Here is a 72,089-nt window from a genome sequence, read left to right as displayed (position 1 = left end):
TTGAACAGGCGGCCTGTTCCCGATAATGGTCACAAGCAGGTAAGAGACAGACAGAGCGGCTCTGACCCCGCGAGATGGGCAAAAGGCTTCAGTTCAGGACAAATGCATCAATGAATTGTTTGCCCAGCACTGAGAGAGAAAACATCTAGAGAAAAACACAGGAGGAAATCGATTTCAAGTGGATGCCTACCCGCACTTGGTGCCGTGCTTTCAGGAACACGTCTTTTGTGTTCTCATCTACAAAGTGTCATTTGTGCGAACATTTTGCCTGGCGCGAAAGGATCTGAATTGCAAAGGAGCAGGCAGGAAACACTGCATTGCTGTGCTTGCTGGCAGGCAACCTGCTGCAGCTTCCATGGTGGTCTAGTGGTTAGGATTTGATACTTTCACTGCTGTGGCCCGGGTTTGATTCCCACTCAGGAAACAGTGCATTTGGGGCTGTTTGAATTGCTACCATACAACGCACTCTTACAGAGCAATGCTCGCCCCTGATTCAACTTTCTCAAAGTCAGCAGGAATTGGTTTCTGTCAACTTTTAGACTGGCTGACTTTAAATGTTGCCAACATTTAACTGCAGCTCACAGTTTCAGGGCAGTCAAGGTTTTTATCAGTCTTCCGTGTATCTTCTTATGTACTGCATCTCCCTAACAAACTTACCTTATCACAGGCACGGCTATCAATCAATTCATTGCCAGTATGAAAAATGCACTATTTGAAACTTAGCAACGTGTGCAAGACTGGAATCAGAGAGTCCGTGGCCCGTGATAACTTGAGCATTAAGATGTTCATTAGCCCTTCCTGTATTGCTCAGTAGCCCACTGTGTGAGGAACTAAGAACCACGGGCATTTTCAGTTCTGTGTGGGGCTCAGCACCCTACCTGCTGCTAAAGATTGAACTTGATTTGGCTCGTGATCAGTGCGGCTCAGCGGGACTTCGGCCCGTCTCTCCCTTCACAACCCATCAGTGTGGAGAAAAGAACAGGGAATATTACACATGTGTTGTGCTCTGTAGCTTTATTTGAACATGTCATTGCATTCCACGCTTTGTCCAACACGGTGAGGTCCCCCGTGCTGTATCAGCTTTGTATCTTTATCAACACTCCAGCTTTACATTAACACAACCTGAGCTCCGAGATCTGGTCTGGTCACATTGCCCGAAGTGAGGAATGAGCGAGAGGGGCAATGCCGCCCCGGGTTAGAGAATGCTCCAAAAGAACGACAGAATACTGCATTTGATGTGATCCGGAAATAGCTCAGTTGGGCGAGCGTTAGACTGAAGATCTAAAGATCCCAGGTTTCGGCAAGTTGTAGTTACTTTTTGTGTCCTTCACTACAAGACGAGCAAATCAGGAGAGATTTTATGCGCCTGATGCCACGCTTCCCAAAGGAATGGGAGTGAAACCACATCGGACATGCTGGATGCGGCTCCGACCATCCGCTGCAGGTTCGAATCCAATCGGGGTCCTGCCGTCTGCTTTTATACCGGGTCAGAGTTTGAGGGAGGGGCTGTGGTGCGATAATACATTTTAGGATGAGGTTTGTTAGACCATAGAGCTCTCTTTCTATTACTTTCGATTTTCACACTGCCCAGTTGTATATACGAACAGCTAACAATGTTTAAGCGATGTGGTGTGTTCAATGTTTGTGCCGTAACTCGGTCACCCAGTGTAAGCCTAAAAGACAATCTTCCAGCCTGGCTTCAAGCCTGACCAACCAGAGCATTGCGGTCGGTTAGCTCAGCTGGTGAGAGCGTGGTGATACTAAAGGCAAAGTCGCAGGTTCCATCCCCGTGCGGACTATCTGAAATTTTTTATAATTTTACGCTTTTCCCGCACCTTTAAAATACAAACATTATAAGGAAGCCAATGCACACAAATTCTCACGGGGGATTTATTTGGATTAACATCCATTGCACCTTTGCCACCGGGGCTGGAGACTTGCTGCAGCTTCCCTGGTGGTCTAGTGGTTAGGATTCGGCGCTCTCACTGCTGCAGCCCGGGTTCAATTCCTGGTCAGAGAACAGTGTGTTTTGGGGCTGTTTGAATTGCCACCATACAAAGCACACTTACAGAATTAATGCTCTCCCCTGATTCAGCTTTCCACACCACTCTTCATACAGCGATACAAAATGAATTTCCTTGACTTCTGTAAAATGCGTGCTTTTTCAAAGTCAGCAGGAATTGATTTCTGTCATCATTAAGACTGACTGATTGAAACTTTAAACAGTGTCAGGACAGTCACGGTTTTTGTCAGTCTTCCGTGAATCTTCTTGCCCACTGCATCTCCCTAACACACTTACCTTATCACAGGCACGACTATCAATCAATTCGTTGCCAGTTTGAAAAATGCATCATTTGAAACTTAGCAACGTGTGCAAGACTGGAATCAGAGAGTCTGTGGGCCATGAAAACTTAACCTGAGCATTAAGATGTTCATTAGCCCTTCCTGTATTGCTCAGAACCCCACTGAGTGAGGAACGAAGAGACCACAGGCCGGGCATGGAGCTTAGTCATTTTCAGGTCTGTGTGGGGCTCAGCACCATACCTGCAGCTGAAGATTGAACTTGATTTCAGTTTGGCACTTGATCAGTGCGGTGAGAGCGCCGAATCCTAACCAGTAGACCAGCAGGGAAGCTGCAGCAAGCCTCCTGCCAGCAAGCACAGCAACACAGTCTTTCCTGCTTGCTCCTTTGAATTTCGTGCCAGGCAAACTGTTGGAATGAGGTTTGTTAGCTTAAAGAGCTCTTTTACCTGCCCAGCTTCATTCCCTAAAACTAAGTCCAGAACCGCCCCCTCCCTTGTTGGGCACGGATGTTGCTTTCCACTTATCAGCCCGACTGAATGTTGTCCAGGATTTCCATCATGCGGGCACAGACTGCTTCATTATCTGAGGAGTTGTGAATTGAACTGAGCATCCCAACTTCTGACCTTACAACGGAGGGAAGGTCTTTGATGAAGCAGCTGAATATGTTGGGCCTAGAACACTGCCCTGAGGTACTCCTGCAGCGATGTCCTGGAGCTGAGATGATTGGCCTCCACCAACCACAACCATCGTAATTTGATCTAGGTGTAAATCCTGCTAGTTGAGAGAGCCCCTGTGATTCCCATTGACTTCAATTTTCCGAAGGCTCCTTGATGCCACAGTCGGTCAAATGATGCAATGATATCAAGGGCAGTCACCTTCAACTCACCATTGGAATTGAGCTCTTTAGTCGATGGTGCAACAGAGGCTGTAATGAGGTCTGAAGCTGAGCGGTCCTGGGGGAATCCAATTTGAGAATATGGGAGCAGGTAATTGGTGTGTAAGCCACACCATCCATCACTTGTGGTGATGATTGAGAGTGGAGTGATTCGGCAGTAATTGTCCGCTTTACATTTGTCCCACTTCTTGTGGACAGGATATACCTGGGCAATTTTCCACTTTGTCGGGTAGATACCAGTGTTTTAGCTGTACTAGAACAGCTTCCCCGAGGCGTGGCTATTTCTGGAGCACAAGCTTATAGTGCTGCAGACGGAGTGTTGTCGGAGCACATTGCATTTGCTGTAACTAATGAGCTCAACTGTTTCTTAATATCGCTTGGAATTAATCGAATTGAATGATGACTGGCTTCTCTCAGGATGGTTACAGACACTTCAGCTTTGTCTTTTGCATTCATTCATCTTTTCTGTTTATTTACTCCATCTAATCATTTTCTTGATTTTAAAACCCTCTGTCAAATTTCCTCTTAGTCGTCTATGCTCTAAGGAGAACAGCTCCAGCTTCTCTGGTCTATCCGCGTAACGGCAATCGTTCATCACTGGAACCAATGAAGTAAATCTCTTCTGTGCTCTCTTCAAATCCTTCATGCCCTTCTGAAAGTGCGGCGCCCAGAATAGGACTCAATACTCCACCTGCTGCCAAACTAGTATTTTATATTGGTTATCCACAACTTCATGCCATTTGGACATTATGCTTCTATTTATATAGACAAGGATCATACATGGTTTATTAACAGCGTTCAAAAGCTGTTCTGCCATCTTCAACGAATTGTTCACAAACACCCCCAGTTATGTCTGTCCGTTAACCCTTTTAAAATTATTCAATTTAGCTTGTAATCTCGTCTTATTCTTCCTACCAAATCATATCAACTCACAATTTTCAGTGTTGAATTTCATCTAAATGTGTCCGCCCATTACAACAGCCTGTCTATGTCCTCCTTTTTTAAAATTCGTTCATGGGATGTGGGCGTCGCTGGAAAGGCCAGCATTTGTTTTCCATTCCTAATTGCCTTTGGGAAGGTGGTGGCGAGCCGTCTTCTTCAACCGCTGCAGTCCGTGTTGTGAAGGTAGTCCCATTGTGCTGTTAGGGATGGAGTTCCAGGATTTTAACCCAGCGACTATGAAGGATGGTGTGTGACTTGGAGGGGAACTTGGAGGTGGTGCTGTTCCCATGCACCTGCTGCCCTTGTCCTTCTAGGTGGAAGAATTCACGGGTTTGGGAGGTGCTGCCGAAAAAGTCTTGGCGAGTTGCTGCAGTGCATCTTGTAGATGGTACTCACTGCAGCCATGGTGCACCGGTGGTGGAGGGAGTGAATGTTTAAGGTGGTGAATGGGGTGCCAATGAAGCAAGCTGCTTTGTCCTGGATGGTGTCTAGATTCTTGCGTATTGTTGGAGCTGCACTCATCCAGGCAAGTGGAGATTATTCCATCACACATCTTGTCTGTCCCTTGTAGATGGTGGAAAGTGTTTGGGGAGTAGGGAGGTGAGACACTCGCCGCAGAATACCAACCCTCTGACCTTCTCTTCTTGATACACTATTTATGTGGCTGGTACAGTTAAGTTTATGTTCAATGGTGACCCCCAGGATACATATGCTGGGGAATTCGCCGATGGTAATACCGTTAATTGTCATGGAACGGTGGTTAGACTCTCGGTTGTTGGAGATAGTAATTGCCTCGCACTTCTGCGGCGCAAATGTTACCTGTCACATATCAGCCCAATCCTGAATGCCGCCCTGGTCATGTTGCATGCGGGCTTGGACTGCTTCTTTATCTGAGAAGTTGTGAATTGCGCTGAACACTGTGCAGTTATCATCGAACATCCCCATTTCTGACCTTATCTTGAAGGGAGGGTCATTGATGAAGCAGCTGAATATGTATGGGCCTAGGACACTACCATGAGGAAATCCTGCAGCGATGTCCTGGGCTGTGATGATTGAACTTCAACCACCACGAATTGAAGTCTCTTACTCTCTTCCTCACTGTTACATGTTTCGTATCCTCTGCAAATTTCAAAATTTTGTCTATACCCCCAAATCCATGTCGTTAATGTATGCCAAGCACAGCAGTGGTCCGAGTTGTGAACCCTAGGGAACACCAATTTACACCTCTATACATTCTGCAATAACAGCCATTCACCACAAATCGCTGTTTTCTATCCCTTTGCCCCCCTTTATATCCATGCTGCTACTCCCCCTTTTATTGCATGGGTTTCAAATTTGCTCAGATGCCTAATATATGGAGCATTATCAAACGACATTTTAAAGTCAATATTCACAATAACACAATCACTGCCCTCACCCACCCTCTCTGTTATCTCAGCAAAAAACTCAATCATGTATCCCACATAACTCTCTTGCGCAAAAATCATTTGACGCTGGGTCAATTGTTAATTTTAAATCTGATATTGATAGATTTATGTTACCCAAAGTAATCAAGGGACATGGGGCAAAGCCCGGTAAATGGAGTTAGGTAATAGATCAGCCGTGATCCCCTTGAATGGCACGAGGGGCTGAATGGCTACTACTACTGTTCCTATGTTGCTATGCTCCTGTGTTCCTAACAGGTTTATTGGGGATCGCCAGCTTATATTTCTGAGGTTATGACGGATTACTGGGTCGACAGCCAATATATCTGTGATTAGGAGGGTTTATTGTGACCAACTGCCTATATATATATGGGTTTATCGTAATTTACTGCAAGCTACAGCCGTTATATCTGGGGTTATCAGGGTTCACTTGGATTACCAGCTATATTATTGAGTTTTTCGGGATTTACTGGGATCAACAGCCTATATATTTTGCTGTCCATAGTTTATTAGAATTGCCAGCTTACATGTTCAGTATTTATTGGGAAAGTGTTCCTGTGTAACAGCCTCTGTCTGTAGCATAACACATTCTGCCGAGTCTCCGAGATAACCAGGGCCTCACAATAAGATATATTTAGGTGCAACCTCCAGAATGATAAATGCTTATTGAGATCAGTGACTTCTAGATAAGGTGGCTCTTACAGAGCACGGTTCAGTGAAGTGCACATCGTTCAATGAACATCGTTATATTTTTAAGCAATGCGAGGAGCTCACGGGTTTCTAAGTCATTGAGCTAAAGACAATCCATTCAACTGCCAGTTCTGCATCCCTTTTCTCATTATCAGTGATTACCCACCAATGCAAGACTGCCGCATCTACACTCTACCCCTGAACATCGGCCTCTCTTAAATTTCTCTCATCTGCCTACCGCTCTTTGACCCCATTCCAACTCGGTGTCGTACCACCAGCTTAATCAGAAAACAATTCCATATCTACCACTGGCACATCTCCCGCCTTAATTTTGACCACATCCCAACCACCACTGAAAAACTCATCCGTGTCTTTTCATCTCCGATCTCAAGACTTCCAATAATCTTCCAGGCGGCCCCCCATCATCTACCATCCATGAAATTAAGAGCATTCTTATATCTGCAACCCATATCATAGCACAGACCAAGGCACACTGCCTAGCACCTCCGTCATTGCTAAACTGTATTCTGGTATGCAAACGTCTCAAATTTATAATTCATATTATTGTATTTATCTCCATCATTGCCCTATAGACTATTCAGGTGCTGCAACTTTACCCATAAATTTCCCATTCTATACTACCCGTCTGCTGTCCACTCCCTTTCCTTTCAGCTATCTGGGATTCACGTATGAAATTCTCTCATTAACAACAACAGCAGCAACAACTTGTATTTACATAGCGCCATAAACGTGGAACAATGTCACAAGGCGCTTCACAGGAACGGAATCACACAGAATTTGACACCCAGTAACATAAAGAGATAGTAGGACACAAGACTAAAAGCTTGGTCAAAAGTTAGAATTTAAGGGGCGTTTTATGAGGAGAGAGTGGTAGAGATTCGAAGGTTTACGGAGCGATTTGTAGAGCCTAGGGCTTAAACGTACTCTTGGCACCTCCCTCTGACCGTTTAATACATTGCTTAACAAACCACCCACTTTGACTGAGAATATGGTCAGTTCTCTTATTTCCTCCTTCTTTGCTATGAGGTGTCCCTCTTGTCTGGTGGAAGCATCGAGAGAGCGTTTTCTCCATTAAATGTGATATATAAAAAATAAGGTATTTTTGCTGATGAAATATGAATTCCTAGAATGAATATCGTATCATGGCCGTTTGCACAGATTAGTCAGTCCCACAATGCAATGGTTAATATTATATGGTAGTGGTGATTCAGTGCTGGTCAGTGAGATGGCGTGGCAAGTGCATGGGCTGAATTAGAATCAACAGGTGCGCTTCAATGTGATAGATGGCCAGTTAAAAGGGTAGTGCTGAGCTCAACAGGCAACTCAGTGCTGGTCAGTGGGAAGGAGGGGATAGAGGGCTGAATGGTACAAGGTTAAACAATTGACTCATTACAGGTCAGTGAGATGGGGTTAGTGGTACCGATATTACAGGCTCAATTGGCGAGTCAGTGTAGGTTACTGAGATAGATCGGGTAGTGGAACTGCAGGTATGAGGCTCAGTGGATGAGTCAATGCTGGTCAGTGAGTTAGAGCGAGGGTGGGCTAAATAGGTGAATTAATGCTGGTCATTAAGATGGAGGGGTAGTGTAAAGGGCAGTACTGGCCACAACAGGCAAAAAAATGTTGGTCAGTGAAATCGAGGGAGTAGTGCGAAGTGCAGTCCGAGGGTCTATAGGTGAATCAATGTTGGTTAGTGAGATGGAGATGTACTGGAACAGTAGGTGCTTTTAGGTTCAGTGGGTGAATAGCTGCAGATGATTGAGATGAACACCGAGTAAAGGAACTAGCCTTAGGCGCGTCAGAATGCTGAAGGTATATTGAATTGACCTGTACTGTACTATAAAACCCACTGCTCAGTGAAGGGGTCAAGTTGTGGTTATATATTTGGTGAACTAATTGATACCCCACAGGCCAAAGAGACAATTGCACGAGCAGAACTGAAAGGCGACTGTTGGTCTTTCATGGTAAGAAATGGGTAAAACACAGGGCATCAGTGAGTAGACGGAGTGAGTGGCAGAGTGCCGCTTTTGCAGCTAAACCATATCACCAGGTCGGAAGTTGCTGAAGGTGTGGGTGGCACGCTTGTTCAGATAATCTCCGTCCAATATCAAAAAAGCACTAAAATGTGGCGGTAATATGGTGGAGAACAAACGCTTGATCAGCTGGTCTCAAATCCCTCTCCCTGTTAATTAATCAAAAATATTACATCTTATATCAATCAATAATAAACGGTCTCTAGCATTTCTGTATTTAAATCTGGTCAGTGCTTGTTCCAAAGTTGCCTACATTACAACAGTGAGTACAGTTTCTGTCTTTCTTTCTTGCTTTCTTACATTTATTTTTCTTTCTTTATAACTATTTTTCTTTCTTTCTGCACAACATACATATTGGCCCAGTAATTCCTCTCTCAACGCGTGAGTACGGACGGGGTCCTCACGTGTGTGCCCGGAGGAATTGCCAGTTTTCAGCATGCACAGTGCATGCAGGGAAAACCGGCATTTCCTCTCCTCTGACCCAAGGGGTTAAGAGGCTGAACGCGTGCAACTACACAGGCAGCGCGTGCGACTTGGATTTCCTTTATTTTTAGAGAGTTGCGCAAGTGTAAAACCTCCGGTTTTTACACATTGAAAAACCACACGTAAGTACTTAGTTTTACAGGTAAGTGGTCTATTAATACAATTTATTAAAAATTTTTCCACAGGTTTAACATTTTTAAAGAATTTACAGTAAGGTAAATTTAGTTTTAGCCCCGATTTTTTATATAATAATTTTTTTCAAATTTTAAAATTATTGTTTAAAATAGTTTTTTTACAGTTATTTATGGTTCATTTAAGTAGTGCAATGCTTTTTTTAAATTTTCTTTCAAGTTTAAGTAGTGTTTTGGGGCCAGGAGTTTTCATGAGTTTGACAGCTCTTACTTTCAAACTCATGAATGAACTTTTGCAACCTCCATTGGTTGTCCTGTGCTCACGTGATCCCAGCTGTCTCATTGCACTAAGTACGCCGCTGGGTCACACACGCACAGCGGGTCAGTGAGAAGAAATGCAATGCGGGCCAGGATTGAAATGTCAGCGCGCCGGGTAAGTGCACATCGGGGGCTTGCACGCGAGGCAAGCTCCCGATCCTAATTTCAGGGCCATTGTGATGGATGTCATCAACTGGAATAGATATGTTCTGCGGTGAATGGATTTTATGTTAGATGGGGCCCAGAATAAATGCTCAGGCTATGTTTTATAAATTCTTAGAACAGAAGGAGAATGCTGCAGTGCTGGAAATCTGAAATAAGGGCAGAACATGCAGTAAACAGTCAACAGGTCAGGCAGCATCTGTGGAAACTGCAGCGCAGGGACTGGAGGGTGTGCTGCACACTAGGATTAACATTATTATTTAAGTTCATAAGTTTCCTTTGTTTTGCTTTGTGCTAATGTTCTTTGTTAGTTTTTACCTCTAAAAAGGCGCAATTGTGTTTTTTTGTTTGACACTGGGACATCCCGGTCTTTCCTTGTAGCTTTACTAAGGAAAGGCATCTATGGAAGTTCTTGTTAGAATTCTAAGACTTGTATGAATATATGAATGTGCAGCCTGTCTCCTGACCTTATGGGTTTGAATGGATTGGGAATTCCGCTCTTCTTGTTAACATTCTTGTTCTGAAATTTGCTGGCGTCATCTGTTTGTTCAATGACTGCAATTAAACCCAATCAGCAGGGGAGCCGACTTTCTGACTGGATGGAATTTCTCTTCAATAAATAAGGGGCTTTTTTTCAACGTGTCAATTGGAGAATCGCTCCCAGCATCACAACCAACCATCGAATCATCGAATCTAACAGAAAGGGATAAAATGTCTCTTGGTTTTCTAATCAAGCTCAAGATTCTGTGGGTGATTAATGAGATACAAATGATTTATTACCCCTTCCTGGCTGCAGTCGGTGTCCCAGGTAAGTTACTACCTGGGTCAGGTACTTCAGGAACTGGAGAATAAAAGTATGTGACATCTTATTCTGTGTGGGCAGCTCTTTGTTTTATTACTTTCCTTATATGACAGCAGTAACTACACTTCAAATTACTGCTCAGGCAGTATAGCACTATTGGACGTCCGGAGGTTGTGAAAGATCCGATAGAAATGAGAACTCTTCTTTCTTTCCAACTTTCATTCATTCTTTCTTTCTTTCTTTCTTTCCTTCTTTCTGTCTTTCTTTCCAACTTTCTTTCTTTCTTTCTTTCTTTCTTTCACTCTTCCTTTCTTTTACTTTTTCCATTCTTTCCTTTTATAGATTTCCAACTTTCTTTATGTTGTGTGTTTAATGTTGACTCACGTTTCTTTTATTGTTGTCAAAGAAAATCTTGCAATTTTCACCAAATTTTTCCTTCATTCTTTATTTCTTCCTTTTCTTTTTGTTTTCTCTCTTTATTTTTTCTTTCATACTTAATTCCTCCCTTCCTTCATTGCTTCCTTCCTTATTTCTTTCTTTCTTTCTAACTCTCTTTCCTTTTTGCTTTCTTCCTTATTTTCTTGTGTTCTTTCTTTCTTATTTCATTCACTCTTTCTTCCTTTCTTTCCTTTCCTTCACTTTTTCCCATCTTTCCTTCTGTTGTAGATTTCCAGCTGTGTTGATGCTGTGTGTTTAATGCTGACCCAGGTTCCTTTTATTGTGGTGAAGAAACTTTAGCAATGCTCGCAAACTATTTCCTTCCTTCTTTCTTTCTTTCTTTCTTTCTTTCTTTCTTTCTTTCTTTCTGTCCTTATTCTGTTCTTTATTTCATTCATTTGCTCTTTACCTTTTATCTCACTTAATTTCATTTTTTTGTTTGGTTCTTTCATTTTTTCATTCTTTCTGTCTTTCACTCTTACCTTATTCCGTTCTTTATTTAATTCTTTCACTCTTTCTCTCCTCCTTACTTAATTTATTTGTTTCTTTCTTTTAACCTTTCTTTCTTTTTTCTTTCTGTCTTTCTTTCTTTCTTCCATTCTTTATTTCATTCTTTTGTTCTTTCTCTTTCTTCTTATTTAATTTATTTTTATTTCTTCTATCCTTTCTTATGCCTTGCTTTCTTTTCATTCTTTATTCCTTCCTTTATTACATTCTATCACTCTTTCTCTCTCTTCTTTCTTAATTTCTTTCATTCTTTCTCCTTTCCTTCCTGCATTTCTTTCTTCATTTCGTTCTTTCTTTCTTTCTTTCTTTCTTTCTTTCTCTCTTTCTTAATTTATTTCTTCTTTCCTTCCTTTCTTTCTTCCTTTTTATTTTTTTCTTCATTTCTCTCTTTCTCTTTCACTCTTTCTTCCTTTCTCTTATTTTCTTTCTTTTCCTTCTTCCTTTCTTCATTTTTTGGTACTTTTCCTCTATTTTTCCCTTTCTTTATACATTATTACTCTCTTTCTCTCTTTCTTCTTTATTGCTTTATTTTCATCTTTCTATTTTTCTCTGGTGTTTGTGTTTTATAATGGCACAGGCTCCACTGATGTGAACTCGCAATCACTGGTTCAATGCAATGACTGGTGCGTCCTAACTTGTCACAATAGTTACATTTCAGCCAATCGCTTTAAGACCCCATTGTTCTTTCAGTCTACAGCAGGAGACATGTCCTGCGATTATTTTCTTTCCTTGCTGTAAATACTGAGTCAGAATGTCAGATGATAAATTGCTTTATGACCTCACACAGTCTTCGGATTCTGCAGGATACTTTCATTTATTTTGTTGTACAAATCAATCCTAACAGATAAATCAGGAATGCATCGATGATCCAATATGATTCAGCTGTCTCACTTTCCAACGTTACCTGCTCTATGTCAGTGTCACAGTTTCTGAAATGTTACGATAGAATAGTAAGATTGATTTACTGTTTATTATTACTCAACTCATTTAATGATTTAATTTGAGTAATTAATTAGCATTATTAATTAATCCCATGCATCCGTGGTAAAGTTCTTCATATCTCTGTGTAGGACACTTGCCATTTTGGTACTGTTCATCGTATCTCTCATTTGTATCCACAATGTTTGAAAGGGGAATGTTTTGCGATTGAACCCACTCGATCAATGATTGTGTCATGCTCTGTTCATTAATTGCAAATCGACTGATTTCACAGCATCTGAGGGAGAGAACAAGATTAACATTATTTGTCTAGAATTAAGCTCTTTGCTGAAATCTCAAGATGGTGTGTTATATTATCATTCATATTATGCCTCAATTTACAAGAAATGAGCATTGTTACAAATGTTACATGTAATTCAATTCCAAAACCTACCATGAGCTACACTAAATGTTAATTTTTTGCCTTTGTAGATTTAGTGACTCTGTATATACAATTACCGAGCATGGAGCGTAGTGTGACTGTAACTCGTCTGAACCAATGATTGACCATTGGTAATCCAGGAGCAGAGGATCTGACTGTGCCTCACGTCTCACATCCAAAACAAGCAGGGATACTGTATTTAATATGTCAGGCCAGTAGCAGAAAAGTGGAAGAAATACATTACAAGCATTGAATGGGAAGGTTTGATTTCTGAAATTATACTCAAGCGCTCAATGGTTTGAACAAAATTGACCACAGTAAGTGCATGAGCAAAGAGTGGGTGTCGCTAGCTACCTGTTCCATTCAGAGTGCTCCTACTAATCACCCACTCCTCTTACTCCCATGCCCTTTTTCGCATCACCCCACCTCAGGACATTTAGTTCAAATATAACACCACTACAACAAACTCACACACACGCTGCAATGCAACTTTCAAAATGTCCCAACTGTTGCAAGTGAGGCTCCCAATTCCCAATTGGATGCATTTGTATATATACTAAACTCTAGTTTCTGTTTTTAACCTTGGTTTGTTTAACAAATGCGATGCAGACTTTTCATCCTCTCGAGCCATTCAAATAGATACTGGATGAGTTTTAGCTTCGCTCCATCGACCAGCCTTGGTTCCATATGCCTAAACACCCTTGTCTATCAATAATCTATCACTTTCAATTTTATATTTTACTTGAGCCACAACCTGAAAAGCATTTTTGGGGAGAGAGGTCCCGATTTATACTTCCCTTCTTGTAAGAACATAAGAAAATAAGAAGTAAGAGCAGGAGATGGCCATACGGCCCCTCGAGCCTGCTCGGCCATTCTATATGATCATGGCTGATCATCGACCTCGACTCAACTTTCCCTCCAGATCTCCATATTCCTTGATTCTCCTTGGATCCAAAAATCTATCTCAGCCTGGAGTAAAGAAGTGCTTCCTTGAACCCTTGAACGGCCTAGCTTTAATTTTAGTGACTCCGCCAAAAGAGATATTAGGTTACCCCTATATACTCTATCAAATCCTATAATCATCTTAAATGGATCACCCGTAATATTATATACTCCAGGGAATACATTACTAGCCTGTGTAATTTGATCACGTTGTGTCACTTAAATGACGATTCATCGCTGGCACGCTGAGTACAACCCCTGTCTCCAGGATGCCCTATCACAGGTAGAATAATCACGATCCATCACTGGATGCAAAGCCAAGCTGCACATTTTCGAAGCGTTTCAGGTAATTGTGAAGAACGTTAATGTCCCTGTTATATAACGGACTGTTACTTCCATGCAAACACGAAAAACTACTGTTAATGCCCCGTGTCTTGTGAATGATTATCGTATTTTATTGCTGCACACAGTTAACGTGGTGACGATTGCGATCCTGTCTCGGGGAAAGTGTGGACTCTCCAAATGTGTCACTCACTACCTGGTGGCCATGGCAGCGGAAGATCTACTGGTCGTGATCATCGATCTGATACTGAGGCAGATTCCTATTGTTTATCGGAAAGAATTTTTGTTTTTGAGGGAAACTAGAGTGTGTAATATTCACGCCGTCCTGCTTTATGCCACCACAGACTGTTCTGTCTGGTTCACAGTCACTTTCACTTTTGATCGATTCGTGGCCATTTGTTGTCAGAAGGTGAAATCTAATTATTGCACCGAGAAAATGGCGTCTGTGATTCTAGGCACAGTGACTGTGCTGAGCTGTTTGAAGAACATTTTCGGGAATTTTCTATGTACAAGTCAGTATTGGCTTTCTAACACTCCCTGGTTTTGCCACGTTACCCTTGTTGTATCACGTTCACTGGTCTGGGCCGTGGTTGAATTAATGAATTATATCTTAACGCCATTCAAGCCGTTTCTTTTGATTCTACTGTTCAATGCTTTAACAGTCAGGCACGTTTTAGTGGCCAGCAGAGCCCGCAGAAGACTCCGGGCTCGGAGCAGTGGCGAGAGTCCCAGTGACCCAGAGATGGAGAGCCAAAGGAAATGCACGATTGTACTGTTCGTTACATCAGGGAATTTCATACTGTTATGGGTGGTGTTTATGGTCTGTTCTATACTGAGGCGGTTGGATTACTTGGGATATCCTGCCCCTCTGCCCACATTTGTACCTGAAATCGGCTTCATGCTCCAGCTCCTGAGTTGCTGCACCAACACTTTTATTTATGCTGTGACCCAGAGGGAATTTAGAGAGGAATTGAGGAGAGGAGTGAAGTATCCCCTCGCAATGATGAACAAATTAAATAGATGAGAAGGGCTAACACTTTCTAACAATATCCTGTATTTTTGTTTCATGTGTAGATTTCACTGGGTTCCATTTGGCCTTTATATTTTCGGAAACATTTCACAATCTGGTCCAGTGTTAAAACGCAAGTTAATATCATAGTTCGGGACCTTCTCGCCTTTTTGCGCAAGGACAGGACCTGGACACAAGCTATCTACAGCTGTGGTTTTAGCAGGTACTCGCCCAGGAGTGGGTAGCTGCTTTACTCAGTCTCATGCTGAGGTCGCAGTACAAGGGTGTTTTGGGAATGAGTCCTTGTTGTGACTGATTCCAAAAAATAGACAAATCGTGTGAAATTTCCCGACATTCAGACCGGGTTTAGATCCTCAGAGTTGACAGCTTTATCCGATCTGTGCTAGTCTGTAAAGGAAGACTTGTTTTAAAAATAAAGATCAGAAAAATTTAAGGCAGCAGGATGGTTGCGATATATATTAATCTCTGCCTCGTCACTGGGAAAGATATTGAAAAGGAATCAATCTATATTAAATTCCAGTCAACCCCGTGCGTTCGTCTAAGCCTGTTCTTCATTTTGTACATTTCCGGGCAGGTGCCGTTCTGATTAAAGTGAACATATTGCATCCCATTCAGTGTTATGTATATTTTACCTGTTGTTGAATGAAACAGAATGTGACCTGAAATAAATGACATTTTGCCCAGTGATAATTTCGTCCACATATAGAGTTCTTGCCAAATTAGTTGGGAATAATGGCCCGCATTTTCCAATCCCTACGGGTGTGTACGAGCTGTGTACACACCTGTCGGGAGCTCATAAGTGCCGGATTCACGCATGTGAAGCTCATGCCCTGAAAACCGGCCCTTCCGATCTGTCAAGCATCCTCTCGGCTGATCATGCACCTGCAGAAGAGAAGGGCCACTGCGGGCAGAGCGTTCCGCTTTCTGCAATATCTCCGCCCACTGAAATCTCTTTAAAATGTTTTGCCTGGTAAAAGGAGGCGTAAGGCCTGCTTTTACCAGCAAAGAGTTTAAAAAAGTAAAAATATTTTTTTACACTCATTTATCATTTAAAATACATTTCAAAAAGGTAAGTTTATTTTAACCCCGTAAAATTTATATATCTTTTTGAAATAATTACATTTTTGTTTAAAATATTTAATTTAATGTAATTTTAAATAATTTTAAAAACGTGATTTAAAAAAATATATATTTATTGTTCTGATATATTTTTTCATTGATGCCCATTCATAATTTTGACAGGTCTAAGCTGAGAGACCTGTCAAATATATGAAGGGGATTCCCTTCTTTCATTGGTTCCTCATGGCGCACATGATCCCAGGGACGCTTGCGAACCGCCTGTGCCCGTGGGAGACCTGGGCCCTACGCATTTCGTAGAGCAGAGGCTCAGGAGTGGAACTGTCCGGACCTCCGGAGCCCTCAGGTAAGGGCGCATGCAGGAATCCTCTGATTGGAAAATACGGGCCGACATTGCTTAACAACTGGGTTCCTGTGCAGCACACTCCTTGGTCCCAGTATGGGAAACTACCGTGTCCCGTACTGCACATTCAGTGTTACCATTACAGCACTTCCCCATTCCCAATACCGCATACTCCCTGATTCCGAGGCTGCACACTCCCGGATACCGTTACAGCACATTCCCTGGTCACATTACTGCACATTTCCCGCTCCTGCTACAGCAGCAATAGAAAACTGCTTGTAGTTCTCATCCGGAAAAAGCAAGTTACCGGATTTCTTAAGGAAGTGACTAATTTAACTGAACAGCAGTAGACACCTGCAGCAGACCCGAGTTGGCTAGAGTTTGCAAATTTAGATAAGCGTCATACTCTCTGTAAAATGTATATAATGTCTGTGTATTCATTAAACTACTGTTAACACATTATCATGAAATCTTTTTAAATTTTCATTAAAAAAATCTCTCCAGAATAAACTCATTCCACCATCCCTGTTGTTATTTGTGCCGAATCTCAAATATCGGTGTTGGCATCAATAGTCCAGCAAGACTTGCGACTGTGCCTGTTATTATACCTGTCTATGCTGAATAGCTACATACCCGGTGTGTTGAATGGGTTAATACCCAGTGTGTTAAATGGTTATTACCCAGTGTGTTAAATGGTTATTACCCAGTGTGTTAAATGGGTTAATACCCAGTGTGTTAAATGGGTTAATACCCGGCGTGTTAAATGGGTTAATATCAGGTGTGTTAAATGGGTTAATGTCCAGTGTGTTAACTGGGTTCATGTCGGTTGTGTTAAATCGGTTAATACCCGGTGTGTTAAATGGGTTAATACCAGGAGTGTTAAATTAGTTGATACCCGGTGTGTTAAATGGGTTAATACCAGGAGTGTTAAATGGGTTGATACCAGGTGTGTGAAATGGGTTCATACCAGGTGTGTGAAATGGGTTGATACCCGGTGTGTTAAATGGGTTAATACCCGGTGTGTTAAATGAGTTGATACCCGGTGTGTGAAATGGGTTAATACCAGGAGTGTTAAATGGGTTAATACCAGGTGTGTTAAATGGGTTGATACCCGGTGTGTTAAATGGGTTATTACCAGGAGTGTTAAATGGGTTAATACTAGGTGCGTTAAATGGGTTGATACCCGATGTGTTAAATGGGTTATTACCAGGTGTGTTAAATGGGTTAATACTAGGTGCGTTAAATGGGTTGATACCCGCTTTACAATAGCAGACTGTGGAAAGTAAATGAGACAGACTCACTGTTCAGAAAATAATTTCCCAGAATGCCATAATCGAGCTCAGAAGTGTAACCTGTCCCGGTCCTTTCAGCATCCCTGTTCTTCCTGCCAGTGGCTTCTAAGCCAGGGCCCAGAGGAAGGAGCAGTGGAACCCGGGAGAACTAACATAAATATGGGGGATAAGTATTAAGGTAACGAAGTAAGATTATATAAAAAACTGGAACTGTGTATCAGGAGATAGTCACACCAATTAGATTAATTAATTCAGATGTAGTCCGTGGCCAGGGGCAGGATGGTGTGACTAGAAGTGAGGCAGGTACGGGGATCCAGGAGGTAGTGTTGGAGGAGCCGCAGCCCTTGCACTTGTCCAACAGGTTCAAGGCTCTTACTCCCTGTGAGGATGGGAACAGGGACTGCGGGGAGGATGAGAAACCTGGCCACAGCACCGTGGAGCGGGGGACCATTCAAGTGGGGGGAGTTAAAAGAAATGTTGTAGTGGTAGGGGATAGTATCGTTAGGGGGATAGATAGAGTTCTCTGCAGCCGAGAGCGAGAGTCCCGAAGGCTGTGTTGCCTGCCCAGTGCCAGGGTTAAGGACATCTCCTCTGGACTGGAGAGAAACTTGGAGTCGGAAGGGGAGGATCCAGTTGTCGTGGTCCATGTTGGTACCAACGACATAGATAGGACAAGGAAGGAGGTTCTGCTGAGGGAGTTTGAGCAGCTAGGGGCCAAATTAAAAAGCAGAACAACAAGGGTAATAATCTCTGGATTACTACCTGAGCCACGAGCGAATTTCGCTGGGACAAATATAATTAGAGAGTTAAATGCGTGGCTCAAAGACAGGTGTGGGAGAAATGGGTTTTGATTCCTGGGACACTGGCACCAGTACTGGGGCAGGAGGGAGCTGTTCCGTTGGGACGGGCTTCACTTGGCCAGTGCTGGGACTAGAGTCCTGGCGGATCATATAACTAGGGCTGTAGAGAAGGCTTTAAACTAACTAGTGGGGGGGAGGTTCCTAGAGAGCAAATAATACAAATGACAACAGAGAAGGTCATAGACCTAGGTAGCAGTGGGGAAATTAAAAACCAGAGCATGTCAGGAAGGGGCAGAAGGTATGGAGTAAAAGGTAAAGTAATAAAAAGGGCAAAAGCAGGAACTAAGTGTCACAAAACATCTTTGAAAGTTCTCTATCTGAATGCACGTAGCATTCGTAACAAAATAGACGAGTTAATGGCACAAATAACTACATATGGGTATGATGTTGTGGCCATTACAGAAACATGGCTGCAGGGTGACAATGCCTGGGAATTAAACATACCAGGTTATTTAACGATCAGGAAGGACAGGCAGGAAGGAAGGGGAGGTGGGGTGGCAATGTTAATAAAGGAAGGAATCACTGTAATACAGAGAAATGATATTGGGTCAAAAGATCAGGACAATGAAACAGTTTGGGTGGAGGTAAGGAATAATAAGGGAAAAAAAACACTAGTGGGCGTAGTCTATAGGCCTCCGAACTGTGGCAACTCTGTTGGACGGAGTATCAATCAGCAAATAGTTGAGGCTTGTAATAAGGGAGCATCTATAATTTTGGGGGATTTTAACTATCATATTAATTGGAGAAATCAAATTGGGCAGGGCTGCCTTGAGGATGAGTTCATTGAGTGTATTAGGGATGGGTTTCTTGAGCAGTATGTAACTGAACCGACCAGGGGGCAAGCAACCTTAGATCTGGTCCTGTGTAACGAGACAGGATTAATTAAAAATGTCCTAGTAAAGGATCCCCTTGGAATGAGTGACCATAACATGGTTGAATTCCATATTCAATTAGAGGGTGAGAAGGTTGGATCTCAAACAAGCATGCTAAGCTTGAATAAAGGAGACTATGAAGGTATGAGAGCGGAATTGAGTAGAGTGGATTGGGAAAATAGATTAAAGGGTAAGACGATACATGATCAGTGGTGTACATTTAAGGAGTTATTTTACAACTTCCAAAAAATATATATTTCACTGAGAAGAAAAGGGTGTAAAAGAAAAGACAGCCATCCGTGGCTAAGTAAAGAAATTAAGGATAGTATTCAACTAAAAACAAGGGCATATAAGGTAGCCAAATCTAGTGGGAGGATAGAGAATTGGGAAAACTTTAAAAGACAGCAAAAAATAACAAAAAGATTGATTAAGAAAGGGAAGATAGATTATGAAAGTAAATTAGCAAACAATATAAAAACAGATAGTAAGAGTTTTTATAGTTATATAAAAAGAAAAAGGGTGGCTAATGTAAATGTTGGTCCCTTAGAGGATAAGACCGGGAAATTAATTGTGGGAAATATGGAGATGGCAAAAACACTGAATGAATATTTTGTATCAGTCTTTACAGTAGAGGACACTAAGAATATCCCAACGCTGGACAAACAGGGGGCTATAGGGGGGGAGGAGCTAAACACGATCAAAATCACTAAGGAAGTGGTACTCAGTAAATTAATGGGACTCAAGGCGGATAAATCACCTGGACCTGATGGCTTACATTCTAGGGTCTTGAGGGAAGTGGCGGTAGGGATTGTGGATGCATTGGTAATAATTTTCCAAAACTCCCTGGACTCAGCAAAGGTCCCGGCAGACCTGAAAACTGCTAATGTAACACCCTTATTTAAAAAGGGCAGTAGACAGAAGGCTGGAAACTATAGTTAGCCTAACATCTGTGGTAGGTAAAATTTTGGAGTCCATTATTAAGGAGACAGTAACAGGACATTTGGATAAACATAATTTAATAGGACAAAGTCAGCATGGTTTTATGAGGGGGAAGTCATGTTTGACAAATTTGCTGAAGTTCTTTGAGGAAGTAACATATAGGGTGGATAAAGGGGAACCAGTGGACATAATGTATTTAGACATCCAAAAGGCATTTGACAAGGTGCCACACATAAGATTATTGCTTAAGATAGAAAATCACGGGATTGGGGGTAATATTCTGGCATGGATAGAGGATTGGCTATCTAAGAGAAGGCAGAGAGTTGGGATAAATGGTTCATTCTCAGACTGGCAATCAGTAACTAGTGGTGTTCCGCAGGGGTCAGTGCTGGGTCCCCAACTCTTTACAATCTATATTAACGATTTGGAGGAGGGGACTGAGTGTAACATATCAAAGTTTGCAGATGATACTAAGATGGGAGGGAAAGTAGTGAGTGAGGAGGACATAAAAAACCTGCAAGGGGACATAGACAGGTTAAATAAGTGGGCAGAGATTTTACAGATGGAATACAATACTAGAAAGTGTGAGGTTATGCACTTTGGCAGGAAAAATCGTAGAGCAAGTTATTATCTTAATGGCAAGAAACTGGAAAGTACTGAAGTACAAAGGGATCTGGGGGTCCTGGTGCACGAAACTCAAAAGGTTAGTATGCAGGTGCAGCAAGTGATTAAGAAGGCCGATGTAATGTTGGCTTTCATTGCTAGGGGGATAGAATATAAAAATAGGGAGGTATTGCTTCAGTTGTACAAGGTACTGGCGAGACCGCACCTGGAATACTGCATACGGTTTTGGTGTCTATACTTAAGAAAAGACATACTTGCTCTCGAGTCAGTACAAATAAGGTTCACTCGTTTAATCCCGGGGATGAGGGGATGGACATATGAGGAGAGGTTGAGTAGATTGGGACTCTACTCATTGGAGTTCAGAAGAATGAGAGGCGATCTTATTGAAACATATAAGATTGTGAAGGGGTTGGATCGGGTGGATGCGGGGAGGATGTTCCCGATGATGGGCGAAACTAGAACTAGGGGGCATAGTCTTAGAATAAGGGGTTGCTCTTTCAAAACTGAGATGAGGAGGAACTACTTCAGTCAGAGGGTGGTAGGTCCATGGAATATGCTGCCCCAAAAAGCTGTAGAAGCTACATCATTACATAAATTTAAAACAGAAATAGACAGTTTCCTAGAAGTAAAGGGAATTAAGGGTTACGGGGAGCAGGCAGGAATTTGGACATGAGTCTAGGTTCGGATCGGTCATGGCCCTGTGGGTAGCGGAGCGGGCCCAGGGGCCATGTAGCCTGATCCTGCTCCTATTTCGTGTGTCTAATTCTGTTAGATTCAGGAGATGGTTCTGTGATTGTAGATTGGCAGTTAGGATCAGATCAGCCATGATCTTATTGAATGGCGGAGCAGGCTCGAGGGGCCGATTGGCCTACTCCTGCTCCTATTTCTTTTGTTCTTATGTTCTTATGTTCACTGAACCGTGCTCTCTAAGAGATACTTTATCCAGAAGTCACTGATCCCAATAAGCATTTATCATTCTGGAGGTTGCACCTAAATCAATCTTATGCAGAGCCGCTGGTGATCTCGGAGACTCATCAGAATGTGTTATGCTACAGACAGAGGCTGTTACACAGGAACATTTTACCAATAAATACTGGACATGTAAGCTGGCAATTCTAATAAACCCTGGAAAGCAAAATATATAGGCTGTTGATCCCAGTAAATCCCGACAAACCCAATAATATAGCTGGTTATCCAAGTGAACCCAGATAAACCCAGATATCTTGGCTGGAGTTTACAGTAAATTACGATTAATCCATATATATATATAGGCAGTTGTTCTCAATGAGCCCTCATAATCACAGATATATTGTCTGTCGATTCTAGTAATCTGTCATAAACCCAGAAATATAAGCAGGCGATCCCGAATAAACCTGTTTGGAGCACAGGAGCATAGCAACAGTAGTAGTAGCCATTCAGCCCCTCGAGCCATTCAAGGGGATCACGGCTGATCTATTGCCTAACTCCATTCACCTGGCTTTGCCCCATATCCCTTGATAACTTTGGGTAACTGAAATCTAATAATATCAGATTTTAAATTAACAATTGACCCCACATCAAATGTTTTTTGTGGAAGAGTGCTTTATGAGATATTGTATTGAGTGTTTTGCTGAGGTAACAGAGAGGGTGGGTGAGGGCAGTGCATTTGCTATTGTGTATATGGACAATACAAATCTTTTGATAAAGCTCCATATATTAGGCATGTGAGACAATTTGAAGCCCATGCAATAAAAGGGGAAGTAGCATCATGTATATAAAGGCGGCGAAGGGATAGAAAGCAGTGAGTTGTGGTGAATGGCTGTTATTGCGTAATGTATAGAGGTGAAAATTGGTGTTCCCTCGGGTTAACTACTCGGGCCACTGCTGTGCTTGGCATACATTAACGTCATGGACATGGGGGTATAGGCCCAATTTTGAAAATTGCAGAGGATACGAAATATGTAAGAGTGAAGAAGATAGTAAGAGACTTCAATTCGTGGTGATTGAAGGTCAATCATCACAGCCCAGGACATCGCTGCAGGATATCCTCATGGTAGTGCCCTAGGCCCAACCATCTTCAGCTGCTTCATCAATGACCCTCCCTTCAAGATAATGTCAGAAATGGGGATGTTTGATGATAACTGCGCAGTGTTCAGCGCAATTCACAACTTCTCAGATAAGAAGAAAGCAGTCCAAGCCCGCATGCAACATGACCTGGATGGCATTCAGGATTGGGCTGATATGTGGCAGGTAACATTCGTGCCACAGAAGTGCCAGGCAATTACTACCTCCAACAACCGAGAGTCTAACCACCGTCCCATGATATTTACCAGTATTACCATCGCCGAATCTCCTACCATCAGCATCCTGGGGGTCAACATTGACCAGAAACTTAACTGTACCAGCCACATAAATACTGTGGCAACAACAGCAGGTCAGAGGGTCGGTATTCTGCGGCGTGTGTCGCACCTCCTGACTCCCCAAAGACTTTCCACCATCTACAAGGGACAAACAAGGAGTGTGATGGAATACTCTCCACTTGCCGGGATGAGAGCAGCACAAACAACACGCAAGAATCTCGACACCATCCAGGACAAAGCAGCTCGTTTATTGGCACCCTATTCACCATCTTAAACATTCACTCCCTCCGCTACCAGTGCATGGTGGCTGCAGTGTGTACCATCTATAAGATGCTTTGCAGCAACCGCTAAGGCTTCTTCGGCAGCACCTCCCAAACCCGCGACCTATTCCACCTAGAAGGACAAGGGCAGCAGGTGCATGGGAACAGCACCACCTCCAAGTTCCCCTACAAGTCACACACCGTCCTGCATCGTCGCTGGGTTAATATCCTGGAACTCCATCCCTAACAGCACAATGGGACTACCTTCACATCACGGACTGCAGCGGTTGAAGAAGGTGGCTTGCCACCACCTTCCCAAAGGTAATTAGGAATGGAAAATAAATGCTGGTCTTTCCAGCGACGCCCACAGCCCATGAAAGAATTTTTAAAAATGATGACATAGACAGGCTGTTGTAATGGGCGGACACATTTAGATGAAATTCAATGCTGAAAATTGTGAGTTGATATGATTACAAGCTAAATTGAATAATTTTAGAAGGGTTAACGGACAGATATCACTGGGGGAGTTTGTGAACAATTCGTTGAAGATGGCAGAACAGCTTTAGAACGCTGTTAATAAACCATGTGTGATCCTTGTTTATATAAAAAGAAACATGAAGTCCAAACGGCATGAAGTTGTGGATAACCATAATATAATATACTAGTTGGGCTGCAGCTGGAGTATTGAGTCCTATTCTGGGCGCCGCACTTTCAGAAGGACATGAAGGATTTGAAGAGAGCACAGAAGAGATTTACTTCATTGGTTCCAGTAATAAACGATTGCCGTTACGTGGATAGACCAGAGAAGCTGGAGCTGTTCTCCTTAGAGCATAGACGGCTAAGAGGAAATTTGACAGAGGGTTTTAAAATCAAGAAAACGATTAGATACAGTAAATAAACAGAAAAGATGGATGAATACAAAAGACAAAGCTGAAGTGTCTGTAACCATCCTGAGAGAAGCCAGACTTCATTCAATTCGATTAATTCCAAGCGATATTAAGAAACAGCTGAGCTGATTAGTTACAGCAAATGCAATGAGCTCCGACAACACTCCGTCTGCAGCACTAAAAGCGTGTGCTCCAGAACTAGCCACGCCTCGGGGAAGCGGTTGCGTTAAGAGATTGAGTAAACTAGGCCTGTAATCTCTTGAATTCGGAAGAATGAGAGGGGATCTCATGAAGCATGCAAAATTATTACACGGTTTGATCGGTTGGATGCTGGGAGAATGATTCCCTTTGCTGGGGAGTCTAGAACCAGCGGACACAGCCTCAGGATAAAGGTTAGGCCATTCAGGACTGAGAGAAGACATTTCTTCACACAGAAAGTGGTGAATCTTTGGAATTCTCTTCCCCAGAGTGCTGTGGAGGCTCAGTTATTGGGTATATTCAAAACAGAAGTGGGTAGATTTCTGACTGGTAAGGGCATCAAGGGATATGGCGATAGGGCCGGTGAGTGGAATTGAGGCAGGAGATCAGCCATGATCTCATTGAATCCCCTGCACTGCTTAAAAATCTGTTCCATTACCTTTTCTTTATAGTTCTGACGAAAGGTTATCGACCTGAAACGTTACCTCTGTTTCTCTCTTCGCAGATGCTGCCTGACCTGCTGAGTATCTCCAGCATTTTCTGTTTCAATTCATATTTCCAGCATCTGCAGTATTTTCTCAGTTCGCATTTCTTTCATTGTGCAAAACAAGGATATCGCTTAATTAATGACGCTTTGAAAGCAACATAAAAGTTTAACAAAATAACTACCGCCCAACGTGGGGCTCGAACCCACGACCCTGAGATTAAGAGTCTCATGCTCTACCGACTGAGCTAGCCGGGCCTGTTGCAGCGACATTGCCTTGTCGCTGATTGCAGTCAGGAACCTTGTGGCTCCGGCCAGGTCACAACAGCATGTCTGAGCCGCGTTTCTGCAAACTACGAAACAAGTTCTCCAGAAGCCCAAGGCGTATAAGGAACTCAAGCAGCAAAATCCCTTTCATTAACCACAGGGGTTCAGGCAAATTTCTGATCACAAATCGCTTTAGTCCTTGTCAACATCGCTTGTCTATTTCCCGGAGATTCCCGATTCTGTCTGTCTCTCTGGCTCTGTTTATTGTGTCTGTGGCCACCTGCAGGTAGATTTTGAACGAATTACCTGTGTTTGTGTCTGCTTGTTACTTTAAACAAATGAGGGCATCAGGCGCTTCTGTGCATGACACTGAGGAATCAGGAGAAGGCAGGAGGGATGAAACAGTGTTTGTGGAACGAGTATATATACAAACATCCGCGGTTATGTTGTGGACCTCATGGTGCAACGGTAGCGCATCTGACTCCAGATCAGAAAGTCTGCGTGTTCAAATCTAATCGATCTCCCAACTGAGCTATTTCAGTGTTGTATGGTGGCTATTCAAACAGCCCCAAAACGCACTGTTTTCTCACCGGGAATCGAACCCGGGCCGCGGCGGTAAAAGTGCCTGGAATCCTAACCACTAGACTACCAGAAAAGCTGCAGCAAGTCTCCTGCCAGCAAGCACAGCAATGCAGTGTTTCCTGCCTGCTCCTTTGCAATTCAGATCCTTTCGCGCCAGGCAAACTGTTCGGACAAAATGATATTTTTAACATGAGAACACAAAAGACGTGTTCGCGAAAGCACGGCACCAAGTGCGGGTAGGCATCCACTTGAAATCGATTTCCTTCAGTGGTTTTCTCTGGATGTTGTCTCTTTCGGTGCCGGCGAACATTTCATTGATGCATTTGTCCTGAACTGAAGCCTTTTGCCCTTCTCGCGGGGTCAGAGCTGCTCTGTCTGTCTATTACCTGCCTGTTAACCTTATCGGGAACAGGCCACCTGTTCAACGTTCAACAGCAAACCCAGAAAGACAAATAAACAGAAAGATGTGTCTCTCAGCCCCGGTGGCAAAGGTGCAATGGATGTTAATCCAAATAAATCCCCCGTGAGTCTGTGTGCATTGGCTTCCTTATAAAGTTTGTATTTGAAATGTGCGGGAAAAGTGTAAAATTATGAAAACATCCTGATGGCCAGTACGGGGATCAAACTCGCGACCTTGTCGTTATTAACACCAGGCTTTCACCAACTGGGCTAACCGGCCACAATGCTCTTGTTGGCCAGGCTCGCACCCAGGCTGCGAGATTGTCTTTCAGCCTCACACTGGGTGACCGAGTTACTGCTCAATCATTGAAAACACCACATCGGTTAAACATTGTTAACTGTTCGTATATACAACTGGGCAGAGTGTAAATCGAAACTAACAGAAAGACAGCTCTATGGTCGAACAAACCTCATTCTAAAATTTATTATCGCACCACAGCCCCTCCCACAAACACTGCTCCGGTATAAGAGCAGACGGCGGGACCCCAACTGGATTCGCACCTGCAGCGGACGGTTGGAGCCGGATCCAGCATGTCCGATGTGGTTTCACTCCCATTCGTTTGGGAAACGCGGCATCAGGAGCGTAAAATTTCTCTTCATTCACTCCTCTTGTAGTGAAGGAGACAGAAAGTAACTAAAACCTACCGAAACCCGGGACCTTTAGATCTTCAGTCTAACGCTCTCCCAACTGAGCTATTTCGGCTTCACATCAAAAGCAGTATACTGTTGTTCTTTTGGAGGTTTTTCTATCCCCGGGTGGAATTGCCCCTCTCGCTCATTCCTCACTTCGGGCAATGTGACCGGACCAGATCTCGGAGCTCAGGTTGTGTTAATGTAAAGCTGCAGTGTTGATAAAGATACAATGCTGACACAGCACGGGGGACCTCACTGTGTTGGACACAGCGTGAAATGCAATGACATGTTCAAATAAAGTTACAGAGCACAACACATGTGTAAAATTCCCTGTTCTTTTCTCCACACTGATGGGTTGTGAAGGGAGAGACGGGCCGAAGTCTCACTGAGCCGCACTGATCACGAGCCAAAACAAGTTCAATCTTCAGGTATCGTGCTGAGCCCGACACAGAAGTGAAAATGCCCGTGGTTGTGGGTTGATTAATGATAATAGAAACAAATATGAAGTGTCTCACAGACTTCAATGATTCCTTAATACCGTTGGTTGTCTAAAAGCTATCAATCGCAGGTTAAAATGAGCAATTCATGATGCATCTTTGAAAGAGCTATCCAATCAGTCCCACTCCGCTGCTCTTCCCCCATAGCCCTGCTGACACTCCTGCCAGCGGAAACTGTTTCCCCCATAATTTTGATCACCTCTATTAAATCTCCCCTGACCAGTGATTAATGGAGTTCAACGCGGGCAAGTATCAGATCATCCAATTGGGGCCGAGCAAAGATCGGTCAGTGTGTGGTCTGAAAACATCATGTGGGAGAATAGTTTTTTTCTGTGAAGCAGCCGGTCCCGTTAAATTTTACAAATGTTGCCCCAGATCGCTGCTCTCTCAAGCAATGAACATTTTAAACCATTCTCCTAAAATGCAATGTATTAAATGAGATATGGGTTAACAGTTCAGGAGATGCAAAGAGCAAAATAAATGAATGAAGTTTCGACTGTCCCTCAGTAACAATATTATTATGTCTTTCATTCCGCAAAATAAAGTTACCGGTTAATTAATGGTGATTAAAGCAGTTCTTATTTATTCACATTAGATGCATGTAATTAATTTAATAAAATTACATCGCATTCATGAATAACAAACGGTGGTATCAAAATTTCTTCCCTAACCGTGAATCGAACCCAGCCTGCAAAACTGATAGGAATAAATTATTGAATCACTTAATGGTGCCTCGAAAAATATCACACTAGTAAATTAAAATCACTGCTATAATGTGTTTCGGTGTTGAAGGGGATTGAAAAAAGCCCAGACTGCGCCCGCGGTGAGACAGAATTCGAACTTACAAAGAAGTTGGTGCTGCGAAGTAACCGCCAAGCGAAAGCTGACACCGATTAAAGAAGGAGACACCGCTCAATATAAAGGAAGAGCTCACAAACGTTAACTTTCTGTATTCTGTGTAAAAGGACTCTCAAATCCTTGAATATACTCAATGACTGAGCATCCACTGCCCTCTGAGGTTGAGAATTGCAAAGATTCACAAGCCTCTGAGTGAAGAAATGTCTCCTCATCTGACTCTCAAATGGCCGACCCCTTATCCTGAGACTCTGCCCCCTAGTTCTAGACTCTCCAGCCAGGGGGAACAACCTCTCAGCTTCTACCCTTTCAAGCCCTCCATGAAAATTGAACCTTTCAATGAGAACTCCTCTCGTTCTTCTGATCTCCAGAGATTATAGGCCCAATCTACTCAATCTCTCCTCATAGGACAATCCTATCATCATTGAAAACAATCAGGTTTGATTCCCAGTCAGGGATTTCAGTTCTGACAAAAATCATTGAATCTGTGAGAATCTTAATAATTGTATTAAAACCAACAAAATTGTGTGTTGCACACTGAAGGAAATTGTAACATGTTTGCTGGGTGGCAGTCAAACTTTAAAAACTTTCTTCATAGATTCATAGATGTCTAGCAAAAGGCGACTGTTTGATCCAGCGTTTTCGTAGTGTAGTGGTTATCCCGTTCGCCTAACAAGCGAAAAGTCCCCGGTTCGCAACCGGGCGGAAACATTTTGTAAATCATGTTCATTTAAATCGTAGAAAAATGGATCAATTCGCATTTGTTATGCAATGTAACAAAGTCCTGTTACATTTGTGTTATTCTGCACAGTTGTGCACACACACAGAACACTACGGTTTCGCTCGCTCACTTCCGTTTCCAGCCCTGACCGTGCAGACAGCCCCTCTCAAAGTTGCACATTCCGGCTGCTTTCAGTTGAATTGTGAAAGATTATTCAAGGATCCTGCAGCTTGACCTCGGTTCACAACAGCAGATCTAAGCCCCGTTTCTGCAAACTGCAAACCATGTTTTCCAGAATTCCAAGGTGTATACGGAACTCAACCATTAAAATTCCCTTCATTAACCACAGGGGTTCAGGCAATTTCTATGATTCTTTAAAAAGTTATTGACGTTTGACTGTCATCCGGTATACATGTTAGCAATTCCTGCAGTGTGCAACAAAATGTTGTGGGTTGATTAATGATAATAGAAACAATTATGAAGTGTCTCACAGACTTCAATGATCCCTTAATACCGTTGGTTAACTAAAGTCTATCAATTGCAGGTTAAAATGAGGAATTCATATTGCATCTTTGAAAGAGCTATCCAATCAGTCCCACTCCGCTGCTCTTCCCCCATAGCCCTGCTGACACTCCTGCCAGTGGAAACGGTTTCCCCCTTAATTTTGATCACCTCTATTAAATCTCCCCTGACCAGTGATTAATGGAGCTCAACGCGGGCAAGTGTCAGATCATCCACTTGGGGCCTAGCAAAGATCAGTCAGTGTGGGGTCTGAAAACATCATGTGAGAGAATCGTTTTTTTCTGTGAAATAGCCGGTCCCGTTAAATTTTACAAATGTTGCCCCAGATCGCTGCTCTCTCAAGCAATGAACATTTTAAACCATTCTCCTGAAATGCAATGTGTTAAATGACATATGGGTTAACAGTTCAGGAGATGCAAAGAGCAAAATAAATGTATGAAGTTTCGACTGTCCCTCAGTAACCATATTATTATCTCTTTCATTCCGCAAAATAAAGTTACCGGTTAATTAATGGTGATTAAAGCAGTTCTTATTTATTCACATTAGATGCATGTAATTAATTTAATAAAATTACATCGCATTCATGAATAAGAAACGGTGATATCAAAATTTCTTCCCTAACCGTGAATCGAACCCAGCCTGCAACACTGATAGGAATAAATTATTGAATCATTTAATGGTGCCTCGAAAAATATCACACTACTAAATTAAAATCACTGCTATAATGTGTTTCGGTGTTGAAGGGGATTGAAAAAAGCCCAGACTGCGCCCGCGGTGAGACAGAATTCGAACTTACAAAGAACTTGGTGCTGCGAAGTAACCGCCAAGCGAAAGCTGACAACGATTAAAGAAGGAGACACCGCTCAATATAAAGGAAGAGCTCACAAACGTTAACTTTCTGTATTCTGTGTAAAAGGACTCTCAAATCCTTGAATATACTCAATGACTGAACATCCACTGCCCTCTGAGGTTGAGAATTGCAAAGATCACAAGCCTCTGAGTGAAGAAATGTCTCCTCATCTGAGTCTCAAATAGCCGGCCCCTAATCCTCAGACTCTGCCCCCCAGTTCTAGACTCTCCAGCCAGGGGAAACAACCTCTCAGCTTCTACCCTTTCAAGCCCTCCAAGAAAATTGTACCTTTCAATGAGAACACCTCTCGTTCTTCTGAACTCCAGAGATTATAGGCCCAATCTGCTCAATCTCTCCTCATAGGACAATCCTATCAACATTGAAAACAATCAGGTTTGATTCCCAGTCAGGGATTTCAGTTCTGACAAAGACCATTGAAGTCTGTGAGAATCTTAATAATTGTATTAAAACCAACAAAAATGTGTGTTGCACACTGAAGGAAATTGTAACATGTTTGCCGGGTGACAGTCAAACTTTAATAATTTTCGTCAGAGATTCATAGATTTATAACAAAAGGCGATGGTTTTATCCAGCGTTTCCGTAGTGTAGTGGTTATCACGTTCGCCTCACACGCGAAAAGTCACCGGTTCGAAACCGGGCGGAAACATTTTGTAAATCATGTTCATTTAAATCGTAGAAAAATGGATCAATTCCCATTTGTTATGCAAAGTAACAAAGTCCTGTTACATTTGTGTTATTCTGTACAGTTCTGCACACACACAGAACACTACGGTGTCGCTCGCTCACTTCCGTTTCCAGCCCTGACCGTGCAGACAGCCCCTCTCAAAGCTACACAATCCGGCTGCTTTCAGTTGAATTGTGAAAGATTATTCAAGGATCCTGCAGCTTTACTTCGGTTCACAACAGCAGATCGAAGCCGCGTTGCTGCAAACAACAAACCATGTTTTCCAGGATTACAAGGTGTATACGGAACTCAACCATTAAAATTCCCTTCATTAACCTCAGGGGTTCAGGTAATTTTCTATGATTCTATAACAAGTTATTAGAGTTTGACTGTCATCCGGTATATATGTTAGCAATTCCTGCAGTGTGCAACAAAATGTTGTGGGTTGATTAATGATAATAGAAACAATTATGAAGTGTCTCACAGACTTCAATGATTCCTTAATACCGTTGATTGACTAAAAGCTATCAATCGCAGGTTAAAATGAGCAATTCATGATGCATCTTTGAAAGAGCTATCCAATCAGTCCCACTCCGCTGCTCTTCCCCCATAGCCCTGCTGACACTCCTGCCAGTGGAAACTGTTTCCCCCATAATTTTGATCACCTCTATTAAATCTCCCCTGACCAGTGATTAATGGAGTTCAACGCGGGCAAGTATCAGATCATTCACTTGGGGCCGAGCAAAGATCGGTCAGTGTGTGGTCTGAAAACATCATGTGAGAGAATAGTTTTTTTCTGTGAAATAGCCGGTCCCGTTAAATTTTACAAATGTTGCCCCAGATCGCTGCTCTCTCAAGCAATGAACATTTTAAACCACTCTCCTAAAATGCAATGTGTAAAATGAGATATGAGTTATCAGTTCAGGAGATGCAAAGAGCAAAATAAATGAATGAAGCTTCGACTGTCCCTCAGTAGCCATATTATCATGTCCTTCATTCTGCAAAATAAAGTTACCGGTTAATTAATGGTGATTAAAGCAGTTCTTATTTATTCACATTAGATGCATGTAATTAATTAAATAAAATTACATCGCATTCATGAATAAGAAACGGTGATATCAAAATTTCTTCCCTAACTGGGAATCGAACCCAGCTCGCGATACTGATAGGAATACGTTATTGAATCATTTAATGGTGCCTCAAAAAATATCACACTGCTAAATTAAAATCACTGCTTTAATGTGTTTCGGTGTTGAAGGGGATTGAAAAAAGCCCAGACTGCGCCCGCGGTGAGACAGAGTTCGAACTTACAAAGAAGTTGGTGCTGTGAAGTAACAGCTGGGCGAAAGCTGACACCGATTAAAGGACGAGAAACCGCTCAATATAAAGGATGAGCTCACAAACGTTAATTTCTGTATTCTGTGTAAAAGGACACCCAAATTCTTGAATATACTCAATGACTGAGCATCCACTGCCCTCTGAGGTTGAAAATTGCAAAGATTCACAAGCCTCTGAGTGAAGAAATGTCTCCTCATCTGAGTCTCAAATGGCCGGCCCCTTATCCTGAGACTCTGCCTCCTAGTTCGAGACTCTCCAGCCAGGGGAAACAACCTCTCATCTTCTACCGTTTCAAGCCCTCCAAGAAAATTGTACCTTTCAATGACAACACATCTCGTACTTCTGAACTCCAGAGATTATAGGCCCAATCTACTCAATCTCTCCTCATAGGACAATCCAATCATCATTGAAAACAATGAGGTTTGATTCCCAGTCAGGGGTTTCAGTTCTGACAAAGACAATTGAAGTCTGTGAGAATCTTATTAATTGTATTAAAACCAACAAAAATGTGTGTTGCACACTGAAGGAAATTGTAACATGTTTGCTGGGTGACAGTCAAACTTTAATGACTTTCTTCATAGATTCATAGATTTATAGCCAAAGGCGACGGCTTTATACAGCGTTTCCGTCGTGTAGTGGTTATCACATTCGCCAAACACGCGAAAAGTCCCCGGTTCGAAACCGGGCGGCAACATTTTGTAAATCATGTTCATTTATGTCGTAGAAAAATGGATCAATTCGCATTTGTTATGCAATGTAACAAAGTTCTGTTGCATTTGTGTTATTCTGTACAGTTCTGCACACACACAGAACACTACGGTGTCGCTCGCTCACTTCCGTTTCCGGACCTGACCGTGCAGACAACCCCTCTCAAAGCTGCACATTCCGGCTGCTTTCAGTTGAATTGTGAAAGATTATTCAAGGATCCTGCAGCTTTACCTCGGTTCACAACAGCAGATCTAAGCCGCGTTTCTGCAAACTACAAACCATGTTTTCCACAATTCCAAGGTGTACACGGAACTCAAACATTAAACTTCCCTTCATTAACCACAGGGGTTCAGGCAATTTTCTCTGATTCTATAAAACGTTATTAAAGTTTGACTGTCGTCCGTTATACATGTTAACAATTCCTGCAGTGTGCAACAAAATGTTGTGGGTGGATTATTGATAATAGAAACAATTATGAAGTGTCTCACAGACTTCAATGATCCCTTAATAACGTTGTTTAACTAAAATCTATCAATCGCAGGTTAAAATGAGCAATTCATGATGCATCTTTGAACGAGCTATCCAATCAGTCCCACTCCGCAGGTCGTCCCCCATAGCCCTGCTGACACTCCTGCCAGTGGAAACTTTTTCCCCCATAATTTTGATCACCTCTATTAAATCTCCCCTGACCAGTGATTAATGGAGTTCAACGCGGGCAAGTGTCAGATAATCCACTTGGGGCCGAGCAAAGATTGGTCAGTGTGTTGTCTGAAAACATCATGTGAGAGAATAGGTTTTTTCTGTGAAACAGCCGGTCCCGATAAATTTTACAAATCTTGCCCCAGATCGCTGCCTCTCAAGCAATGAAGATTTTAAACTATTCTCCTAAAATGCAATGTGTAAAATGAGATATGGGTTAACAGTTCAGGAGATGCAAAGAGCAAAATAAATGAATGAAGTTTCGACTGTCCCTCAGTAACCATATTATCATGTCTTTCATTCTGCAAAATAAAGTTACCGGTTAATTAATGATGATTATAGCAGTTCTTATTTATTCACATTAGATGCATGTAATTAATTTAATAAAATTACATCGCATTCATGAATAAGAAACGGTGGTATCAAAATTTCTTCTCTAACCGGGAATCGAACCCAGCCTGCAACACTGATAGGAATACGTTATTGAATTATTTAATGGTGCCTCGAAAAATGTCACGCTGCTAAATTAAAATCACTGCTATAATGTGTTTCGGTGTTGAAGGGGATTGAAAAAAGCCCAGACTGCGCCCGCGGTGAGACAGAGTTCGAACTTACAAAGAAGTTGGTGCTGCGAAGTAAACGCTGAGCGAAAGCTGACACCGATTAAAGAAGGAGACACCGCTCAATATAAAGGAAGAGCTCACAAACGTTAACTTTCTGTATTCTGTGTAAAAGGACTCTCAAATCCTTGAATATACTCAATGACTGAGCATCCACTGCCCTCTGAGGTTGAGAATTGCAAAGATTCACAAGCCTCTGAGTGAAGAAATGTCTCCTCATCTTAGTCTCAAATGGCCGGCCCCTTATCCTGAGACTCTGCCTCCTAGTTCGAGACTCTCCAGCCAGGGGAAACAACCTCTCATCTTCTACCGTTTCAAGACCTCCAAGAAAATTGTACCTTTCAATGACAACACATCTCGTACTTCTGAACTCCAGAGATTATAGGCCCAATCTACTCAATCTCTCCTCATAGGACAATCCAATCATCATTGAAAACAATCAGGTTTGATTCCCAGTCAGGGATTTCAGTTCTGACAAAGACAATTGAAGTCTGTGAGAATCTTATTAATTGTATTAAAACGAACAAAAATGTGTGTTGCACACTGAAGGAAATTGCAACATGTTTGCTGGGTGACAGTCAAACTTAAATAACTTTCTTCATAGATTCATAGATTTATAGCCAAAGGCGACTGTTTTATCCAGCGTTTCCGTAGTGTAGTGGTTATCACGTTCGCCTAACACGCGAAAGGTCCCCGGTTCGGAACCGGGCGGAAACATTTTGTAAATCATGTTCATTTAAATCGTAGAAAAATGGATCAATTCGCATTTGTTATGCAATGTAACAAAGTCCTGTTACATTTGTGTTATTCTGTACAGTTGTACACACACACAGAACACTACGGTTTCGCTCGCTCACTTCCGTTTCCAGCCCTGACCGTGCAGACAGCCCCTCTCAAAGTTGCACATTCCGGCTGCTTTCAGTTGAATTGTGAAAGATTATTCAAGGATCCTGCAGCTTTACCTCGGTTCACAACAGCAGATCTAAGCCCCGTTTCTGCAAACTACAAACCATGTTTTCCATAATTCCAAGGTGTATACGGAACTCAACCATTAAAATTCCCTTCATTAACCACAGGGGTTCAGGCAATTTTCTATGATTCTATAAAAAGTTATTGAAGTTTGACTGTCATCCGGTATACATGTTAGCAATTCCTGCAGTGTGCAACAAAATGTTGTGGGTTGATTAATGATAATAGAAACAGTTATGAAGTGTCTCACAGACTTCAATGATCCCTTAATACCGTTGGTTAACTAAAATCTATCAATTGCAGGTTAAAATGAGGAATTCATATTGCATCTTTGAAAGAGCTATCCAATCAGTCCCACTCCGCTGCTCTTCCCCCATAGCCCTGCTGACACTCCTGCCTGTGGAAACGGTTTCCCCCTTAATTTTCATCACCTCTATTAAATCTCCCCTGACCAGTGAATAATGGAGCTCAACGCGGGCAAGTGTCAGATCATCCACTTGGGGCCTAGCAAAGATCAGTCAGTGTGTGGTCTGAAAACATCATGTGAGAGAATCGGTTTTTTCTGTGAAATAGCCGGTCCCGTTAAATTTTACAAATGTTGCCCCAGATCGCTGCTCTCTCAAGCAATGAACATTTTAAACCATTCTCCTGAAATGCAATGTGTAAAATGAGATATGGGTTAACAGTTCAGGAGATGCAAAGAGCAAAATAAATGAATGAAGTTTCGACTGTCCCTCAGTAACCATATTATTATGTCTTTCATTCCGCAAAATAAAGTTACCGGTTAATTAATGGTGATTAAAGCAGTTCTTATTTATTCACATTAGATGCATGTAATTAATTTAATAAAATTACATCGCATTCATGAATAAGAAACGGTGATATCAAAATTTCTTCCCTAACCGTGAATCGAACCCAGCCTGCAACACTGATAGGAATAAATTATTGAATCATTTAATGGTGCCTCGAAAAATATCACACTACTAAATTAAAATCACTGCTTTAATGTGTTTCGGTGTTGAAGGGGATTGAAAAAAGCCCAGACTGCGCCCGCGGTGAGACAGAGTTCGAACTTACAAAGAAGTTGGTGCTGCGAAGTAACCGCCAAGCGAAAGCTGACAACGATTAAAGAAGGAGACAGCGCTCAATATAAAGGAAGAGCTCACAAAAGTTAACTTTCTGTATTCTATGTAAAAGGACTCTCAAATCCTTGAATATACTCAATGACTGAGCATCCACTGCCCTCTGAGGTTGAGAATTGCAAAGATCACAAGCCTCTGAGTGAAGAAATGTCTCCTCATCTGAGTCTCAAATAACCGGCCCCTAATCCTCAGACTCTGCCCCCCAGTTCTAGACTCTCCAGCCAGGGGAAACAACCTCTCAGCTTCTATCCTTTCAAGCCCTCCAAGAAAATTGTACCTTTCAATGACAACACATCTCGTACTTCTGAACTCCAGAGATTATAGGCCCAATCTACTCAATGTCTCCTCATAGGACAATCCAATCATCATTGAAAACAATCAGGTTTGATTCCCAGTCAGGGATTTCAGTTCTGACAAAGACAATTGAAGTCTGTGAGAATCTTATTAATTGTATTAAAACGAACAAAAATGTGTGTTGCACACTGAAGGAAATTGTAACATGTTTGCTGGGTGACAGTCAAACTTAAATAACTTTCTTCATAGATTCATAGATTTATAGCCAAAGGCGACTGTTTTATCCAGCGTTTCCGTAGTGTAGTGGTTATCACGTTCGCCTAACACGCGAAAGGTCCCCGGTTCGAAACCGGGCGGAAACATTTTGTAAATCATGTTCATTTAAATCGTAGAAAAATGGATCAATTCGCATTTGTTATGCAATGTAACAAAGTCCTGTTACATTTGTGTTATTCTGTACAGTTGTACACACACACAGAACACTACGGTTTCGCTCGCTCACTTCCGTTTCCAGCCCTGACCGTGCAGACAGCCCCTCTCAAAGTTGCACATTCCGGCTGCTTTCAGTTGAATTGTGAAAGATTATTCAAGGATCCTGCAGCTTTACCTCGGTTCACAACAGCAGATCTAAGCCCCGTTTCTGCAAACTACAAACCATGTTTTCCAGAATTCCAAGGTGTATACGGAACTCAACCATTAAAATTCCCTTCATTAACCACAGGGGTTCAGGCAATTTTCTATGATTCTATAAAAAGTTATTGAAGTTTGACTGTCATCCGGTATACATGTTAGCAATTCCTGCAGTGTGCAACAAAATGTTGTGGGTTGATTAATGATAATAGAAACAGTTATGAAGTGTCTCACAGACTTCAATGATCCCTTAATACCGTTGGTTAACTAAAATCTATCAATTGCAGGTTAAAATGAGGAATTCATATTGCATCTTTGAAAGAGCTATCCAATCAGTCCCACTCCGCTGCTCTTCCCCCATAGCCCTGCTGACACTCCTGCCAGTGGAAACGGTTTCCCCCTTAATTTTCATCACCTCTATTAAATCTCCCCTGACCAGTGAATAATGGAGCTCAACGCGGGCAAGTGTCAGATCATCCACTTGGGGCCTAGCAAAGATCAGTCAGTGTGTGGTCTGAAAACATCATGTGAGAGAATCGGTTTTTTCTGTGAAATAGCCGGTCCCGTTAAATTTTACAAATGTTGCCCCAGATCGCTGCTCTCTCAAGCAATGAACATTTTAAACCATTCTCCTGAAATGCAATGTGTAAAATGAGATATGGGTTAACAGTTCAGGAGATGCAAAGAGCAAAATAAATGAATGAAGTTTCGACTGTCCCTCAGTAACCATATTATCATGTCTTTCATTCCGCAAAATAAAGTTACCGGTTAATTAACGGTGATTAAAGCAGTTCTTATTTATTCACATTAGATGCATGTAATTAATTTAATAAAATTACATCGCATTCATGAATAAGAAACGGTGATATCAAAATTTCTTCCCTAACCGTGAATCGAACCCAGCCTGCAACACTGATAGGAATAAATTATTGAATCATTTAATGGTGCCTCGAAAAATATCACACTACTAAATTAAAATCACTGCTATAATGTGTTTCGGTGTTGAAGGGGATTGAAAAAAGCCCAGACTGCGCCCGCGGTGAGACAGAGTTCGAACTTACAAAGAAGTTGGTGCTGCGAAGTAACCGCCAAGCGAAAGCTGACAACGATTAAAGAAGGAGACAGCGCTCAATATAAAGGAAGAGCTCACAAAAGTTAACTTTCTGTATTCTATGTAAAAGGACTCTCAAATCCTTGAATATACTCAATGACTGAGCATCCACTGCCCTCTGAGGTTGAGAATTGCAAAGATCACAAGCCTCTGAGTGAAGAAATGTCTCCTCATCTGAGTCTCAAATAGCCGGCCCCTAATCCTCAGACTCTGCCCCCCAGTTCTAGACTCTCCAGCCAGGGGAAACAACCTCTCAGCTTCTATCCTTTCAAGCCCTCCAAGAAAATTGTACCTTTCAATGACAACACATCTCGTACTTCTGAACTCCAGAGATTATAGGCCCAATCTACTCAATCTCTCCTCATAGGACAATCCAATCATCATTGAAAACAATCAGGTTTGATTCCCAGTCAGGGATTTCAGTTCTGACAAAGACAATTGAAGTCTGTGAGAATCTTATTAATTGTATTAAAACGAACAAAAATGTGTGTTGCACACTGAAGGAAATTGTAACATGTTTGCTGGGTGACAGTCAAACTTAAATAACTTTCTTCATAGATTCATAGATTTATAGCCAAAGGCGACTGTTTTATCCAGCGTTTCCGTAGTGTAGTGGTTATCACGTTCGCCTAACACGCGAAAGGTCCCCGGTTCGAAACCGGGCGGAAACATTTTGTAAATCATGTTCATTTAAATCGTAGAAAAATGGATCAATTCGCATTTGTTATGCAATGTAACAAAGTCCTGTTACATTTGTGTTATTCTGTACAGTTGTACACACACACAGAACACTACGGTTTCGCTCGCTCACTTCCGTTTCCAGCCCTGACCGTGCAGACAGCCCCTCTCAAAGTTGCACATTCCGGCTGCTTTCAGTTGAATTGTGAAAGATTATTCAAGGATCCTGCAGCTTTACCTCGGTTCACAACAGCAGATCTAAGCCCCGTTTCTGCAAACTACAAACCATGTTTTCCAGAATTCCAAGGTGTATACGGAACTCAACCATTAAAATTCCCTTCATTAACCACAGGGGTTCAGGCAATTTTCTATGATTCTATAAAAAGTTATTGAAGTTTGACTGTCATCCGGTATACATGTTAGCAATTCCTGCAGTGTGCAACAAAATGTTGTGGGTTGATTAATGATAATAGAAACAGTTATGAAGTGTCTCACAGACTTCAATGATCCCTTAATACCGTTGGTTAACTAAAATCTATCAATTGCAGGTTAAAATGAGGAATTCATATTGCATCTTTGAAAGAGCTATCCACTCAGTCCCACTCCGCTGCTCTTCCCCCATAGCCCTGCTGACACTCCTGCCAGTGGAAACGGTTTCCCCCTTAATTTTGATCACCTCTATTAAATCTCCCCTGACCAGTGAATAATGGAGCTCAACGCGGGCAAGTGTCAGATCATCCACTTGGGGCCTAGCAAAGATCAGTCAGTGTGTGGTCTGAAAACATCATGTGAGAGAATCGGTTTTTTCTGTGAAATAGCCGGTCCCGTTAAATTTTATAAATGTTGCCCCAGATCGCTGCTCTCTCAAGCAATGAACATTTTAAACCATTCTCCTGAAATGCAATGTGTAAAATGAGATATGGGTTAACAGTTCAGGAGATGCAAAGAGCAAAATAAATGAATGAAGTTTCGACTGTCCCTCAGTAACCATATTATTATGTCTTTCATTCCGCAAAATAAAGTTACCGGTTAATTAATGGTGATTAAAGCAGTTCTTATTTATTCACATTAGATGCATGTAATTAATTTAATAAAATTACATCGCATTCATGAATAAGAAACGGTGATATCAAAATTTCTTCCCTAACCGTGAATCGAACCCAGCCTGCAACACTGATAGGAATAAATTATTGAATCATTTAATGGTGCCTCGAAAAATATCACACTACTAAATTAAAATCACTGCTTTAATGTGTTTCGGTGTTGAAGGGGATTGAAAAAAGCCCAGACTGCGCCCGCGGTGAGACAGAGTTCGAACTTACAAAGAAGTTGGTGCTGCGAAGTAACCGCCAAGCGAAAGCTGACAACGATTAAAGAAGGAGACAGCGCTCAATATAAAGGAAGAGCTCACAAAAGTTAACTTTCTGTATTCTATGTAAAAGGACTCTCAAATCCTTGAATATACTCAATGACTGAGCATCCACTGCCCTCTGAGGTTGAGAATTGCAAAGATCACAAGCCTCTGAGTGAAGAAATGTCTCCTCATCTGAGTCTCAAATAGCCGGCCCCTAATCCTCAGACTCTGCCCCCCAGTTCTAGACTCTCCAGCCAGGGGAAACAACCTCTCAGCTTCTATCCTTTCAAGCCCTCCAAGAAAATTGTACCTTTCAATGACAACACATCTCGTACTTCTGAACTCCAGAGATTATAGGCCCAATCTACTCAATCTCTCCTCACAGGACAATCCAATCATCATTGAAAACAATCAGGTTTGATTCCCAGTCAGGGATTTCAGTTCTGACAAAGACAATTGAAGTCTGTGAGAATCTTATTAATTGTATTAAAACGAATAAAAATGTGTGTTGCACACTGAAGGAAATTGTAACATGTTTGTTGGGTGACAGTCAAACTTAAATAACTTTCTTCATAGATTCATAGATTTATAGCCAAAGGCGACTGTTTTATCCAGCGTTTCCGTAGTGTAGTGGTTATCACGTTCGCCTAACACGCGAAAGGTCCCCTGTTCGAAACCGGGCGGAAACATTTTGTAAATCATGTTCATTTAAATCGTAGAAAAATGGATCAATTCGCATTTGTTATGCAATGTAACAAAGTCCTGTTACATTTGTGTTATTCTGTACAGTTGTACACACACACAGAACACTACGGTTTCGCTCGCTCACTTCCGTTTCCAGCCCTGACCGTGCAGACAGCCCCTCTCAAAGTTGCACATTCCGGCTGCTTTCAGTTGAATTGTGAAAGATTATTCAAGGATCCTGCAGCTTTACCTCGGTTCACAACAGCAGATCTAAGCCCCGTTTCTGCAAACTACAAACCATGTTTTCCAGAATTCCAAGGTGTATACGGAACTCAACCATTAAAATTCCCTTCATTAACCACAGGGGTTCAGGCAATTTTCTATGATTCTATAAAAAGTTATTGAAGTTTGACTGTCATCCGGTATACATGTTAGCAATTCCTGCAGTGTGCAACAAAATGTTGTGGGTTGATTAATGATAATAGAAACAGTTATGAAGTGTCTCACAGACTTCAATGATCCCTTAATACCGTTGGTTAACTAAAATCTATCAATTGCAGGTTAAAATGAGGAATTCATATTGCATCTTTGAAAGAGCTATCCAATCAGTCCCACTCCGCTGCTCTTCCCCCATAGCCCTGCTGACACTCCTGCCAGTGGAAACGGTTTCCCCCTTAATTTTGATCACCTCTATTAAATCTCCCCTGACCAGTGAATAATGGAGCTCAACGCGGGCAAGTGTCAGATCATCCACTTGGGGCCTAGCAAAGATCAGTCAGTGTGTGGTCTGAAAACATCATGTGAGAGAATCGTTTTTTTCTGTGAAATAGCCGGTCCCGTTAAATTTTACAAATGTTGCCCCAGATCGCTGCTCTCTCAAGCAATGAACATTTTAAACCATTCTCCTGAAATGCAATGTGTAAAATGAGATATGGGTTAACAGTTCAGGAGATGCAAAGAGCAAAATAAATGAATGAAGTTTCGACTGTCCCTCAGTAACCATATTATTATGTCTTTCATTCCGCAAAATAAAGTTACCGGTTAATTAATGGTGATTAAAGCAGTTCTTATTTATTCACATTAGATGCATGTAATTAATTTAATAAAATTACATCGCATTCATGAATAAGAAACGGTGATATCAAAATTTCTTCCCTAACCGTGAATCGAACCCAGCCTGCAACACTGATAGGAATAAATTATTGAATCATTTAATGGTGCCTCGAAAAATATCACACTACTAAATTAAAATCACTGCTTTAATGTGTTTCGGTGTTGAAGGGGATTGAAAAAAGCCCAGACTGCGCCCGCGGTGAGACAGAGTTCGAACTTACAAAGAAGTTGGTGCTGCGAAGTAACCGCCAAGCGAAAGCTGACAACGATTAAAGAAGGAGACAGCGCTCAATATAAAGGAAGAGCTCACAAAAGTTAACTTTCTGTATTCTATGTAAAAGGACTCTCAAATCCTTGAATATACTCAATGACTGAGCATCCACTGCCCTCTGAGGTTGAGAATTGCAAAGATCAAAAGCCTCTGAGTGAAGAAATGTCTCCTCATCTGAGTCTCAAATAGCCGGCCCCTAATCCTCAGACTCTGCCCCCCAGTTCTAGACTCTCCAGCCAGGGGAAACAACCTCTCAGCTTCTATCCTTTCAAGCCCTCCAAGAAAATTGTACCTTTCAATGACAACACATCTCGTACTTCTGAACTCCAGAGATTATAGGCCCAATCTACTCAATCTCTCCTCACAGGACAATCCAATCATCATTGAAAACAATCAGGTTTGATTCCCAGTCAGGGATTTCAGTTCTGACAAAGACAATTGAAGTCTGTGAAAATCTTATTAATTGTATTAAAACGAACAAAAATGTGTGTTGCACACTGAAGGAAATTGTAACACATTAAATGGCGGAGCAGGCTCGAGGGGCCGAATGGCCTACTCCTGCTCCTATCTTCTATGTTTCTATGTGAATGGAGCAGGTGAACTGCTGAATCCCACTTTTAAGGGATGTCCCAATGTCTTTACAGTGGTGTGAAAATAAATGAGTTCCGCTTGGTAATTAAAAGTAAAGACTGTCAGAAGTGGGATTCGAACCCACGCCTCCAGAGGAGACTGCGACCTGAACGCAGCGCCTTAGACCGCTCGGCCATCCTGACTTGTTCCGTTAACTTCTGCATCTCATCACTTCCGCATGAAGAACGTTTCCGTCCGGGTGCTGATGCAATGCTGATGAAGGCTCAGTGACCGGGATATCATCTCCCCCGGGGTTTTCCTGAGCTTGTGCTCGGTGTTTGGGGAGGTTTGTCCTGGGTCCCTGGTATCTTGCAGCTCCAGGGATGGGCAGTAACAATCTGAGCGCTGGAGCTGGGGAAAAGCGAATAATTAATGGATTTAACCCAGGGGTTTAAATTGTTCTGCAAACCATGAACCAGGTTCATCTGAATTCCAAGGTGTGTAAGGAAATCAAGCATCAAAAGCCCTTTCATTAACCACAGGGATTCAGGCAATTTTTTGATCGCAAAGCGCTTTCTCACCTTGTCAATATCTCTCGTGTATTTGCCGGTGTTTCCCGATTCTGCCTGTTTCTCTGGCTCTGTTTATTCTGTGTGACCACCTGCAGGTTGATTTTGAGCGAATACCTGTGCTTGTGTCTTGTCACATTAAATAAATGAGGAATTGTGACGCTTCTCTCCCTGACACTGGGGAAAGAGTGAGACAGTCTTTGGAGCAAGAGTCTGGTTATTGTGAAACGGCAAAGAAAGCAATAAATCTTAAATTACCCGGAAGAACATTGACCCCGACGTGATTTGAACACGCAGCCTTCTGATCTGGAGTCAGACGCGCTACCGTTGCGCCACGAGGTCCGAAAATATAAACCGCGCTGTTTTCATATACACACGTTCCACAAACACTGTTTCATTCCTCCTGCCTTCTGCTGATTCCTCAGTGTCATTCACAGAAGCGCCTGATGCCCTCATTTGTTTAACGTACCAAGCAGACACAAACACAGGTATTCCTTCAAAATCAACCCGCAGGTGGCCACAGACACAATAAACAGAGCCAGAGAGAAAGACAGAATCGGGAATCTCCGGGAAATAGACAAGAGATATTGACAAGGACTAAAGCGCTTTGCGATCAGAAAATTGCCTGTGGTTAATGAAAGGGATTTTGCTGCTTGAGTTCCTTATACGCCTTGGGCTTCTGGAGAACTTGTTTCGTAGTTTGCAGAAACGCGGCTCAGACATGCTGTTGTGACCGTGCCGGGCCTGACTGCAATCAGCGACAATGAAATATAGTTTCGACTGGCCCGGCTAGCTCAGTCGGTACAGCATGAGACTCTTAATTTCAGAGTCGTGGGTTCGAGTCCCACGTTAGGCGGTATTTATTTGTTAAACTTTTATGTTGCTTTCAAAGCGTCATTAATTGAGCGATAACCTTGTTTTGCACAATGAAAGAAATGCGAACTGAGAAAATACTGCAGATGCTGGAAATCTGAATTGAAACAGAAAATGCTGGAGATACTCAGCAGATCAGGCAGCTTCTGCGAAGACAGAAACAGAGTTAACGTTTCAGGTCGATAACCTTTCGTCAGAGATAATGGAACAGATTTTTAAGCAAATGCAGGGGATTCTATGAGACCATGCCTGATCTCCTGCCTCAAATCCATTCACCGGCCCTATCGCCATATCCCTTGATGCCCTTACCAGACAGAAATCTACCGACTTCTGTTTTGAACATACCCAATGACTGAGCCTCCACAGCCATCTGCGGTAGAAAATTCCAAAGATTCACCACCCTCTGTGTGAAGAAATTTCTTCTCCTCTCAGTCCTGAATGGCCTAACCTTTATCCTGAGGTTGTGGCCCCTGGTTCTAGACTCCCCAGCCAAGGGAAACATTCTCCCAGCATCCAACCGATCAAACCCTGTAATAATTTTGCATGCTTAATGAGATCCCCTCCCATTCTTCCGAATTCAAGAGATTGCAGGCCTAGTTTACTCAATCTCTTCTCATACGAGGTCAGTGACAGTCTTGCAAATGGTGACTTGATATTCGGCAGTGGGGTCATGGTCCAGGCGGAGGTAGGAGGAGGTGTTGGAGAGTTGGCGTACAGCTTCCGCTAGGTAGAGGTCGGTTCGCCAAACAGCAACAGCACCACCCTTGTCAGCAAGTTTTGTGCTTTGCATGTTAACTGTTAACTGTTACCCATATCTCATTTTACACAATATATGGGCTACTCCAGCTCCTAATTCTTTTGTTTTATTTGTTATTTCCACACACAGGAGAGCAATCTCGCCCCTGGACAAGCAGAAGGAGCAAGTTCCAACAAAATGATTCCGCAAACGTGATAACTGCTATACTGTGGAACCGTCTCCACTTTCAGTACCAGGTCAGATGGAAATGTTAGAATTTTTTGAGGATGTAACTGGTAGAATAGATAAGGGAGAACCAGTGGATGTGGTGTATTTGGACTTTCAGAAGGCTTTCGATATTGTCCCACATAAGAGATTGGCGTGCAAAGTTAAAGCACATGGGATTGGGGGTAAGGTACAGACTTAGATAGAGAACTGGTTGGCAGACAGGAAGCAAAGATTATGTCTAAACGGGTCTGTTTCCAAGTGGCAGGCAATTACTAGTGGGGTAGGGCAGGGATAAGTGCTAGGACTCCAGCTACTCACAATATATATTAATGATCTAGAAGGTTGAACTAGATGTAATAACTCCAAGTGTGCAGACGACACAAAGCTGGGTGGGCATGTGTGCTGTGAGGAGGATGCAGAGAAACTCCAGTATGATTTGGACAGGTTAGGTGATTAACAGAAGCATGGCAGATGCAGTATAATGTGGATAAATGTGAGGTTATCAACTTTGGTGGCAAAAACAGGAAGACAGCTTATTATCAGAATGTCAATAGATTGGGAAAAGGGGAACTGCAATGAGACCTGGGTGTCCGTGTGCACCAATCGCTGAAGGTAAGCATGCAGGTGCAGCAGGTGGTTAAGAAGGCAAATGTTGGCCTTTATAGTGAGAGGTTTCGAGTACAGGAGCAAGGATGTCTTGCTGCATTTGTACAAGGCCTTGGTGAGACCATACCTAGAGTATTGTGTGCAGCTTTGGTCACCTTATCTGAGGAAGGATGTTCTTGCCATGGAGGGAGTGCAGCGAAGATTCACCAGACTGATACATGGGATGGCAGGAATGACGTATGAAGACAGATTGAGATGATTAGGCTTATATTCGCTAGAATTAAAAGAACGAGAGGGGATCTCATTGAAACTTACAAAATTCTAACAGGACTAGACACACTAGATGCAGGAAGAATGATCCCGACGGTGCGGGAATCCAGAACCAGCGGTCACAGTCTAAGGATAAGGGGTAAGCCACTAAGGGCTGAGATGAGGAGGAATTTCTTCACCCAGAGAGTGGTGAACCTGCTGAATTCTGTAACACAGAAGGCAGTTGAGGCCAATTCATTAAATATATTCAAGAAGGAGTTAGATATATTTCTTAAGGCTAAAGAGATAAAGGGATATGGGGAGAAAGCAGGGACAGGGTACTGAATGTGGATGATCAGCCATGATCTCATTAAATGGCGGAGCAGGCTCGAGGGGCCGAATGGCCTACTCCTGCTCCTATCTTCTATGTTTCTATGTGAATGGAGCAGGTGAACTGCTGAATCCCACTTTTAAGGGATGTCCCAAAGTGCTTGACAGTGGTGTGAAATTAAATGAGTTCCGCTTGGTAATTAAAAGTAAAGACTTTCAGAAGTGGAATTGGAACCCACGTCGCCAGAGAACACTGCGATCTGAACGCAGCGCCTTAGACCTCTCGGCCATCCTGACTTCTTCCATTAATTTCGGCATCTCATCACTTCCACATGAAGAACGTTTCCGTCCGGGTGCTTGTTCAATGCTGTTGAAGGCTCAGTTACCGGGATACCATCTCCCCCGGGGTTTTCCTGAGCTTGTGCTCGGTGTATGGGGAGGTTTTTTCCATGTCCCTGGAATCTTGCAGCTCCAGGGATGGGTAGTAACAATCTGAGCTCTGGAGCTGGGGAAAAGCGATTAATTAATGGGTTTGTTTTCGGGCCTGAAATGCGGCTTCGATCTGTTGGTATTAACCGAGGCCGGGGCTGCGAGATATTTCAGTTTGTTCACGTTTAATCAGAGGAATATCCGCTGTCAGGAGCTGAAAGGACCAAGAGCTGAAAAAACACCAGAAAAAAGATAAGAAATATCAGCAATTGTGATCAACTCTTTAATGTGTGTTCTGGTAGTTTAGTGGTTTAATTGTTTTAATCAACATTCATTAACCGAAAGCGTTGTTTTGCAGAATGAAAGAAATGCTCACAGTGAGGGACAGTCGAAAGTTGAGTAATTTAACTTTAATAATTTGTGAAAGTTTATTCATTGCCGAAGATTTATACCCTATCAGAATTTACGCACTGTGTATTTTAGGAGTCTGCTTTAAATTGTTCGTTGCTTCTGACACAAGAAACCTGTTAAATTTATTTCACAGAAAAATAATGTTTCCGCCCGAGCACCTTTCGCGAGTGAGGCAAACGTGATAACCGCTACACTACGGAAACCTGTACTTAATTCAGCATCGAGAAAGCACTGTTCAGACAGAAGGGACACTGCAGAATCGTTCTTTCTGCAATGATTTCCTTTCACTGGCATTTCTCTGATCGAACTGCACAAGTCAAAAATGTTCCTTTCACCTCATTAAACTGCCGAATTTTCTTCCCTCTGGTTTAACCCAGGGGTTTAAATTGTTCTGCAAACCATGAACCAGGTTCACCTGAATTCCAAGGTGTGTAAGGAAATCAAGCATCAAAAGCCCTTTCATTAACCACAGGGATTCAGGCAATTTTCTGATCGCAAAGCGCTTTCTCACCTTATCAATATCTCTCGTGTGTTTGCCGGTGTTTCCCGATTCTGCCTGTCTCCCTGGCTGTGTTTATTCTGTGTGACCACCTGCAGGTTGATTTTGAGCGAATACCTGTGCTTGTGTCTTGTCACATTAAATAAATGAGGAATTGTGGCGCTTCACTCCCTGACGCTGGGGAAAGAGTGAGACAGTCTTTGGAGCAAGTGTCTGGTTATTGTGAAACGGCAAAGAAAACAGTTATTCTGGAACTACCCGGAGAAACAGTGACCCCGACGTGATTTGAACACGCAGCTTTCAAGATCTGGTTGATTGAGACGCGCTACCGTTGCGCCAATTCAGTTGAATTGTGAAAGATTATTCAAGGATCCTGCAGCTTTACCTCGGTTCACAACAGCAGATCTAAGCCGCGTTTCTGCAAACTACAAACCATGTTATCCAGAATTCCAAGGTGTCTACGGAACTCAACCATTAAAATTCCCTTCATTAACCACAGGGGTTCAGGCAATATTCTCTGATTCTATAAAACGTTATTAAAGTTTGACTGTCATCCGGTATACATGTTAGCAATTCCTGCAGTGTGCAACAAAATGTTGTGGGTGGATTATTGATAATAGAAACAATTATGAAGTGTCTCACAGACTTCAATGATCCCTTTACAACGTTAGATAACTAAAATCTATCAATCGCAGGTTAAAATGAGCAATTCATGTTGCATCTTTGAACGAGCAATCCAATCAGTCCCACTCCGCTGCTCGTCCCCCATAGCCCTGCTGACACTCCTGCCAGTGGAAACTGTTTCCCACATAATTTTGATCACCTCTATTAAATCTCCCCTGACCAGTGGTTAATGGAGTTCAACGCGGGCAAGTGTCAGATCATCCACTTGGGGCCTAGCAAAGATTGGTCAGTGTGTGGTCTGAAAACATCATGTGAGAGAATAGGTTTTTTCTGTGAAATAGCCGGTCCCGATAAATTTTACAAATCTTGCCCCAGATCGCTGCTCTCTCAAGCAATGAACATTGTAAACCATTCTCCTAAAATGCAATGTGTAAAATGAGATATGGGTTAACAGTTCAGGAGATGCAAAGAGCAAAATAAATGAATGAAGTTTCGACTGCCCCTCAGTAACCATATTATCATGTCTTTCATTCTGCAAAATAAAGTTACCGGTTAATTAATGGTGATTATAGCAGTTTGTGGTGGTTCGTGTAAATCGCCACCAAATAAAAGAGTTTTAACTTCGACGAACGATAAAAAAAAGGTTTAATTACCAGAGCAGAATAATTACAGCAGGTAAGGTAGCAGGTAATATGGCTGACTGCAGGAACACCATGTTGTAGGTCTTACCAGACAAGATTGTTACAGCAGGTAAGATGGCTACCTGCAGGAGCACCATATTGTAGGTGTTGTCCCAGCGGGGACTCCGCAGGGACTGCGTCCCAGTCCCGTGGGGAGCGAGTCCTAAGCCTCTTCCCGCTCCACTCTTTATTCCCGGGCTTATTGTGTCACGTGACCGCGTCGTGACGTCAACACGTTCACGTACGCCCAAGCGGTCACGTGACCTGCGCCGTTATGGGTGCATCTCCCCAATACGGAAGCAGGCCTTTAAGGCCGAAGTCATTAGGCCGGCTATGCCAGTACTTACTGCGGGAGCAGAGAATCTCTTCGCTCCCGCCTGCTGGCCAATGCAGCCGAAGTCGCGGTCGGCCGGACTATGCCGGCGGCCGCCTTGAAAGCCCGAAACGGGCCGGCAGCCAATGCGCATGCGTGGTGACGCGTGACGTCAACGCGTCAGGGCGACAACTAACGCGCATGCGTCACGTGATACGTGACGTCAGCGCGTTAAGTCGGCTCTTAAAGGGGCAACGGCCTAACAGATGAATTAAAGCGGTAACAACCCTAACTGGTAAGTAATACAATTAAGTAAATTAAGTACATACAGTTAGGTAAGTTATACATGCATAACTAAGTTAGTTAAACTAAAGGAAAGTAAGTTATACATGCATAAGTTAAGTTAAAGAGAATTATGTATCTCTATGTATAGAACAATCCGTGGGACCGCTATAAGTTCTTATTTATTCACATTAGATGCATGTGATTAATTTAATAAAATTACATCGCATTCATGAACAAGAAACGGTGATAGCAAAATTTCTTCCCCAACCGGGAATCGAACCCTGCTCGCAACACTGATAGGAATAAGTTATTGAATCATTTACTGGTGCCTCGAAAAATGTCACACTGCTAAATTAAAATCACTGCTATAATGTGTTTCGGTGTTGAAGGGGATTGAAAAAAGCCCAGACTGCGCCCGCGGTGATAAAGAGTTCGAAATTACAAAGAATTTGGTGCTGCGAAGTAACCGCTGAGCGAAAGCTGACACCGATTGAAGGACGAGAAACCGCTCAATATAAAGGATGAGCTCACAAACGTTAACTTTCTGTATTCTGTGTAAAAGGACTCTCAAATCCTTGAATATACTCAATGACTGAGCATCCACTGCCCTCTGAGGTTGAGAATTGCAAAGATTCACAAGCCTCTGAGTGAAGAAATGTCTCCTCATCTGAGTCTCAAATGGCCGGCCCCTTATCCTGAGAATCTGCCCCCTAGTTCTAGACTCTCCAGCCAGGGGAAACAACCTCTCAGCTTCTACCCTTTCAAGCCCTCCAAGAAAATTGTACCTTTCAATGAGAACACCTCTCGTTCTTCTAAACTCCAGAGATTATAGGCACAATCTACTCAATCTCTCCTCATAGGACAATCCTATTATCATTGAAAACAATCAGGTTTGATTCCCAGTCAAGGATTTGAGTTCTGACAAAGACAATTGAAGTCTGTGAGAATCTTAATAATTGTATTAAAACCAACAAAAATGTGTGTTGCACACTGAAGGAAATTGTAACATGTTTGCTGGGTGGCAGTCAAACTTTAAAAACTTTCTTCATAGATTCATAGATGTATAGCAAAAGGCGACTGTTTTATTCAGCTTTTTCGTAGCGTAGTGGTTATCACGTTCGCCTCACACGCGAAAGGTCCCCGGTTCGAAACTGGGTGGAAACATTTTGTAAATCATCTTCATTTAAATCGTAGAAAAATGGATCAATTCGCATTTGTTATGCAATGTAACAAAGTCCTGTTACATTTGTCTTATTCTGTACAGTTGTGCACACACACAGAACACTACGGTTTCGCTCGCTCACTTCCGTTTCCAGCCCTGACCGTGCAGACAGCCCCTCTCAAAGCTGCACATTCCGGCTGCTTTCAGTTGAATTGTGAAAGATTATTCAAGGGTCGTGCAGCTTTACCTTGGTTCACAACAGCAGATCTAAGCCGCGTTTCAGCAAACTACAAACCATGTTTTCCAGAATTCCAAGGTGTATACGGAACTCAACCATTAAAATTCCCTTCATTAACCACAGGGGTTCAGGCAATTTTCTATGATTCTATGAAAAGTTATTAAAGTTTGACTGTCATCCGGTATACATGTTAGCAATTCCTGCAGTGCGCAACAAAATGTTGTGGGTTGATTAATGATTATAGAATCAATTATGAGGTGTCTCACAGACTTCAATGATCCCTTAATACCGTTGGTTAACTAAAATCTATCAACACTTAAAATTCGTTTAGGTAAATTTTGTCAAGGTTTAAAATTTTAAGTTTTACATTTATATTTCAAAACATTCAATTTGAATTTTAAATCATAGGTTGATACGGCACAGAAGGAGGCCATGCAGCCCATTGAGTCTGTGCTGGCACTTTGAAAGAGCTCTTCAAATAATCCCACTCCCCTGATGTTTCACACAGAATCACACAGAAACCCCACAATGCAGTTAGAGGCCATTTCGGCCCATCGAGCCTGCACCGACACATGTCCCACCCGATTCCCGTAACCCCTACACGAACACATATCCCACCCTATCCCCGTAACCCCACGTATTTAATCCCCCTAACACTAAGGGTCAATTTATCATAGCCAATCAACCTAACCTGCACACCTGCAAATTTCTCCTTTACAATGATTTATTCAATTCTCTTTTGAAAGTTACTATTGTGTCTGCTCCACCGCCCTTTCAGGCAGCGCATTCCCGATCACAACAACTGGCTGTGGTAAAAAAAACTCCTCATCTCCCCTCTGGTACTTTTTGCCGGTTAGGTTCAATCGGTGTCCTCCAGTTACCGACCCTCCTGCCACTGGAAACAGATTCTCCTTATTTACTCTTATCAAAACATCTTGTAAATTTACAAACCTCGATTAAATTTCCTCTTAATCTTCTGCGGAAAAACAATTGCAGCTTCTCAGTCGCTCAACATAACTGAAGTCAACTCATCTCTCGGGCCACTCGCTCTTTGTGCTTGTCTCTCTTTTTTGTCTCTCCCTGTCACTCTCTTTGTCCCTGCCTCTCTCTTTGTCCCTATCTCTCTCTTTGTCTCTGCCTCTCTCTTTGTCCCTGTCACTCTCTTTGTCTCTGCCTCTCTCTTTGTCCCTGTCACTCTCTTTGTCCCTGCCTCTCTCTTTGTCCCTATCTCTCTCCTTGTCTCTGCCTCTCTCTTTGTCCCTGTCTCTCTCTTTGTCTCCGCCTCTCTCTTTGTCCCTGTCACTCTCTTTGTCTCTGCCTCCCTCTTTGTCCCTGTCTCTCTATCTGTCTGTCTGTCTCTTTCTCACTCTGTTCACAGTTAGCTTCTAGTTCTGATCAAACACTGCAAGTTTTAGTTTCACGTTAGTATAGTGGTGAGTATCCGCGCTTGTCACGCGGGAGACCGGGATTCAATTCCCCGACGGGCAGGTTATTTTTTTTAACAACCCCAATTTTTTAATTTCTTCCCAGTTCCTTGAAATGCTCCTTGGAAAAGTTGAACTGAAAAAGTTCAAGTGAAATAATTTTAAAAGATTTACCGACATAAGAAGAACTGCATAAAAACTTCCTGCACCTGTTCCTCGTTGGAATCGTGCTCTCCCTCTATTTCCCTCTCACTGTTGTGTGGGGCAGAGAGGAGTCATAACGGCACAGGATGAGACCATTGAATGCTTAATTAAATTCATTTATTTTGAATATGTGACCATTTATTATTACTTCCGTGGTGTGAAATGTTATTTATTTGGAGATTTCTTTTATGCTTATGGGATTCCGTACATAAAGCATCATAGGAATCCCCTGTGTGATTCGTTGGCCTGGCCAACGGATGCTGCCGAACCGTGAGCACCAATGGTATCCGTGGGCCTTTATGCTTGCGTACGCCAGCAGGCCCATGACCGCAAGAGTGCGAAGCTCCGGAGACACCAGTTAATTGGGATTTGTTTCTCGGTTCGGAGGCGTAAGCCGGCGCCAAACCTCCGATCGCAATTTCAAGGCCCATCGTATTTTAGGAGGCTGGTTTAAAATGTTTATTACTTATGACATCAGGAATCTGGGGCAAATTTTGTTCAATATAACCGGGCCGGTTTTTGCGCAGAATAAAAATGTTCCACTCGAACATATCCACCCGGGCTCGATTTGGGAACTGTTCATGTAGGAGGGGAACATGATCGTCGGTGCACTACGGAAACCGGAGCGTTAGTGTCCACGGAAAAGCGAATCAGCAGCGAGCATAAATTCTGATGGTGATCATTTTCAGATTCAATGCAGTCAGCCATTAAATAAAGTGAATAATTTTACAGTGAAAAGATTTGGAAGTATTACTCGCATCTGTGCCTTTAGTTAAAGTTTGTGGCGTCTGACTCCCGCTCATGTCTCTGAATAAGAAAGGAGAGGCTTGACATTGACCAGACTGCAATGCGCCTGGTGTTTGTGAACTCATCCTTTATATTGAACGGTTTCTCATTCATTGACCGGCGTCAGCGTCAGCTCAGCGATTACTTCGCAGCACCAACTTAATTGTAAGTTCGAACCTCTCTCACCGCGGGCGTTGCATAGTGATTTTATCGTCATTTTCAATCCCCTTCTTCTGCACCGAAACAAATTGTAGCTGTGATTTTAAATCAATGCTGCGTGATTCATAGCGATCACCTTTAAATGATTCAGAAAACCAGTCCTTTCACCTCCGTAGCACGGGATCGATTCCTGGTGAGAAAAGTTACTTTTATAACACAGTTTTAAAATCAAAATCTGATGAAATTGACTACATTCAGCTGATGGGAAAATTTAGAATTGTTTTAATTACCATTAATAAACGGAAAACTTTCTTTTGCAGAATGAATCAATTAATAGCTTTGCACCATTTAAAAAATATTCTGTTTGTCTATTCTTCCTACCACAGTGAATAACCTCACATTTCCGTACATTATACTCCGTCTGCCGCCTTATTGCCCGCCCAATAACTTAATCTGTCTATATCCCATGGTAGGCTCTTTGTGTCCTCACAGCTTACTTTCCCACCTAGCTTTGTATCATCAGAAAACTGGGATACATTACACTCTGTCCCTTCATCTAAGTCAGTAATAAAGACTGTAAATAGCTGAAGCAAGCGCACTTGATCCTTGCGGCACCCGACTAGTTACAGCCTGCCAATCTGAAAATGACCCGTTTATCCCTAATCTCTGTTTTCTGTCCGTTAACCAATCCTCTATTCTTGCTAATACATTACCTCCAGTCCCATGAGCCCTTATCTTGTGTAACAACCTGTTACGTGGTGCCTTATCGAATGCCTTCTGGAAATCCAAATATGCTGCCTCCACTGGTTCCCCTTATAGTTCCAATTAATGCCTGAAGCAGAACATCCCGTTGTGCCAATGGAGCCTGTTTGTCGGACAAGGCTACATGTAAGGAAGGAGTGTGGTAAGGAGATAAGTGAAGTGATACTTTGGTAACAAGGTCGGGTAATAAAAATAAAAGTGCTGGAAACACTCAGCAGGTCAGGCAGCTTCTGTGGAGAGAGAAGCAGAGTTAACGTTTCAGGTCGAAAATGTTCCATCAGAAGGTGGCCAGTTGTGTTAGGTTACACTATTAAACGTGCAAATTGTCACGTAGTAGATGTAAGGAAAAGATATCAAAAGTTTGGAACAGATACTTTAGAATTCGATAAAGGTTTGAGCAACTTGTATATCGAACTCGGAACTATAAAGTGTTGGAGTTCCTCGGCTAAAATTCGCAAAGATTTGTTTAAAAGCTGTTGTTTATTATACTTCTAATTGTTGCAGGATTAATAAATCTGACATTTATTGTTGCGAACACTTTTACTGCTCTGCGCGTTTCCCAGCTGTGCTCGGAGCGCCGTCCCCTTCAGTCCATCGCTCACAGGGTCTGTTCCATTCAGCGTTTCTATTCTCTGGACCTTGGTGAAATTTCATGGATTGAAAGCGACGCGTCTCAACCCCGAGCTCGTCACCGACTCGCTAACCACTGCACAGCGACCACACTCTGCTCCCGTGAGATGGAGGCCCAGCAACTGTTTCAAGCTCGAGTGCAGTTACAAGCAGAACTCATTCAAAGAAAGTCCAAGTCATTGAGGCGCCTGATTCTTTGTACCTTCCCAACGTGTTGAGATTCATGTGGGGGTGATTTGGGCACGCCTTTCTCCACATTGCAACACTTCAAAGGTACTTCAATGGTTATAAAGCGCTTTGGGACGTCCTGAGTTCGTGAAAAGCTCTGTATCAATGCCAGTGTTTTTTTTTGTTGCAGAAGTTCGAACAGCAAGTTCATAATTCGCGGGCAAAATAAGTGTTTGTCGGGGATTTGAACCGGTGACCTCTCGTCAATTTCAACTAATAACCCCGAAGCAAGAATCATACCTCGAAAGCAACGAGCCAACTGATAGATAATATTGGAAATAAGAGCTAACCATTGTAAAACCATTTTTTCTGTGTGGTTTTACTTGATGATCAGAGCACTTGAGACCGAGACAATGACTTTGCCTTTTGGACCTGTCTTCTCAAGCGCCGCCCGGTCCCAGACCTACAGTTAATGAGCTGTGGTTCAGATATTGGATGGGATAAAAATTGATAAAGAGGAGGTACTAGAAAGGCTGGCTGTAAAGCTTTTGTTTATATTCTCTTCTGGACGCCGGTTTGCTGCAGCTCTCTTTTTCCCATAACATACTGAAAACCAAGGAGCTAACTGGTTAAAAGTAGTGGAGATAATAGATAACTATTGTAAAAACCATTTTGTGTATGTGGCTATTCTTGATGAGCAGAGCACTTGAAACCGAGACAGTGACTTTGCCTTTTGGACCTGTCTTCAGAAGCGCCGCCCGGTCCCAGACCTACAGTTATTGAGCTGTGGTTGAGATATTGGATGTGATAACAATTGTTAAAGAGGAGGTACCAGGAAAGCTGGCTGTATTTATGTCCATAAGTCACCAGGGCCAGATGAAATGCATCCTAGGATGCTCAGGGAAGCACAGGTGGAAATTGTGAAGTTACTGACCACAATCTTCCAATTCTCATTGGATACGTCGGTGGTGCCAGGCGTCTGGAGAATTGCAAATGTTACACCCTTGTTCAAAAAGGAGTATAAGGTTCAACCCAACAACTACAGGCCAGTCAGCTTAACGTCGGTAGTCAGGAAGCTTTTAGACAGGATAATCCTGGACAAAATGACTGGTCACTTGGACAAGTATGGATGAATTAAGGAAAGTCTGCACGGATTTGTTAAAGGCAAATCGTCTTTTACCAACTTGATTAAATTATTTGATGAGGTGAAAGAAAGGGTTGATGAGGGAAATGCGGTTGATGTGGTGAACATGGGCTTCCAAAAGGCACTTGATAAAGTGCCGCATAACAGGCTTGCCAGCAAAGTTGAAGCCCATGGAATAAGAGGGACAGTGGCAGCATGGATGTGAAATTGGCTAAGAGACAGGAAACAGAGTAGTGGCGAACGGTTATTTCTCTGACTGGAGGAAGGTGTTCCCCAGGGGTCGGTACTAGGACCACGGCCCATCTTGACATATTTTAATTATTTGGAGTTAGGTGTCCAGGTCGCAATTTCAAAATTTGCTGATGATACAAAACTTGGAAGGATAGTGAGCAGTGAGGAGTGTAGTGATAGTCTCCAAGTGGACATGGACAGGCTGGTGGAATGGGCGGACATGTGGCAGATGAAGTTAAATGCAGAAAACTGTGAAGTGATACATTTTGGTTGGAAGAATGAGGAGAGGCAATATAAATTAAAGGATACATTTCCAAAGTGGGTGCAGGAACAGAGAGACCTGGGGGTATATGTGCACAATTCATTGAAGGTGGCAGGACAGGTTGAGAAATCAGTTTAAAAAGCTTATGGAACCCGGGGCTTTACAAATAGAGGCATAGAGCACAAAAGCAAGGAAGTTATGATGAACCTTTATAAAACACTGGTTCGGCCACAACTGCAGTATTCATGTTCCAGAAAATGTTATTCTGTGCAATAACCGGTCCTGTTAAATTGAACAAAAGTTGCACAAGACTCCTGGTGACATAAGCAATGAACATTTTAAACCAGACTCCTGAAATACATTGGCCTGGAAATTGCGATCGGGGGCTCGCCACCGGCTAAGGCCTCGGAATCGAAAAACAAATCCGAATTACCTGGTGTCTCCGGAGCTTCGGACTCCTGCCGCCCTGGGCCTGCTGGCGTCCGCCTGCATAAAGGCACATGGATCCCAGGGGCGCACACGGTTCGCAAGCATCCCTGAGATCACATGGGCCAGACCAACCAATCAAAAAGGGGGGTTCCTATGAGGGTAATGGGGATTCTATTTATGTACAGAAACCCCATAACATAGTCGACATCTCCAAATAAATAACATTTCACACCACGGAAATAAAAATAAATGATGACTTGTTCAAACTTAATGAAATTAATTAAACATTTAAAATGCAGTTTTTAATTTTATGAAATATATATTTGAACATTTTAAAGCGGGCCAGAGTTTACCTAAACTAATTTAAAATGTATGTATGTGTATATCATTAAAAAAAAATATTTTAACATTTATTTTCACCCGTGCACTGTCAAAAGAACGTCTTACGCCTGCTATTAGGCTGGATAGCTCTTTCGACCAACGTGGACACGAAGGGCCGAATGGCCTCTTTCTGTGCCGTAAATTTCTATGATTCTATTACCAGCTGTAAGGGTTTCCTGGGCATCCGCTGGGCAGTAGTTAGCCCAACTCTGCACCAGCAAAAGTGATGTTATAGCGGATGCGGTGGCTCTGTCCCAGCGAAACTTGACAGATCACAAGTTCTGGGCTTTCGGGCGTGCGGAAACCTGGAACTTGCGGCGTGGTTATGAAGGCGTACGAGAGCCTACGCTGTGCATTCGCTGTCGGAAGCACCGTAAAATCCGGGCCATGGTGAAAAATGAGATATGCATAACAGTTCATCACATAGAAAGCACAATACACGTTATTGAAGTATCTTTAGCATTTAATTCATTCTGCAAATTAAGATTATCGGTTAATTAATGGTAACTAAAACATTTGCTCACATTAGATACATGTAAGTAATTTTAACAAGTTAGTTTAAATTAATTAAAGACTGTTACAAAAATTGCTTCTATGACCAGGAATCGAACCCGGACTATAGCGGTAAGAGCGCCGAATCCTAACCACTAGACTACCAGGTAACACAGAATAATAATGCGATAATTGTAAATAGAATGGGTCAATCCGTATTGGATACAAATTGGTTTTGATTGTTTACATCAAAAAGCAATTCATGACACTGCGGCTTACAAATCTAGTTACATGTACCTGAAGCTATGATCAATTGACCCTTAGTGTTAGGGGGATTAAACACGTGGGGTTACGGGGATAGGGTGGGATATGTGTTGGTGTAGGGGTTACGGGGATCGGGTGGGATATGTGTCGGTGCAGGCTCGATTGGCCGAAATGGCCTCTATCTGCAATGTGGGGTTTCTGTGATTCTGTGATTCTGTGATTTATTGGGGTGCATTTATCTTCATTCGAAACCTCAGTAAAATGCTCCAACCTCTTCTGTTTCCCTCATACCGGCTGTGCAACAGCCACAACTCAAATGTAACCTCACAAAACGCGCTGGCGTCTTCCAGTTCTATATCTGTATATAGAGAATTAATGACAAAAGGTCATTGACCTAAAGGTTACACATACATGTAAAAATATTTATAGCATTCTGGACTCAACATCGAGTTCAACAATTTCAGACCATAACCTCTGCTCCTATTTTTTCAGATGGCAGCTGTTGATGATTCTGCCATTCCCATTTACACCTCCTCTGGTCCCATCTCTCCTTCCTTTACTTGTCCCATTGCCATCTCCTTTTGCCTCGCACCTTCATCCCTTTTGTCATTTAATCTCTCCTGCCTTCCACCTTATCACTAATATTGCCTCTTGCTGTTTCCTCCTCTCCCCCATTTGCCTAAAATCTGTTTCATCTCTAACTTCTCCCAGTTCTGACGAAAGGTCATCGACCTGAAACGTTAACTCTGTTTCTCTCTCCACAGATGCTGCCTGACTTGCTGAGTATTTCTAGAACTTTCTGTTTTTATGTCAGATTCCCAGCCTCTGCAGTATTTCGGTATTGCATACTTTACTCCAAATAGACTCACATGCATTGATAAATATTGTGACGGTGCAATGCAACGTTCCCTAATGGGTAGGATTCAGCGTTCTCTTGGATTTGATTCCAGGTCAGGGGAGTAACAGTTTTTAATTCGAGACCTGATTTAAATGAATTACATGACTTTCATGTGGAAAAAAGAATAATTGGTTTAAACATCATTTATTAATCCATAATGTTATTTTGTGGAACTTCAATCATTTAATTAGCCCTCAGCATGTGATGAACCTTTATCCCGAGCTCATTGTATTTTTGGAGCCTTGGTGTAAAATGTTGAGTGTTTATGACACGGACCCAGCCCCAGAATCGCCACTGTGAAAGTAGGAAACTGCTCGAAATACACAACAGGGCGGGCAGTTTGTGAAAAACAATTAAACTTTTGGCGTGTAGACTTTTCACAGAAATGGAACCAGCTTCGTGTGACAATATGAGCTGTGACTGTGTGTACATGGGTGGCATGTTTCTATATCAAGTGAGTGTTTGTGTTCTGATGCGATCCTTTGCATGTCATTGAGTCATACAGTCATTGCGGCACACAAGGAGGCCATTCGGCCCTTCGAGTCCGTGCCGGCTCTCTGTGGAGCAATCCAGTAAGTCCCATTCCCCCCGCTCGATCCCCGTAGCCCTGAAAGTTTATTTCCCTCAAGTGCCTATCCAGTCTCCCCTTGTGTGTCAGTTGTACATTTAATTTCTTGACTTTTATCATATGCATCAGGTTGTCAATATATACATACCTGTGTTTGAACGAGAGATTCTTCTAAATGGATTTTAGGTGTATCAGTGAGCTGGTGATGAATAAATGTGATTGTATCTGTGTGTTATTTCTCAATGTATTTGTGTGTATCTGTGTTCTGTATAAATTTATTTGCGTGGCATTTAAAAGGAATACAGACATAAAGAGCCAGAACATGCTTTTTGAATGAGACAGATTCCCTCAAATAAATAAATCAATAACACAGATGCATGGCAATCTTGGATAAGTGCCTGAAGGAAATAAAATGTGCAGGGCTACGGGGAGAGGGCGGGGGAGTGGGACTAGCTGAAGGGCTCTTGCCGAGAGCCGGCACGGGCTGGACGGGGCGAATGGCCTCCTTCTGTGCTGTATCCATTCTCTGATTCTATGATGTAGATCTATCTGTAAGTGGTGAAAGGCGACTACAGTGATTCACCGCCACCTCGGCGATGGGCAATAAATGCTGGCCTTGCCAGCGAGACCTACATCCCAGGAACGAATATAAAAAATATATCTAATACCAGTACTCATTGTTGTGAGTTAACAAATAAGATATTAATTGTCCAGACTGATATGAGCTGTAAAAGAATAGTGACCCCGACGTGATTTGAACACGCAGCCTTCTGATCTGGAGTTGCGCCAGGAGGTCTAGACAGCGTTTGTTCTGTATTCAAGTTCATATATACAGAAGTATCATACCTGGTTCCTGCTGGACGAATGACACTCACCTGCTTTCGATTCTCAATCAAGGAATTTATGTTGACACAAGATTTGGGAACAGTAAATTACAGAAAGATAATTCAAGTCTGTGAGACGAGTGATAATTGCTTTAATCTTGGTTAATAAATCCATTACTTTCTGTTACAGATTTTGGTGACACTTGTTCCGCGTTTAATTTTGCAAACTGGGAGAGATCGCTGATCGCGGGGAGACAGTGGGAGCTTCAGCGGCCCCACTGTCAGGATGTGGAAGGATTCACGTTCGGGGTGTGCGGGGGGAATCAGTGATATTTTTTGTAAAGGGCAGCGGGGGAGAAGGACTGAGAGAATTCAGTGTGGGACAGAAGCTGTTTAAATTGAGGCAGCACATTGCCGATCAGCACAGAGGGAGTTAACTGACTCAGCGCCCCTCTGCTGCTGCTACAGATCCGGTGATTTCCACATTGTAGCGGTTATCAGATTCGAGCCCGCGTGGAAATAAATATGTTTTAAATTTGCTGTGGCGAACAAACAGAGGCGAATTTATTCTCCTGTCAAAAGGGCCACAGCGTCTTCTACCTTGTTCTTTAATTGCTCTTTATTTCACTTCACTGTGTTAGATATATTTCTTATGGCTAAAGGGATCAAGGAATATGGGGAGAAGGCAGGGACAGGGCACTGAATTTGGATGATCAGCCATGATCTCATTGAATGACGGAGCAGGCTCGACAGACCGAATGGCCTACTCCTGCTCCTACCTTCTATGTTCCTCTGTTTCTATGAATAGATAACTTTGAGTGAGAGAAAACTGATCCAGAAATATAATCCATTAATCTGCAGGGTGGCCGTCAGTAAGAGGCCTTTTCTCTCTGGATCCGGTAGCGGTTCTGGTTTCAGGCTCAAGATTGCCGGTACTGTCGATAGATTTTTGTTGAGTAAGGGTATTAAGGGTTAAGGAACCAAAGCGGGTAGCTGGAGTGAAGATACAGACTAGCCCTGATCTAATTCAATGACGGAACAGGCTCGAGGGGCTGAATGGCCTCCTGTTCCCATGGAGTCCCTGCAATGCAGTGTACTCGATGCTGGACGGTTTCTGGTGTGTAATAGTTATCGCATTCCGCTAACAGACGAAAACTCAATGGTTCGAAAGTGGGTAGAGGCAATTTACTGCCTTTTCTCCATTCAAGATTACTAAATATGAAAACAGGAATAATTTACATGTTTGTACAAATAAAACACGCATTGTCAGGCGAATTATACCTTTCAAATGGCAGCGTTACAGTGAGTGAAGTAATTCTCAATAATATGTCCCATATAGGACACAGTTTGGGTTGCGGTACTGTAAGCAGGGTTTGGGGAAAATTGGCATGGTTTAGGGAATCTCCCCCTCGCGTGTCGCGACATTAAAGAGGTTCAGAATGCGGAAGCAAAACAACACAGATTAATAGGAAAACACAGGGTGAGCGACGGGATTCAAAGTGCAGTTTCAATCGGTCTGTCTGGGTGTCCTTTCAATAACTAACAAAGAAAGCGCGTCTCCAAAAATGTCCCACACCGTGTTATGATTCAGGAAACTGAGACGGGGGTAGAAATAAGAAAAAAAAACATAGTGATATAGAGAAGAGTAAGAGAGAAGGGGAAAAATACTGTTTCCACGGAGAACTAATGCAGAGACTCCTCTGCTGCGCCTGGGGTGGCCTCCTGCAGCCCGGATACATTAACATCCTAACAGCTCATTAACTGTACGAGTGGGACCGGGCGGCGCTTCAGAAGACAGGACGAAAAGGCAAAGACACTGTGTCGGTCTCAAGTGCTCTGCTCATCAAGAAAAGCCACACACACAAAATGGTTTTAGCATGGTTACCTCTTATCTGCATTACCGCCAATCAGTCGGCTCTTTGGTCTAGGGGGTATGATTCTCGCTGCTTGAAACTTGCGAGATATTGTGGGTTGAAGTCCTGGACGTGCACTACTTTTGTCCACGGATTTTGAACTTGCAGTTGAAACTATTGCAAAGAAAGTCTCCCATTGACACAGCGCTTTTCAAGAGTTCAGGACAGCCCAAAGCGCTTTACAACCATTGCAGTATCTTTGAAGTGTTGTAAGGTTGGGAAAGGTGTGCCCAAATTCCCCCCACGTGAATCTCAACTCTTTGGGAAGGAGTTTGGTGGAAAGACTCAGACTCCTCAATATCTTGGACTTTCTTTGAATGAGTTCTGCCTGTAACTGCACTCGAGCTTGAAACAGCTTCTGGGCCTCCATCTCACGGGAGCAGAGTGTGGTCGCTGTGCAGCGGTTAGCGAGTCGGTGACGAGCTCGGGGGTGAGACACGTCGCTTTCAATCTATGAAATTTCACCAAGGGCCAGAGAATAGAAACGCTGAATGGAACAGTCCCTGTGAGCGATGGATTGAAGGGGACGGCGCACCGAGCACAGCTGGAGAACGCGCAGTGCAGCCAAAGTGTTCGCAACATTAAATGTCAGAGTTATTAATCCTGCAATAATTAGACATATAATTAACAACAACATTTAGACAAATTCTTGCGAATTTTAACCGGAGAACTCAAATACGTTATAATTCCGATCTCGATATACAAGTTAATCAAACCTATAACGGATTCTAAAGTATCTGTTCCAAACGTCACTTTTACATCCTTTCCTCGCCTCTTCTACGCGGCCCCTCAAACTATTACAGCTGTTCAAATGGATGCATCACCTCACCTAATACAAATTCTCGAACTGATACACTATCTCAAATTAATACACCTCAAAAAAATATAGCACCTCAAACTAATACAGCACCTCAAACCAATTCAGCTCCTCAAACTAATGCAGCACCTCAAACTAATCGAGCACCTCAAACAAATACAGGTCAAACTAACATGGCACATCAAATTATTACAGCACCTCAAACTAGTACACCTCAAAATAATACACTACCTCCAACTAATACAAATTCTCAAACTAATACACTATGTCATTATAATACAACACCTCAAGCTAATACACTGTGTCAAAATAATACAACACCTCAAAATAATACAGCCCCTCAAAATAATATCGCGGCTCAAACTAATGCAACAGCTCAAAATCATACACCTCAAAATATTACACTACATCAAACGAATACAAAACCTCAAACGAATACAGCAACTCAAACTAATACAGCTCCTCAAACTAATAAAGCACCTCAAACTAATACAGCACCTCAAAATAGTACACTACATCAAACGAATACAAAACCTCAAACGAATACAGCAACTCAAACTAATACAGCCCCTCAAACTAATAAAGCACCTCAAAATAATACAGCACCTCAAACTAATACAGCACCTCAAACTAATACAGCGCCTCAAACTAATAGAGCATCTCAAACTAATACAGCACCTCAAACTAATACAGCATCTCAATCTAATACAGAGCCTCAAACTAATACAGCACCTCAAATGAATACGGCACCTCAAACTAATGCAGCATCTCAAACTAATACAACCCCTCAAACTAATACAGCACCTCAAACTAATACAACACCTCAAACTAATACAGCACCTCAAACTAATACATGCCTCAAACTAATACAGCGCCTCAAACTAATACAGCGCCTCAAATTAATACAGCACCTCAAACTAATACAACACCTCAAACTAATACAACACCTCAAACTAATACAGCGCCTCAAATTAATACAGCACCTCAAACTAATACAACACCTCAAACTAATACAGCGGCTCAAACTAATACAGCACCTGAAACTAACACAGCCCCTTAAACTAATACAGTGCATCAAACTAATGTAGCACCTCAAGTCATAGAAAGATAGAGGATAGAAGCAGGAGTAGGCCATTCGGCCCCTCGATCCTGTTCCTTCATTCAATGAGATCATGGCTGATCATTCAAATTCAGTACCCTGTCCCTGCCTTCTCCCCATATCCCTTGATCCCTTTAGCCTTAAGAAATATATCTAACTCCTTCTTGAATATATTTAATAAATTGGCCTCAACTGCCTTCTGTGCGAGAGAATTCCACAGGTTCACCACTCTCTCGGTGAAGAAATTCCTCCTCATCTCAGTCCTAAATGGCTTACCCCTTATCCTTAGACTGTGACCCCTGGTTCTGGAGCCTCCCACCATCGGGAACATCCTTACTGCATCTAGTCTGTCTATTCCTGTTAGAATTTTTTAAGTTTCAATGAAATCCCCTCGCATTCTTCTAAACTCCAGCGAGTATAAGCCCAATCGACCCAATCTCTCCTCATACGTCATTCCTACCATCCCAGGTAAATCAATAGAGCATGTAAAACTAATAAAGCACCTCAAACTAATACGGCACCTCAAACTAATACAACACCTCAAACTAATACAGCACCTCAAACTAATACGGCACCTCAAAATTAAAACAACACCTCAAACTAATACAGCACCTCAAACTAATACAGCACCTCAAACTAATACAGCCCCTCAAACTAATACAGCACCTCAAACTAATACAGCGCCTCAAACTAATACAGTGCCTCAAACTAATATGGCTCCTCAAACTAATACAGCACCTCAAACTAATACAGCACTTCAAACTAATACAGCACCTCAAACTAATACAGACCCTCAAACTAATACAGCGCCTCAAACTAGTACAGCAATGCAAACTAATACAGACCCTCAAAATAATACAGCACCTCAAACTAAAAGATCACCTCAATCTAATAGAGCACCTCAAAATAATACAGCACCTCAAACTAATACAGCCCCTCCAACTAATACGGCACCGCAAACTAATACAGCACCGCAAACTAAAAGAGCACCTCAAACTAATACAGCACTGCAAACTAATACAGCACCTCAAACTAATACAGCACCTCAAACCAATACAGCGCCTCAAACTAATACAGCACCTCAAAGTAATACCGCACCTCAAACTAATACAGCACCTCAATCTAATACAGCATCTCAAACTAATACAGCACCTCAAAGTAATACAGCACCTCAAACCAATACAGCGGGTCAAACTAATAAAGCACCTCAAATTAATACAGCATCTCAAACTAATACAGCACCTCAGACTAATACAGCACCTCAAACTAATACAGCGCCTCAAACTAATGCAGCGCCTCAAACTAATACAGCACCTTAAACTAATACAGCACCTCAAACTAATACAGCACCTCAAACTAATACAGCACCTCAAACTAATACAGCACCTCAAACTAATACAGCACCTCAAACTAATACAGAACCTCAAACTAATACAGCACCTCAAACATAATCAAAAATAAAGAATGTCAGAAGTGGGATCTGAACCCACACCTCCAGGGGAGACCGCTCGACCATCCTGACTTCTAAACGTTATGTCGGGGCACCTGCAAGTTGATTCTGAACGAATATCTGTGATCGTGTCTTGTCTGCTTATTTAACTGATGCCATCAGGCTCTTCTCTCCCTGACTCTGGGGAAACAGTGAGACAGAATTTCGAGCAAGCGTCTGGTTATTGTGAAACAGCAAAGAAAATATTAAATCTGGATTTATCCAAAAAAGTTGTGACCCGACCTGATTTGAACACACAGCTAACGTTGCGCCATGAGGTCGACAACAACAAGCGGGGATGTTTATATATATAAACATTCCTCAATAAAAGGGCTTTAAAATCCCACTCCCACTCGGTGTCAGACAGCTGCAGAAGCAGCACTTACCTGTCACTCACCGAACGTCTTTTGTTAAACTGTGGTCTTTTTTTCATGGGAAAGCATCATTAATTAACCGATTATTATCTTTTGCACAACTAAAGGAATGCTAACGGAGCGAGAATCGATTCTTCAATCATTTGTTCTGTGCTTTGCATGTTAACTGTTACCCATATCTCATTTTACACACTGTGCTTTAGGAACCTGGTTTAAAATGTTCATTGCTGATGACACCAGGAATCTGGGCCAACTTTTGACAAATTGAACAGGACCGGTTATTTCTACCGTGCACAGAAAATAGAATCAGCGGTGAATATCAACTCCAATGGTACTGACTTTCAGATTTAACGCAGTCAGATTTGCAATCAAGTGAAATAATTTCACAGTGAAAAGATTGTAAGTGTTACTCGCATTTGTGCCTTTAATTAAAGTTTGTGGCGTCTGACTCACGTTCATGTCTCTTCTTCCTCCGTTGAATAAAACAGGAGGGGCTGGACGTTGACCAGATTGCACTGCCCCTGATATCTGTGAGATCATCCTTTATATTGAGTGGTTTCTCGCCCTTTGATCGGCTGCAGTGTGGCGGTTACCGTGTTCACCTCACACGCGATGGATCCTCGGTGAATCAGTTTACTCTCATTTAAATTTACCTATTTAGTGAAGTGAAATAAGAGCAATTAAAGAGTAAGTGAGCAGTCACTGCAGCCCTTTTGGTTAGAGAATGAGCTCCGAAGCAAGCTTAAACATAGTTCCCTCACCCGAGATCGAACCGGGAAATTACTGCGTGCAAAGCAAACGTGATAACCACTACACTAAGGGAACCGCTGGCTAAGGACTTTTAACAGAGGGGGACTGATCAGTGAAGCAACTCTCTGCTGATTGGTTCACCTTAAACAGCATCACTCATGTAAAGGATGAGCTCACTAATATCAGGCGCAGTGCAGTCTGGTTAACGTCAAAACCCTCCTTTCTTATTAAACAGAGGAAGAAGAGACATGAACCGGAGTCAGACGGCACAAAATTTAATTAAAGGCACAAATACGATTAACACTTACGAACAATCGTTTCACTGATAAAATCTTTCACTTGACGTAAAAGCTGACTACGTTGAATCTGAAAATGAGCACCGTGGGATATTTTGTTCACTACTGATTCTATTCTCTGTGATCAGCTGTGCAGCAGTGTCCGTAGAGTAGCGGTTATCACGCTCCCCTCACACGCGGAAAGTCCCCGGTTCGAGCGCAAGTAAACACAATACATTCGCAAAAATTTTATTCTGTTCAGTGAATAGTCCTGTTAATTTTAGCAAAAGTTGCCCCAGATTTCTGCTTTCATAAGCAATTAATATTTTAAACGAGATTCCTAGAATGCAATGTGTAAAATGAGATATGGTTAACAGTTGATTACTTGCAAAGGGCAAAATGCGTTATTGAAGTGTGTATCGCCTTTCTGTCATTCTGTAAATTATGGTAATCGGTTATTTAATGGTGATTGCAAAAGATTCAACTGCAGTTTGAATAGTGGCCGGCGACACGAGCGCTCGTTTGGGATTTTGGGCTTCTCTGAAATTTATTCAAACAACCGAAGCGAAAAATCGATCCCCGAGAATGCCGGTTAAAACCTAGCCAGGTGAGGAGCTAACCATTGCAAAATCATTTTGTGTGTGTGGCTATTCTTGATGAACAGAGCACTGGAGACCGAGACAGTGACTTTGCCTTTTCGACCTGTTTTCTGAAGCGCCGCCCGGTCCCACTGCTACAGTTAATGAGCTGTTAGGATGTTAATGTATCCGGGCTGCAGGAGGGCGCTCCAGGCGCAGCAGAGGAGTCTCTGCATTAGTTCTCCGTGGAAACGGTAATTTCCCCTTCGCTCTTCCTCCTCTCTATATCCCTGTGCTTTTATGTCTCTATTTCTCCCCCGGCTCAGTTTCTGGAATCATAACACGGTATGGGGCATTTTTGGAGACGCGTTTTCTTTGTTTCTTATTGAATGGACACACAGACAGACCGATTGAAACTGCACTTTGAATCCCGTCGCTGACCCTTTGTTTTCCTATTAATCTGTGTAGTTTTGCTTCCACATTCTCAATGAGAAAGTCCCCAGCCTCAATTTTTAAATAATATAAGGCCCACCTCGTCACATTGCGACACGCGTGGCGGAGATTCCCTAAATCAGCGCCAACTTTCCCCAAATCCTCCTTACAGTACCGCAACCCAAACTGTGTCCTATATGGGAAATACCATTGAGAATTACTTCACTCACTGTAACGCTGCCATTTGAATGGCATAATTCGCCTGTCAATGCGTGTTTTATTTATACTGAACCAATCATGCAAACTATTTCAATTTTCATATTTACTATACTTGAATGGGGAAAATACTTTAAATTGCCTCTGTCCACTTTCGAACCATTGAGTTTTCGGAAAGCGATCACCATTACACACCGGAAACCTTCAACACTGGGGTACATTGCATTGTAGCGACTCAATAGGAACAAGAGGAGGCCATTCAGCCCCTCGATCCTGTGGCGCCATTCAATTAGATCAGGGTTGATCTGTATCTTCATTTCATCTACCCGCTTTGTTTCCTTAACCCGGAATAACCTTACCCAACAAAAAGTTATTGCCAGTAGCGGCAATCTTGAGCCTGAATCCAGCTGCACACCCGGATCCAGACAGAAAAGGCATCTCTGAATTTCAGGGATTCGGAGATTCCAGGATTTAAAAGGGAACAAACGATGAAATGGGCCTCACTGTGGATCAGTTTTCTCTCACTCAGAGGTATCTGACTAGTGAAGTTAAATAAAGAACAAGGGAGGAGCCGCTGTAGCCCTATTGACAGGAGAATAAACTAGCCATACATCTCTCACGTTTCCCAATTCTAACAGAAGTGTAATCGACTTGAAACGTTCACTCTGTTTCTTTATCCACATATACTGCCTGACCTCTTGAGAAGTTCCACCATTTTCCGTTTCTATTTGAGATTTACAGCATTTGCAATAATTTTCTTTTGTCACTTAAAATATACCCGCTGGTTGTTCATCCACAGCAGCATTAAATATAATGTTCCCGCCCGGGCTCGAACCGGAGACTTTTCGCGTGTAAAACGAACGTGAAAACCACTACACTACGGGAACTGCTGGGTCCGTATCTTCAACAGAGGGGAACTGACCAGTGAAGCCCCTCTGTGCTGATTGGTTCAGCTGAAACAGCATCAGTCAATATAAAGAAGGAGCTCACAAATATCAGGCGCAGTGCAGTCTGGTCAACGTCAGCCCCTCCTTTGTTATTCAACAGAGGAAGAAGAGACATGAGCGGGAGTCAAACGTCACAAACTTTTATTAAAGCTACAAGTACGAGTTACACATACTTCCAAATCGTTTCACTGAAAACTTCTTTCATTGATGAAAAAGCTGACTGCGTTGAATCTGAAAATGTGCACTGGGCGATATTTTGTTCACTACTGATTCTATTATCTGTGGGCTATGCCGCAGCGGTTGGTGTAATGTACATGTTATTATGTTCGCCTCGCACGCGAATTGTCCCGGGTTCGAGCCCGGGCGGGAAACATTTACATTCGCCAGGATTTCGTTATGTGCAGTGAACGATCCTGTTCGCTTTAAATAAAGTTGCGCCAAATTTCTGCTTTCATAAGCAATTAGCAATTTAATCGAGATTCCAAACATACAATGTGTAAAATGAGATATGGTTAACAGTTGATAACTTACAAAGGGGAAAATGCGTCATTGAAGAGCGTTTAGTCCTTTTTTGCATTCTGTAAATTATGGTAATCGGTTATTAAAGGGTGATTGCAAAAGATTCAACTGCAAGTTGAATAGTGGCCGGCGACACGAGTGCTCGTTTGGGATTTGAACCGTGGGCTTCTCGGAAATTTAAACAAACACCGAAGCGAAAATCGGACTACCGAGAATGCCCCTTCAAAGCCTAGCCAGGTGAGGAGCTAACCATTGTAAAACCATCGTGTGTGTGTGGCTATTCTTGATGAGCAGAGCACTTTAGACCGAAACAGTGACTTTGCCTTTTCGACACGTCTTCTGAAGCGCCGCCCGGTCCCACTCCTACAGTTAATGAGCTGTTAGGATGTTAATGTATCCGGGCTGCAGGAGGCCGCTCCAGGCGCAGCAGAGGAGTCCCTGCATTAGTTCTCCTTGGAAACAGTATTTTCCCCTTCGCTCTTCCTCTTCTCTATATCCCTGTGCAGTTTCCTGAATCATAACAGGGTGGGGACAGTTTTAGAGACGCGCTTTTTTTTATTACTTATTGAAAGGACAGCCAGACAGACCGATTGAAACTGCAATTTGAACCCTGTCGCCGACCTTGTGTTTTCCTATTAATCTGTGTTGATCTGCTTTCCACATTCTCAATGAGAAAGTCCCCAGCCTCGATTTTTAAATAAAATAATGCCCAGCTCGTCAAATAGCGACACGCGAGTGGGAGATTCCCTAAATCAGCGCCAACTTTCCCCAAATCCTCCTTACAGTACCGCAACCCAAACTGTGTCCTTTTTGGGAAATATTATTGAGAATTACTTCACTCATTGTAACGCTGCCATTTGAATGGCATAATTCGCCTGTCAATGGGCATTTTATTTATACTGAACCAAGCATGCAAATTATTTCAGTTTTCATAATCACTAAACTTGAATGGAGAAAAGCCATTAAATGGCCTCTACCCACTTTCGAACCATTGAGTTTTCGTGCGTTACCGGAATGCGATAACCACAACACACCGGAAACCCTCCAGCACTCGGGTGCATTGTATTGCAGTGACTCCATAGGAAGAGGAGGAGGCCATTCAGCCCCTCGAGCCTGTTGCGCCATTCAATTAAATCAGAGCTGATTTGTATCTTCACTCCATCTACCCGCTTTGGTTACGTAACCCTGAATACGCTTACCGAACAAAAATCTATCGACAGTACCGGCAATCTTCAGCCGGAAGCCATCACTTCTCCAGGATCCAGACAGAAACGGTTTCTTACTGACTGCCACCCTGCAGATTCATGGATTACATTTCTGAACTTCAGCGATTCGGAGACTCCAGTGTTTAAAAGTGAACATAAGATGAAATGGGTCTCACTGTGGATCGGTTTTCTCTCACTCGAAGTTATCTATTCAGTGAAGTGAAATAAAGAACAATTAAAGAACAGGGGAGAAGCCATTGTGGCCCTTTTGACAGGAGGATAAGTTCGCCTCTGGTTGCTCGCCAAACCTCCAACGTGACAACCGCTACACTGCGGACACACCGGCTCTATAGCAGCAGCAGAGGG

At 42.6% G+C, this 72,089-nt stretch overlaps 10 non-coding genes across 10 annotated transcripts; 6 read left to right on the top strand and 4 right to left on the bottom strand.

The window, feature by feature from the left end:
• Nucleotides 1-25,184: 25,184 nt before the first annotated feature.
• On the bottom strand, nt 25,185-25,257 carry trnak-cuu (transfer RNA lysine (anticodon CUU)). The gene has a single exon. It is a non-coding gene; the product is annotated as a tRNA-Lys (tRNA).
• Nucleotides 25,258-30,979: 5,722 nt separating this feature from the next.
• trnav-cac (transfer RNA valine (anticodon CAC)) lies at nt 30,980-31,052 on the top strand. The gene has a single exon. It is a non-coding gene; the product is annotated as a tRNA-Val (tRNA).
• Nucleotides 31,053-35,079: 4,027 nt separating this feature from the next.
• On the top strand, nt 35,080-35,152 carry trnav-aac (transfer RNA valine (anticodon AAC)). The gene has a single exon. It is a non-coding gene; the product is annotated as a tRNA-Val (tRNA).
• A 1,977-nt stretch (nt 35,153-37,129) lies between these two features.
• On the top strand, nt 37,130-37,202 carry trnav-aac (transfer RNA valine (anticodon AAC)). The gene has a single exon. It is a non-coding gene; the product is annotated as a tRNA-Val (tRNA).
• Nucleotides 37,203-39,179: 1,977 nt separating this feature from the next.
• Nucleotides 39,180-39,252, top strand: trnav-aac (transfer RNA valine (anticodon AAC)). The gene has a single exon. It is a non-coding gene; the product is annotated as a tRNA-Val (tRNA).
• A 1,977-nt stretch (nt 39,253-41,229) lies between these two features.
• Nucleotides 41,230-41,302, top strand: trnav-aac (transfer RNA valine (anticodon AAC)). The gene has a single exon. It is a non-coding gene; the product is annotated as a tRNA-Val (tRNA).
• Nucleotides 41,303-43,371: 2,069 nt separating this feature from the next.
• On the bottom strand, nt 43,372-43,454 carry trnal-cag (transfer RNA leucine (anticodon CAG)). The gene has a single exon. It is a non-coding gene; the product is annotated as a tRNA-Leu (tRNA).
• A 636-nt stretch (nt 43,455-44,090) lies between these two features.
• trnaw-cca (transfer RNA tryptophan (anticodon CCA)) lies at nt 44,091-44,162 on the bottom strand. The gene has a single exon. It is a non-coding gene; the product is annotated as a tRNA-Trp (tRNA).
• A 441-nt stretch (nt 44,163-44,603) lies between these two features.
• Nucleotides 44,604-44,676, top strand: trnak-cuu (transfer RNA lysine (anticodon CUU)). Its single transcript has one exon. It is a non-coding gene; the product is annotated as a tRNA-Lys (tRNA).
• Nucleotides 44,677-69,866: 25,190 nt separating this feature from the next.
• On the bottom strand, nt 69,867-69,939 carry trnav-uac (transfer RNA valine (anticodon UAC)). Its single transcript has one exon. It is a non-coding gene; the product is annotated as a tRNA-Val (tRNA).
• Between the last annotated feature and the right edge of the window lie 2,150 nt (nt 69,940-72,089).

Source organism: Somniosus microcephalus, unplaced genomic scaffold (genome assembly GCF_052327205.1).
Source record: "Somniosus microcephalus isolate GS21.2 unplaced genomic scaffold, FLI_Smic_1.0 unresolved_chr4, whole genome shotgun sequence".
Lineage (NCBI taxonomy): Eukaryota > Metazoa > Chordata > Chondrichthyes > Squaliformes > Somniosidae > Somniosus > Somniosus microcephalus.
This window is presented reverse-complemented; position numbering and strand designations above follow the sequence as displayed.